The 72,089-nt window shown below is 39.7% G+C and overlaps 3 protein-coding genes across 7 annotated transcripts in view; 1 reads left to right on the top strand and 2 right to left on the bottom strand.

The window, feature by feature from the left end:
- Nucleotides 1-15,940: 15,940 nt before the first annotated feature.
- Nucleotides 15,941-47,331, top strand: LOC128503506 (ligand of Numb protein X 2-like). 3 transcript variants are annotated; one of them, XM_053473618.1, is made up of 11 exons: nt 15,941-16,129; nt 19,862-19,918; nt 30,451-30,905; nt 35,328-35,530; nt 35,648-35,844; nt 40,946-41,320; nt 42,068-42,256; nt 43,344-43,518; nt 44,585-44,810; nt 45,433-45,591; nt 46,650-47,331. In XM_053473618.1, exons 3-11 carry the CDS (start codon nt 30,517-30,519, stop codon nt 46,783-46,785), a joined length of 2,049 nt encoding a protein of 682 aa, XP_053329593.1. In that variant the 5' UTR covers nt 15,941-16,129; nt 19,862-19,918; nt 30,451-30,516; the 3' UTR covers nt 46,786-47,331. The 3 variants fall into 3 exon arrangements, with proteins under 3 accessions (XP_053329593.1, XP_053329594.1, XP_053329595.1); XM_053473619.1 differs by lacking the exons at nt 15,941-16,129; nt 19,862-19,918 and adding an exon at nt 23,233-23,396; XM_053473620.1 differs by lacking the exons at nt 15,941-16,129; nt 19,862-19,918 and adding an exon at nt 23,478-23,501.
- Nucleotides 47,332-53,384: 6,053 nt separating this feature from the next.
- On the bottom strand, nt 53,385-64,004 carry LOC128503841 (pre-mRNA 3'-end-processing factor FIP1-like). The gene is made up of 16 exons (XM_053474035.1): nt 63,608-64,004; nt 60,887-60,926; nt 60,085-60,160; nt 59,681-59,784; nt 58,784-58,830; nt 58,570-58,572; nt 58,166-58,276; nt 57,733-57,866; nt 56,584-56,708; nt 55,702-55,807; nt 55,202-55,394; nt 54,646-54,703; nt 54,509-54,561; nt 54,241-54,403; nt 53,705-53,878; nt 53,385-53,586 (listed from the first exon to the last, which is right to left on the bottom strand). The coding sequence occupies exons 1-16, from the start codon at nt 63,651-63,653 to the stop codon at nt 53,457-53,459; spliced, it is 1,563 nt and encodes a 520-aa protein (XP_053330010.1). The 5' UTR covers nt 63,654-64,004; the 3' UTR covers nt 53,385-53,456.
- Nucleotides 64,005-69,111: 5,107 nt separating this feature from the next.
- The window catches only part of CHIC1 (cysteine rich hydrophobic domain 1), a 5,790-nt gene continuing 2,812 nt past the window's right edge, over nt 69,112-72,089 (bottom strand). For 2 of the 3 annotated variants that reach the window (XM_053473495.1, XM_053473498.1), the window contains exons 3-5: nt 70,525-70,680; nt 70,095-70,151; nt 69,629-70,007 (exon numbers count right to left, since the gene is read on the bottom strand). In XM_053473495.1, coding sequence (XP_053329470.1) covers nt 69,858-70,007; nt 70,095-70,151; nt 70,525-70,680 — 363 coding nt within the window. In that variant the 3' untranslated portion in view covers nt 69,629-69,857. Of the gene's footprint in view, nt 69,225-69,628; nt 70,008-70,094; nt 70,152-70,524; nt 70,681-72,089 lie in introns of those variants that run through there. The other variant, XM_053473497.1, reaches the window with a different exon arrangement.

Raw genomic sequence — 72,089 nt, 5'->3', positions numbered from 1 at the left:
TGGACTGTGTGTATTCGTAACCCTAATATATGTTATTATTCATCACATTTTGTTTGCCAACAACCAATGTTTTTTATATGCGGTGCAAGAGAAAAAAAACAAACCACAAACATAGAATAAAGTATCAATAATAATGCATTTTAGAAAAATGACATATTTATGTTAGGTTAAGAAATGCGGGTGGTGCATGACACAAATTTACATTCTGTCCATAGATCCTGGACAGAAAGTTGGCAATTTTGTAACATATATTTCCATAAAAATATCCCTGGAGTTTTCTTCCAAAATCTGGTAAAGCGAGGATAAAGGGCAATATGCAGCATATGGAGAGGATTCCTGCATCGTAAAGAATCATCAAGAAGAATGTGAGTTTGCAACATCACGTTTTAATTGGTGAGGTTGGCAGCTCTATCCATATACTAGTTAGCACTTAATTGTGCAATTAATATGTTCCTGCTTTCATTCTCAATTGTATGGATCTTGCCTAAAATTCTCAACCTGCCCTCTGTCCAGTTGAATTTGACACCCCAGTACTAGATCTTCTGATTGACATAAGTTAGTACATGGACCCCCTTGGTCCAGTGGTTGGTCTTCATTGTCCACTATATAGTATGCTTCCTGTCTGCATGATGACTCCACTGATAAGGGTTTTGTCACCTTAACACTCTCAATGTCTCCTTGCCACCCTAGTGAGGAGGACAGATGGTTATGACACACACACTGATGCCTCACTAGATACGGTTTCATCAAACAAGGCACCAGGACAGAAGGCCTAAGTAGTTGGGAAATTCCTGTGAACAAACTTCTAAGACAAAAAAAAAGGAGTGAAAACGCAATCTGAAAAATCCACTCAATCAACCACACAAGCTACAGATAAGAAAAACTTTACAAAAATACAATATTATAATCATCATCTTAATCTACAGCCATAGGAAGCAAAAATGCTATTGAGCTGCCAAGGAGCCTGATTCTCCTAACAGTGTTTAAATTCTCCCTTACACTGCAATAGAGGGTTCCGGGATGTAAAACAATGTTTTATAGGCAATAACGCGGTACCTTTGTTTATAGATCATGTGCTGTTTTACTCTTAGTATTAGGTAAGCAAATAACAGTGATCTCATAGTTTAGCTGTGACTTCGGCAGTGTACTGGACTAGTATCGCAGATCAAGTATACATTTAAGGCATTAATTTCAATCTGGAGTCTGCCAAAACATTTTAGAGGTGCCAAAAAAGTTGTATGCTATAAAGAGAATATTCTGGCCTTGACATATTGACACTGTCTGTGTCTAGAGTAGCCTCTGTAGTATCCCTTTCCTAAGCTTCCTTTTGAGGTCGAACATCAGGATATGACATCATATCTGCACAGAGGACCCGTGTGCCACAAGAGACTGGGGCACTGCCCTGGATCAAACCTATGACAGCAACCCCCTATATATCTCAGTGATAATGAGGATATACCAACAACCACAAAATATTGTAAGCTTGCGAGCAGGACTCTCTCCAGCTTTTGGTTTGTCTTAGTCCGTCAATTCTCGTCTTGTCATACCCCTTGAATATATGTATTGTATTAAGCGCTGCGTAAATTGTTGGCGCTATATAAATAAAAGATAATAATAATAATAACAATAAAAGTCTTTTATTTGATGCTTGCAGCTTTTGTACTGTATTGTTCTCTTAGTATATTTTATAACAATATATACATATATATATATACATTATTCACCAGTTTTACAATGTTTAAATCTGTTGCACACATACTTTTTTAATCATAAACACTATATATCCCCCAAATAAAATGCAATTACTTAAAAGGGAATTCTTTTGTTCTATATATATATTTAAAATACTGATTATTGCAAGGGTCCCTTCACAGTAGGTGCACTACAGTGAATAGAAAGCTCTTGAGTGCTATAAAAATAATCGTCCTCAGGACTGAACATGCTATTCTTGGCGTAAGACATCCTAATTTCACAGAGCAAGCCATAAATATTTGTTTCTGTTGGCAGAGAAGAGGTTAAACCTTTGATCTCCTCGGTAACATATGGACCCACAGTCTGAATACTTGGTATACATTTCCTGGCTCTTGTTGGGAGAGAAAAAAAAAAGTTGCTGGGTTGACCTGGGGCAGATTTGAAAACAAGGGGCAATAAAACTCCCCCCTTTTTTCATTATTTGGGTTTACAGTTAATTACAGAGCTTACAGATGGGAAGGGAGCAAAGTGGTTTGAAACAATGGAGGTCAGGATACAGCCAAAAGCCATAAGACTGTCACATCGCTTCCTTATAGTGATAAATTATTACATTGTATTTCCATTGCATGCTGCTCCCTGTAGCAGAGACGTTAGAGCAATGTATAGACTCTGCTGAGTAACGCTTCCTAGGAAATTAAAGAACAACACAGACGAGCAGATCCAGTCTCGGCACACAAGGACTTAACTAAGCCGTGCTAAGTTTGGCCTGGTTGCTATACAGTTTCTTTTTAAAGTCAAATATAATACCATTGATGCACCTTTGGAACCAAGTGCAATCCCAATTACTAATATTTTATTAGGCACAATACTGAAGAATAAAAAGATCTAGATTGTAAGCTTGCAGGGAGAATAATTTTGTCCTAGTTAAATGTATATATTCTGGAAAAACTATATAAAAACTGCGTTCTCAATTATTAATTTATAATCAAACTATGATGCAAATTTTCCAGAGGAAGGAAGTTAATGAGGAAATATTGGGGGGGGGGACAACTTACATCAGTGTTGGGCAATGTATGGCCTCTTCTCCACAACTCTTAATTGTAGTTTTTCTGATCATTGTTTTCTAGATTGAGCAGGGCCCTTGCCCTGTAAACCAGAATTGTTCTCTAATGCATGGCTTGTCATATCCTGTATAACCCAGTATAAAGCACTGCATAATATGATGGTACTATATATATCAATAAATAGTAATATTTTAATGGAAATCCTGTGCATTGTTTTTGAATGAATTCAGAGCTAAATGAACTTTGGTCAACATATAGGGGGTGGGTGCCAAGCTCAACCAATATTTCCTATCAGATCTTTGAAGATACCGACAGGCAGACGGTGACATGCCGGGGACGGTGCAGAACAAAGACAGATGAGTTTGGTCTGTAGCCTGTGGGACAGCAATTGAAACTGCACCTACTGCCCAGATCAAAAGCTTGGACATGTGTTTGATATTCATCTTCCCGTGGACTTTGTGTACTTTTTGTAGAAGGTTCCGTCTGCAAAACCACTGCAAAAACCACCCAAAAAAAACAGCATTCATTAAATTTGCAAACAGAAATAATGCAGACCTTTTTATGTTAAATCACTGGTGTTGTTCTCTTGATAATTACCTTGTTCTACTATAGTACCTAAAATCATTAACACCGTTAATCTTTTTTTAGTTAAGTCACAGTAGAAACATGTTAGGATGAACATAGTGAAGGTTCCTTGTTGATCATAGTGTGCTTTATTTAAGAGGTTTAAGCTCGTGAAATAACATTGACTCCAGAAAGATCAAAACATATCTGTTAAAATAATATATTGATTAAATAACAAAAAGTATCTAGCTTATGTATAATGTATAGCTTAATAGAGAAGAGAAATGGGACGAGGGATTAAGAAATTGATCAAATATATCACTGATCTTATTAAAAATGATTAACGGGGAATGATGATTGCAGAAACGCAGTGGTGAGCTGGAATGTATACCTATAAAAACCAACACACATAATAAAAATCATACATCTCCCTATACGGGATAAGGGCAGGCAACCTCTTGCAGACCAGGTGTATAATATAGCCTATCACTGCAATGGAGAAGGGTTTAAGCTAAAACATCTATACAACTTGGTAGTTGACAATTGAATATGCAGAACATTATTTTCATGTATGGTGAACTGGTGAAAAGCAACATTACTTCTACTGACTATAATCCCCATCATAATCGCAGTAACTGATCGTAATAGAGTTAATAACACCACAAAGATAAGTAGAATCATATAATGGAAAGGGCAGAGAATTTCTTTGTGTGTAGGGAACTGTAAGGGTTGAAGACTAAACGGGTTATATGGTACAGCCCAGGGTTCATTATTATTATTATTATCTTTTATTTATATAGCGCCAACAGTTTATGCAGAGCTTAATACAATACATAAATTCAAGGGGTATGACAAGACGAAAATTGACTAAGACAAATCGATACATTAGGTGGAGAGAGCCCTGCTCGCAAGCTTACGATGTTGAGGGTTCATCAAATAAAAGCCTCCATATGAGTTCTGTTAAACGGGATCTAAATATTGTGCGGCATCTAATTGTGAAGGCCTAACAAGACCTCACAGCTCAGCCATTTTGTTGAGAGGTCAGGAGGTCTTCTTGGTGGTGGGAACCAGTAACGAAAGGCAAAGTTGTCTGTTCTGTGTCTGGGCGGGAAGGTGCAATTCAAAACTCCCTGGTTACAATTGTTATTCACAATAGTGTGCATACAGTTTAGGGGCAGCTCCCCTCTTTATTGTAAACCAGAGTTGTCCTGTTTCCTCTCTTGGGTCACCACAAGGTCATGACTGTCCATGGAAGGTGAAGTTAGTCACAAGGAAGATTGTTACAGTCAGTTTAACTAATCACCCTATTAAGCGGCTGAGCGGCAGACTACTCTAATAATAAATTCTACGCAGGGGTTGAATTTGTGTGCTCCCACTGCAAGGTTAGCAACTGGCCTTTGAAGTGGATAATGCCGTCACTTACAATGACCTTGAGAAAATCAGGTTGAAATGTTTTTGTCTTTATATTACTATAGCCACATATAGGATCATAAACCATTTGAAACTATTGTATGGATCTATAGCGGATGTCAATCGGGGATCTACATAATAATCAGATAAAGCTAGGCCAGAAAAAAACTGCAATGCAGTTTAAAACTAAAATATTTTAGGTAAATCTAGAAACGAGCAGAGTAGTTACGCCAATTTGCCATCATAATCTGTATCTATGTTCTGGAATCAATGGGTTACCGAGAATCCAGCTTCCAGTTGACCGTATCCTGGCTATACAGATAGTTTCTACACAACTGATATAACTGAAAATAAATGGTAGATCTCAAAACTTGTGTATCAGACATTTTCCTCCTGAATGGAGGATTCTGGAATAAAGTAGCAAAGAAGCAGAAGTGTACAGGCTTACGAATGACTGACCAGAAACATAGGTTGGTGGAGGTGCTAGAGGGTGGCTAAAGGAGCCATGAATCTACTGGGAAAAACCAAGGGTCTTGGTCATCAGAAAGATAAATTAATTAGAGAAAGGTAAGGTTTGAGTCGTGTGTGTGAATGGTGTGTTTTTGTAGACAATGTTCTTAGAGGTTTATATAGTGTTTGCTTGTGGCGGATTATCAGGGTTTCATTAATGTGGAAGCAAGTATGGGCTCAAGATTCAAATCTAGAAAAACGACGGTTTATTTGGGAAAATAATAAACATCTGGTCACCTTAATCCAGAAGTGTTTCAGATGTCTCTGATCTGAAGTCATGGGCCTATCCTTTAAAATGATTAATAATAATTGCCTAAATATCAGGTAGTTAAGTAAAAGTGATGTACGGATCTTCTAAAATCACACAAAAATAACAATGATAAATCCACTCCTTTATCATTCACCAGTAGGAATTAATATTCATTAAAAAAAAGAGAGAAGACCACTACTGGAATTATGTAAATGCCTAAAGTGTGATTTTTCTCAAAACCCATAAAATAAGCATAACCCCAATCACAACATCCCAAAATAATGAATGAATGAATAACCTGGTGAACATTATATTCACACTGATGTAACATTTACCCTTGGCATCTAATAACAATAAGTATATATTCTTTGTATCACATGGTCACAAATATTAGGAATGTCTCCGTCCCAAATGCCCTGGTTCCCACACACCCTATCATGACTGGTTCATCCCAGTTTCTACTTGGTTACAAGTTTCATTCATCGCATGTGTGAAAATGAACACCGTTTAACCCCCCTGGATGGAGTGCACTTCTTTCATTATATATTCACTAGAAAGTGACACATTGCACAACTTCAATGTTAGCACTATGCCACATTCACCTCTTTTTGTACGCAATAAAAAAAAAATACATGCTTGCCAAATTATTGTCAACTATTTTTTTTGGTTCCCCAAGAGAGACAGCTAAATCATATATAATCTACTTTCTTTAGAGCTCGACCTATAAAACAATATACATGGCTAAATTAGCAGCCTAACCAATTATATCATATACAAATCATATACATTAAAGTGTCTTTGATCACTTTAAACAAGAATGACACAGAAAATAAAAATGTCTCCTAAAGGGCTTACGGGATAATTCAATGTATAGGGCATGGGCTAGCAGAGCTGGTGAGTAAATTGTTTTAATCATATTTTAAAAATAAGAAATGTGGCTCTGGAGAAGAAGTAGATAACTCATCAACACTTGTGTTTCTTATATGGATTATGATGTAAGTCGTAGAAAACCATAGGCCCTGTTTCCTTTATTAATTATGTAAAAATAGTCTTACAGCCCGATTTCAGTGACATCATTTAACATGGGCAGATGGAGGACTGGGCACGTAGTTGAATAAGACGACTACAAAGCAGGAAGTAAACTGTTGTTATGTTGTTAATGTTCTGGTTTATATTTTCCAGATCCGACCAGTGCTGTATTCGGGGAACAGCAGCCCCTGGGTCACCTCACCAGGCACCGATTACTTTCTTTGGTGACTGGACTTTCTAACACCATGCGGCTCTTAAGGAAATCACTTGGATTTCCACATTAGCTTTGCAGGAAGATGTCCTCTGCACCTCAGTATCTGAGGGGGAGGCGGAGGTTATGCCATGAGCCATGCCTAAGGCAGAGACCCTGATAATAAATGGGTCCAACATCATATATTCCTCAATCTGAGTATAGCAAGGGCCTTTCATTAGACACAGAGCAGCAACTCGACTTGTGTATATATGAGTGTGTGTAATCGCATGGTGTACTTTAAATACCAGTGCTTGTTTTGGGCTCCAGTCTGAGCTTGGAGATTATTTGCATCCATGCAGTTTCTTTTGAAGTTATTGTGGGCCTGAAAAAAACAATCCTGATTCTACAACTGCTGGTCCTTTCTTGGCTTGGAAAGTTTTTGGTTGCACGTGTACATTATTCAATAAAGAACAGAGAACATTCTATAGTATGCAACAATACTTTGTACTATATATATGCAACAGAACCTACAGATCAGATAATCAGGAGGCAGGTGGGTAGCAATTCACGTGAAACACAAAAGAACATTGGTGTCACTTCCTGTGTTCTTGTGGCAGGTCATGGAAAACTGTCCCTTGGCTTGAGGGCAAAGGTTCTCTGATTCTACTGCGCTGATGACTCTCACCTTACAAACAGCCAGCAAGACTGCTTCTTTCTGTTCCCCAAATTCTGTCTTGGTCTGGCTGCTTTAATGACAGCAGGACACTGGAAGGTGCCATTAACATCACAACACAGTGAAGGCTCCAGCTTTTGAAATCCAAATGAAAGTGTGAATGAGGTGATAGTTTTGGGAGGGACAGAGGAAGAGAAGGGAGTGAAGTGCATATGAGATGGCGGACTGTCTGGCTGGCTAATGATACATGGATATGTTCTTACAATGACTGGACTTTCCAGCTCTTTATCTCATCCCCTTCTGCTTTGATCTCTGTAGGGACTAACTGCTGGCTTTACAATGTATCGCAATTAAAGGCAGATAAATATACACAAACCCTGTTTGAAAAACAAACTAAAAACATTCCAAAAAAAAAAAAAAGTTAAAGCACCAGGCCACGAAGGGAAGGTGATCAAGAGAAATTAATTAACCGAAAAGGAGGTAGGCCAGAGGGATCTGGAGCTAACACAACATTTACCAATAAAAATCTATCTTGGGTTTAGATTTGGAAATGTTTTGATAAATTAATTCAGGCTGTTTGCAAGTAAATGATAACTACCCTGGAGTTAAAAATAAAATAGAGGGCAGCTGATTGTGTTTCTTACTAATGATTGGGGTCCAAAAGTATTGCCCTGGTGCTCTTCCGGACCATAAAGTGAAACGATAAGAACATAATGGAGTAAATCCAATATTTCTTTCTGATTCCATGTGCCGTGAGCTCCTTTTCAGTCACTAGGAAAGGGTATAAAAAGGAGTGGGCTGTAGGGGGCAGTCAAGGGCTTACACAAACAGATGTGTCTGTCTCATGATCTCCACTGGGATTTGGATTTTATAACATCCAGTTGTAAGAGTGAAGCAGGAAAGGCGCATCTAGTCTCTGTCACTAGCCTGTGGGGGGACAGTGACCTGTGCAGAAGGCAGGATGTTAACAAGCGGGCCTCAATTAAAGCGCACACGTGAATTATACGTGCTAATGGATTGTGTGGTGAAAAATCACTACCCTCAGAGATCCCTTGTGATTATTGGTTTATGTTATTCATCACTATGAAACCACAGACAGCTGCTGCTGACTACAACATCCACTTATTTGTTTATGTATATATGCAAACAAGCTTAAACCAGGCGCCGGACTTTCTGCAGTTACTGTTCCCTATGAAGAAGTGGCAGCTAGGGTGCCTGGTACCAGGTAAAGGGGGGCAATTATATAGTTACCAAGATTAGAAAAAACAATTCCAGGGACACAGCTATCAATGACTTGAAAATTGCCACACCCACCGTCCCAAAGCCCCACCCACTCTGCCCAACCCACATAATTAGAATAATTTGCCTGTTTATTATGGTGCAGATTATATCACACAATCATACGCAGATACTTATACTATCGCAACCAGACACACACTAACATACCCAAACAAAGACAAATGTTCACATACTAACAAACCCACACACACACACACACACACACACATACTAACATACACTATATGGGCAAAGGTATTGGGATACCTGAACATTACACCAGCAGAGACATTGCATTCTATTACCATCACACCTGAGAGACTTTCTGCCACCAGCTACCATTACATTACATTTATTTATAAAGCGCTGGCCGATTCCGCAGCGCTGTTACATTCATTAGAACAATTTATAAACACATACAATAACAAACTGGTGCAAAGGAGAAGCGGGCCCTGCTCTTGCAAGCTTACAATCTAGTCGGTGGTCAGAGATTCCCCTTGCTAGATGCAGGTAGGAGGTCCTGCTGACACCGGTGGGTGTAATTTAACCCCCCAAAAATACAATAATAAACAGAAATCCTAATATCTATCTTATGAACAAAACTTACTACAATTAACTTCAATCTAAATTCTGTTCGAAATGCTCCTAGTGCAAACTCTACTATAGGCCTGAAATTATTTTTCTTTGAGATTTACTTGAAATAACAAATTTGCCATCTATTAAACGGCAGAGATATTTACACATCATTAGCGTGTCATTTACAGTTTGTAATTGCTAAAGTAATCCGTATATAAGACAAATTACTAATACGGCGTTACTTAAAGTGAGCGAGGCCATTAAATGGACTGTGACACTGAATTCCTTTCAGGTTAATTAGATCTTCCCATTAAATATATGGCACATCTCATATCCATAGCATAAAAAAAAACACTTTTTTTAAGTTTAAATATAAAACATTAAATATTCACAACATTTGTGTTTCCACCTGTTAACTTCATAGGTATATTTTCCTGGAAATCATATTTACATTATTAAAGGCAGGGTGTCTCTTCACACGACTGTCTGAAATGGATAAAACGACAAAAAATGTAGCGTTGCCATTTTATGATATTATTCTCTGCGGGCCAGTAACAATCTAACTCAGGGCCAAAAAATAAAGGCATGTAAAAATAAGAAGGTTGTTTTATTCTTTATTTTCAGAGAAGTTAGCGATCCAGGGTTTGACAATCTTTGACAGCCACAGCTTCTTAGTTAGTGTGAAAGAGCCATTAAGAGCGGCAGGGTAATTTAATCCTGGTCTCCACTGGTTATACTGCTGTAATTGCATTTAATCAGGACATTTCTAAAAAATCTATCCACCTGAGCTAACCAAAACTCTAAAGACCAAAAAAAAACAGGGCACGATTTTTAATACTTGTTCTTGAACAAAGGAGTCCAAACGTTATGCCCTGAGTAATAACAGAAAGGGCTGCATGACTTGGCCGGTATTGACAGTAAGCAGGAAAGGGTTAATTGATTACCCCCAATGGATAATGAATGTACTGAATTGTCAGCTTTTGGGGCGATACATACAATGCACTTGCCCACTAGGTGGCGATATTGTGTTTCTTCACATGTCACTTTATTATGCATTATAATGAGCAAAGATAATAATCTAATATGTGGTTCATCTGGTATGATGACATTTTTGATCTTATAGAAACTCATCCTCAACTAATTATCATAAAACTCTTTAATGAAAAGGTGGAATATATTTTATGATTGACAATTTTAGAAGAGCAGTTTTGGGTTTAATGCATGAAAAATCATATCATAATGTGATTCAAGAAATAATGATCTTGCCTCCCCAACCATGATATTGCTCAAGCAGAGGTATCTGTGACCAGAGCCGGCCTTAGGCGTTGTGGCGCCCTGTGCGGACTACTCCTCTGGCGCCCCCCCCTCTCTGCCCCTTCAAACTACCCGCCCTCTCTGCCCCTTCAAACTACCCGCCCTCTCTGCCCCTTCAAACTACCCCCCCTCAAACTACCCCTCCCCTCTACCCCTTCAAACTACCCCTCCCCTCTGCCCCTTCAAACTACCCCCCCCACTTACCTTGTTGCCGGAGTCCTGCGGTAAGAGCGGGAGGCATCCGTCTTCTCGCTCTGCCGGCATTTCATGTTGAGCGCCGGTATAGTCCGGCGCTCAACATGAGATGCTGGCACCGCGACGGAGTCACGGAGAGTAAGGGGCGCCGAGCGGTTGCCGAGAACTTCACGAGCAACCGCTCGGCGCCCCTGACCGGGACTTAGATTAAAGCATCGGTTTTTTTTTTAAACTTTATTTAACATCAATGATGTTAAATAAAGTTTAAAAAACAAACAAAAAAAAAAACGATGCTTTAATCTAAGTCCCGGTCAGGCGCCCCTGCAACCATGGCGCCCTGTGCGGTCGCACAGGTCGCACACCCCTAAGGCCGGCCCTGTCTGTGACTCTTTTTACATGGTCGAATGATCTATAATGCACTTTTTAGAATGAGTTCTTTCATATTCTTATGCTGGATTCCTGTCACCGTCACAGCTTTTTGCAAAAAAAAAAAAAAAAAAAAAAAGGTAGATGTATTCATTGAAACTTTGCTATAGCTTATAAAGACTGTCTGAACCAATCCACAACAATCAGCAATTTAGGGGAGGCAATTATCACACAAATGCTAAGAAGTGGAAGTAAATAACTTCCCCCATGGTATACGGGGTGGATTTAACAAATATGCATTGCTTATTTAAATATGTAAACACCATTACATAAATTTAATGTCCCTGCTACCCCATTAAAGAAGAATGAGTATTAGAGAACTATACTGCTGTGATAAAAAAATATTAGACATTGACCTAGAAGCTGCAGTCCTGTAGATGCAGTTGCCTTCCTCCTCCGTGGTCTGACTTGTCTTGCTACTGATTGGCTACTTAACATATTGCTTTGAATGGGAGCGCACCATGCCTCTCCTTTGTTAAACAAATGTATACCTTCACTCTCATATTCTCACTTTCTCCTAACCATTGGCACCTCTTTTCCATTTTCTACCTTATGTTAGTGCGCATCATCCCTAATTCAATTCCAAAATAATGCCCCAGCGGTGACAAGGGTAAGTTGCAACTAAAAACAAACCAATAACCCCACCCTAAAACATAACATAAAACAAGCTCCTCAAAGCCATTGGCCCAGACCTCTGATGAAGCTCTGAGGAGCGAAACATGTCAGGGGGGCTATTCGTCTGAGTTTTTAATAAGCCTGTGTCACTGGTCATAATTCAATTATTTCTGTTGTTAGGACTGCAGCCATCAACAGTATATATGATCTGATATTATTAGTGTTACACAGCTGTGGGCATATGCCCTTATGTTACAGTGACGTATACCTCTCATGGTAGGACTGGTGACACTGGTGTTTTTAAAAATCTTTTTTTGGTTATACCTTTTAACAAACATATTAATAAAAGTTATGTTTTAGGGTGGGGTTATAATAAGGGTATTTTTGATCCCGGGAAGGGATTGGTTTGTTTTTAGTCATACCTAATTCCTCCCCCACTGGCATTCCAATTTCGTTTTAATTTTTCTCTCTCTGATCCATAGAATTGTACTACCAAAATTTTAACATGACAACACCCATTGCAAATCCCTCCTTAGCACTCATGTCTCTTACATCCTTCCCATTGCTCTTCTTGTTTCCACTCCCAAGAACTTTAGGCATTGATATAGAAGCTAAGTAACGGCTTACTCCTAAAATGTTTCTGTCAATCATATAATCCTCAGTTTGTATATGTTGCCCACCTTACGAAGTCATCCTCTAACTTCCTAATGAATCACATTTAAATACAAAACCCTCCATGAATCTGCTACCTTCTGCTTTTATCACAAAATGTCACCTCTTAACTATCATAACAAGCCTTCTCCTGTGCTGCCCATTATCACTGGAACCTGACTCAGCGTAACTTTGAACTCTCCATGAGATGTTTTAAGAAGTTATTCAAAAGTCACCTCTAAATGATTCTCAGTGATCAGTATTGGATAAAGGAAAACCCATATGTGAGGTCATATATTATCTGTCCACAAAGTTCTACAGGTCAACCATGATCCTTTGAACAGATTTAACTTTAACACGCCTAGAGCGAACATCTAAATCCGTCCTTGCCTACATCTGTTATGACAAATGTTAGTTGACACCATGAGAAAATCGATGCTGGGCATTGACGAAACAGATACAGTAAATGAATCCCATTCTCTGCTTATTGTTACGTAAAGGACTGAGCTTTATTTGGAGCTCATCATCTCTGATCAGGTCGGCATGGAAATAAATATAAACTGAAATAAGGGAGTTGGGGGGGTCAGATTTTCAGAAGCATTATGGTGAGACTGTGCCGCGTTAAAGTCACAGTCACTGTGGATTGTGTTGGAAAGTAAGTGGGAACAAAGGCATCACATGAAATTCTGGTGCACATTAATTCCAATTAAAAATACCGGTACTTCCTTAATGTAGGTAGAAGGTAGAAGGATATGTTGCAAAGGTTGTACTTGTGTTTTTTTTTAGCCCTGCTTACAAGGTTATTACATGACTTCTAGAGATTACACACCTCTAAGACATAATACAGGGTTTTTTGCCTTCTTCACTCTCTGTATTTTCTGTCATCAGTGTATTCTAGCTGAGAACTGAAGGAGCACGGTGTTGAAAAGTAGCAGCAGAGTTGTGTTTTGTTAGGTTACAAACATCTAACAAAAGACAAGGAAACTGCCGCTGATACACATATTATGGTGCACAGGCTTCATTTTTCACTCTGCATAATTTTACGTTCTGAGGGTATGTTTATAGGGCTTCTAAATAGCCTGGACCCACCACTGACAGACCACTGATTACGTTGTTTAGTGTACGGCCAGGCATATCCAGTCAGTGGCTGCACACCGGAGGACACATCGGGTGTGTATGGAGCGATGTCGGGCAGTGGCTTGCTGGGAATTTGCCCGTTGCCATGAGCCTGAACCATGTAATAGTTGACTATATAAATAAAGGTTCGGAAACATATATAATAGCATTGTCCCTGTGGCAATTGTCGGTCACTCTAAGCATGGGGTAAAGCAAAGTGTACCGTGTTTGTACTTTTGCTGTGTACCACACAAGGCTCTAAAGCTTAGTGTTGTGTGGGAAAGATATGAATGGTATTATAAGCAGGATGATGACAGGCTGTCAGATAGTGTTGGGCACAGGGAAGGGAAAGGCTGCCAGATATTGTTATTACATTGTGTTAGGGAGAGAGAGAAGAAGTAAGATAGAAGAAAGAGGCAGAGAAGAAAGAGTGTAAGAAGAAAGAAAAGTGCATGTCATTCGTACTTAAGTGCATCTTCAAACCAATGTCCACTTACAAAAAAGTGAAAGAGCACATTAAAGATTTTTGCTGAGGTTCAGGAGAATTACCATATTTGCTCAATTATAAGATGACCCTGATTATAAGACGACCCATAAAATTTGAATATTAATTTAGGGGGAAAAAGCCTAAATATAAGCCAACCCTATAGGGGAAAAAGTTTTATCTAGTAAATATTAATTCACATGTAGACTATTTTAATAAAAACTATAATTGAAAAAAAAAATTGGGGTGTTTATTTCCTTTTATTTGCCAACCTGCCCGCCAGATATTCCTTATACCCCCTATATGCCACTCTGCCTCCCCAATAAGCCACTCTGGCCCAGATATGCATTTTAACCCCCTATATGCCACCCTGCCTCCAGAAAACCATTGAACCCCACCCCCATGCCACTCTTAACCCCCTCCCTGCCACTCTAACCCCCCCCCCAACTTACCAGTGCATCCCTTTAGTTGTGACCCGGGTTCAGACTCCCTGGTGTCTTGTGGGGCAGTCGGTGGAGGTCTGTGCGACGCAGACCTCCGCTGCAGGTGGCCCGTCTGGGCTTTTATGACGGAGCGCCGGCATCGCATGACCTTCCGTTATTCCACCATAGAAGCCCCGGCAGCAGCAGAGGTTGTCTGCGCGCATCCTGCAAACGTTCACCGGCTGCAGGATGGGCACAGACAACCTCCGCTGCTGCCGGCACCTCTGCTGGGGCTTCTATGGTGGAGCACCGGAAGGTCATGTGATGCCGGTGCTCCATCATAGAAGCCCCCAGAGGATGTGCCGGCAGCAGCAGAGGCTGCCAGAAAGGAGGATCCGGGTCCCTTGCAGCGCTGCAGGGATCTTGATCTTAGTCTTGTAATCAGACGTCTAATTGAGGTCTGATTAGAAGATGACCTTGAATATAAGACGAGGGATATTTTTCAGAGCATTTGCTCTGAAAAAAACCTTGTCTTATAATCGAGCAAATATGGTAATTCACTTACTGGGGTTCTTGGTGTTAATTTGAATCCACCTATGCTTTGTTACCTCTCTTTTTTCTCCTGGCCATCTACATGGTGGAAAGTCTGTTATTATACAGTTACAATACACATATAGTTTTATATAATAGCCATTAGGGTAAAAAACCTCTTTGTTAGGAACCACCAAAATCACAATGTGATTGTCCCTGTGTTATGGCCAATGAAGGGTGCTACAAGTGCTACTTATCCGCTATCCCGGAGTGCTTAACATCCAGGACCTCTAAGAGTATTGGGTCTTTGGGGACTGGTTCTGAATAAATGATTGTGTGTCATGTGTGTCATCCCTGGGTTGCTCTAGGTTTTTATGGATACTACGATACTAGGATTTAGTGGGAACTCCATGTTTATCAAGATGAATGGAAACATACATTCACATAAACATTATACAATCCAAGTATTTTTAATACACATTTGAATAATCATTAAATATAAGAAACAGTGTACACAGTGCTTTACACACTATATAGACACATCTCCCTACGTTTTAACTGGCCAGTGGGCTATGTGTGTTTTAGGGGGCGTGGTCAGGGACAGGGCTTTACTAAAACCTTATATGTGACTTTTGGCAAGTCAATGAAGCTTTATTAAAAAAGGAATATTTTTTTTACACAGTTTACCTTATAAACAAATGTTGGACTGTTTATATTCACTTTATACAAATTATTATTTTATATAAACATTGGACATTGCGATACTTCACCTGCCTCCTTTTGCAGGGGCGTGTAGAAGGGCTGGGTAGTTTCTATGAGACCTTAGTAAGTAACGAATTTCTTTAATGTTTATTTGTTAGAACGAACTTTATGGGCGAAACAAATCACCCGCCAATTTGGAAAAGGTCATATCACAATGATGTCATTTTATTTTAAAGATAGAAAGCAGTATGCATTACATGACCCTGTAATGTGCGTGTAATTTACGATAAGATCTCCCTGCTTAGGACGGTGTGTTTACCTGTATCCTCCCCCCCATGCCTCTCCCGGATTGGTTCCGCCCTCACCTGTGACTCACTTCCCTCTCCACCCAGGTGATTCTCCTGGAACTTTCCCGGCACCAGCTGGGGTCTCGGGTGAGTCCATATTTTGGGGTACGGGGGTGCGGCTGTCTGTGAGCCTTCTCTTTTTAGAGGTGCAGACAGAGGTGAGGTAGCGGTCGCTTTCCATACGCGCTTTTCTGGCACGGTGTGCGCGCACCTGAAACATACAGGAAGCGGGCGCTCTGATGTCACTCGAGCCTTAAACTGGGGTGGCTGGGGCACCATGTTCAGCATTACATAATGTTACCTTAACAGGGGCAAGACCCCAGTAATAGAAACATGATACAAAATCTCCATATATATATATATATACACTACGTTGTTTACAATACAGTATTCCATTATTTGTAAACATCACTGTCTTTGTGGGGATATTAGTTGGGATTTATATTTTTACCTATAACATGTTTACAATGTTAATTACAGTTTAAATATATATTGTGTTATTTATATATATATATATATATATATATACACACACCTTTTTTCCAGAGCTGTGTTTAATTTTGTGTGTATTACTGTATAAGCAGTAGTTCTGTGACATCTATTATCTATAAATTAATATTGTAGCATAATTATTTTACATATGGTGACAAAAAGGGCCAGAATAATTTGTCAATATTTTGACTTATTATTTATTGATGTATATATATTTATAGGCTACAATATTCCACAATTCTGTACAATGGAACCGCCATTGATCTTTTGTAGATTATGATGGTTTAATGGCATACACACCGCTCCATCCATCTCTTCTTCTGGAACAGATATTTAACCCCCTCCGCATTGCAACATTTGAACAGCATTGTTGTAAAGAATGACACTATTCATATGCCAGGTTAATCCATTACGTTAGAATACAAAAGGATCTAAGGTATATGAACATGGTTATTCTTGGTGGTGTGCACCTCAATTATATAATGATCTTTGATAAAGCATGTTTGACGTTGTGTTCATGTTGACATGCGCTAGTTAAACACATGCAAAGGTTTCTGAAGTCTCAGGTTTCATATATTTACATGCTTTCCTTTGCGATTACTTTCAGTAGGGCGGAGATGGTGTTTTGCGAAAATATCCCTGTGTATGTATCTGTGTGTGTGTGTGTATATATATATATCTATCCAGTCGTATTGGTTTAACCAATGAATTGTGTTTAAAATATCCTGAGCTTCCCTTGTCTTTCCATGTGCAGTCCTCCCACTGGGAAATCTGCATTAAAAGCAACCTTCATACCATATGTTTCCATACGTGTTGCTCAACATGCACAGCTTTTACCCAGATAAGGTGTAGAGCAATCTATTTTTAATTCTTTTATTACTGCCCTGGAATTAAAATGCCGGTGCCTCGGCCAAGCCCAATAATTTCAGGGCACTTTGGAAGCTGGCGCACTTTATTCTGCACTGAAGAACTGTGTGTGTTTCAGTACAATCTCAGATGAATCTTCTTTGTTTTTTTATGAACAGATTGTACATATATGCACAGTTTTTTTTGTTTATTTTTTTTTTTTAGATGGAATTAATTTTTTAAGTTCCCTGCAGCGATTTTGATATAGAGCAAAGTAATAAAACTCAAATACGCAAGTAATAAAAAGTCAATGGGGGGGGCTGTAATCTTTGCATTCTTATAATTTCATTAAAGACAGAAGTCTGATGGTCTTGCTATAGCTACGTCATTGGTGTTTGACAGCTGGCACAACTTTAGCGTAGCCATTTTACCTGCCTATTGGTAAGAAAAATGTCCGATTTCACAGAGCTGCAGGATAGCAAAGTACTATATATATAAATAATACAAATCTATTTCTGATTAGAGCGTTCACCATGAGGCTAGACTCTGTAACTTTACCTGAGGTGGGTCCCCATAGATTACAAGGAAAACTTTAATCTAGTATCCAGTTTGGAGTAAACTTGCCAAATCTGAATTGCTCTGAGCTCTTGAATTGAGCAACTAACTTGGAGATGGCTCCAGTAAAACCTGTCAAAAGCACCATGGTTCATGTTTGCGTTGGACCCCTACAACTGTATTTGCTTATTTGCTCCTGCCTTGAGAAAATAACTTGAGATGAATAGTTTCTGGACATCCCACTATATGCATTTTGTTTTGCATTCTGCATTCAGCTAAAGGGTGCCTACAAAATGATTCACTTGATGAGTGCAGGAGGTCCGCAGGACAGATAACGGCATATAATACATTATTTTGGTTTCTCTCCCTTTGGAGAGTCAAGTAGCAGTATCACTCTTAACGTCATCCGCTCTAAAGTCTTACAATAATCACTAAGTATTATATAGATATATATCTACTAATTTTGTGTTCCCAGTCATTGTGTTACTGATATAATTTTGTTTTTTCATAGTCATTTATTGATTCAGATGTACTAGTTGGCAGTAGGTAAGGGTTTACCCCGACCGTAGACATTTATTAACCTGGATGTTCTGGGTGGTGCCGGTTGCTTTGGTTATAATTCTCCAAAAATAATCACAGTCTGGTCTTAGAAGATCATATACCGACGTAGAATGTCTTTTTCTTAACCCCTTCATCACAATGCATTGTTTTTAATGGGGTTAAGCATCAACCAGTCTCTACAGTCCAGTTTTTCCAGGCTTGATATTTTCAGCTTCCTCTACATGAGTGTGATTTGCAGTATTGCTCATCTATGGCTACGTTTTCTTAATGTCTATTATGAAAACATTATTACTGAGGTTGCTGCTCCTTTTTTAGATGTGGAAATACAGCCTTTTTTTTCAATAACAGTATTATTGAATTTAAAGTACAGAAAATCAGCATAGTTTAAAATGTTTATTTCGTCTCATCGCAGCGTTCAAACTGTTACATGAAATAAAGAATGTCATGTTATTGTGAGAGAAGGCTGGAATATGCAGAAGTTTCAATGATAGAAACTACTTGACATAAAAAGAAATATGAAGCTAAAGGAAATATCATCGACAACGATCTGTAACCTGTGAGGGAAAATACGTTTTGGAATGCAAAAAAGAAAAGCAGAACGTAACCAAAATATATCCACCCAACCCCGACTAGGGCTGTATTTGCTAATCCCCCAATTTTAGCAGAAACTAAACCCAAGGATTAATTTGCTGCAAACTCACCAAAAAAATCAAAAGTACTTGGTGGATTTACTGTTTGGCCATCATTTCTTGACTTTCACAAGTTGCCGCATGTTCCATCCCTATTGTTTCCAATAGAGACTAAAGACTGAAGCCTTTATCTTTGACGTAGTCCAGTAATATATATATATATATATATATATATATATATATATATATATATATGACACGCACACAAAGTCCAAAGTATACAATTACACACCAACCTTAATTGCTCTGCCTGGTGCCTGTTAACTGCAGCAGTAATGCATATAAATTCCAAATATATATATATATATACATACAATATGTGTATGTATGTGTGCTTTATGTTTTTTTTCTTCTCTATAAATATAGCCGTGCATGCTATTTTGCTGTGAAATGATGTCACTGGTCGGCGCACGGTGTCATGGAGGGAGCATCATTGCCGTGTTGTGCTGTGGGGTATGGGCCCTTCACAGCACTTGGGCCCTGGAACAATTGTTCTGTGTACTCTGCTCCTAACCTGGCCCTCTACATTTGTTTTTAAAGCAAGATGTAACAGAGCTTCACCTTTACTTTAGTATTGGCAGTCACTGGGAACACTGTATCTTTTAAATCTATCCTTGCAAATGTTATTAGCCACACTGTTTTTCTAATTACTTATTTTTTATTTATTTTTTTGCAGCTGAGACAACCAGGACTGTTATGCATACCCTCAGCTTAATGGCTGTCATCAGTCAATGTAAGTATATATATATTTATACATCGTGTGCAGATGTGAATGATTACCAACGGAAATACAAAAAGGGAAAAATTATTTTATTTTGAGTTAATAGAGTCCTGGCTGCATGCTTTTTGGGTGCCTTTCCCATAATCATCTGGTTTAACTGTTTTTACACAGCCATTTCCTAGTAAGCCCATGTGATCCATTAAACAGATGGGTATGGGTGATTACGTGAACTTGCGCCATTCATTACTATGCATTTTCATTACATGTACTATTATAGGGGTGGGGACCAGCCGATGTGATGCGGTGTTCACTGTCATTTGCGATATACCAGTGGGACAGACACCATCTGTTTGTCTTATGTTCTATGTGTTAGATGATATTGTGTTTACTTGGACTGTGTTTGTAAGATGAAGGGTATGTATGTGGCGACTGGGTATTGCAGTTAAGAAACATGTTTTTTGCGTTACATTTATTTGTATAGCGCCAGCAGATACATAGCCCTGGTAATGTACACTGGCGCCTAGCATGCCAAAGGACCTTATTCCTTTTAGTCTAAACCCATGGGGCTTGTATTCTACTACACCTATTACACTTGGGCACCCTTTGTGTGATGCAGATGTGACATGCAGGGATATGTTGCGGTGTTTTATGTTTGTCTCACCTGTGTGCATGCAGGGAAAATGACAATGTGTAGCGTGCTCCAGTAACTTTGTGTGACTCCAAGGACAGCAGTTACAGATATAAAAAAAGAGAGAGAGCACGTTTGTATGGCTTGTCATAAGGCATCTTTAATTACATTAGTTAAAAATAAAGACACCCAAAAATCTTAAGGTTGTGCCAAGAAAGGGTTAATCATCAGAAGTCTAACGCTGTTCTTCTCGTAACGGAAATGTATTTTCCTATCCAACCGAGGCGTGTTTACCATTGGTGTGACCTGACACTTACTGTATATGCTGTTTATCGTTGGTTACACACACTACACACGGCCATTTGTGTTTCAGCTGTTCTGTTACTTTATTAGATAGAGGCAGCAGCAGAGCCCTGGGAGACTGCAGGATCTACATATAGGTATAAGCACCCCCATCCTTAACTTTAGGTGTGCCTGCTTTCCTGAAAGTCCAGAGCAGCACTGTTCAGCGGGTCATTACGTATATAGATCGGGGCAGTGAATAGCGGTCTTTGTGCTCTGTGGATGTTATCCACCCTTCTACGTTACTCTGCTCTTAAAACAGATGGATTTGGGTTTCTCTGAGCTAGAATTTCCTGCGGTTGGAATTCTCGATGAAGTTGTTTGTCCGTGCCAGCAGTCATGGTACAAGGAGCCCTTTATAAGTTTCGGCTACGTGGAACACCGTTACTTTTATTTATTTTATGTTTGTGCTATGTGTGCAAATTTCTGCACTCTCGTACATGTAAACTTTACCTAGCTATATGGAGCTATGGGAATTATATGGGCTTTATAAGAAAGAGCTGTCACAATCAGCCTCACCAGCAATGAATGCATATAAAAGTAATCATTGCTTCAAAAATAAAGAAAAGGTTAATTATTGCCTGCATTTGCTGCTAGAAGCAGAAAATAAGTGTCAGGAAAGCAGTCCCACTGAAATATCAAATACTCCCTGTGAAAGCTTCATGCAGACCAGCGCTGGCGTAGACTGGTGGCGGGTATCTTCGCGTGCTCATTGCTGAGCGGACACAGACTTTTTTAATGCTCATGTAGCACGCTGTCAGCCGCTTGCCCACCTGGCGCTTGCCACTTGGCCAATCAGGGCCTGATTGAAGAGCATATGATGACTGGAGTGTACATTTAATGAGGGGGGAGAATACTGCCTGTCTTACAACCAAAATGTTATTTATTTTTACTTAAAATGTTTGCTTTAAATAGCAGTTATGTTTTTAATTGTTTGAGGTTTTGACAGTAAATGTGCCCGCTCTTTGAAGTCGGTACCTTTTTATTGAGACAAAATAAAGACATGTAACGTCACGTAAGGTCGTCTCTTCAGATTGAGACTGAAGAACATCTTTTGCCGTGGCAGCTTCAACTAAAAAGAGCTGAGTATCGCTCTGCACGTTGCCATCCGAGTCCTGCTTGCTGAGAGTAGTTACTCGTGACCTGCCTGTAGGACACGCTCAGCTCTGCAAGCGCCTCCCACCCCTCCCCATGGTAGAGACATCACCAGATGATGAGCTCATGAGGAATTCCCATTGTCTGCGTCCAGGTGCTAGACACCAGAATTTCACCTCGGGGGGATATAACGAATCCGAACATCCCCAGCACACTCAGCAATTTCCATGGAAAGAAGAAAAAAAAAAGTTTTGATTCTGTTACTTTTGGTTTTATATGGTAACTACATTTTAATATTTTTACAATTAAGAAATATATAGTTGCTGGTCAGTCAAAAGAATTACCCTGATCTGCACATAACTATTACTAGAGCTAAATAAAAGCCCACACGTTTCTTTTTCATGCCCATACTCCCTCGTAACTACGCACAACATGTCATATATTATTTGACACCTATTATAATGCTATTATAACAGGGGGGACACTGAAAACGAATGTTAATATACAGTTTGATATATTAAGACGTACCGGTGAAGAGGATCCTGCACTAATACACTGTGAGCTTACAATCTACTAGGTTGTAAATCCACTATAATTTAAAAGTGAACATTAATTTAACTATATTTTGCTGGGATTTTCTTCTTCTTCCTTTAATTTTTTTGTACAAAAATAAAGTGAATAACAGCGCTTCTAATAGATATTTAGATATATAAAGTGAATATAAAAAAAAGCTGCCAGCACTTAACACTTAACCCCTATGTGACAGTAAAACAAACAAAAGATAAATAGTTTGTGTTCAATTGTATATAATACAAACTGCATAACACTACTAGTATAAAGTTATTACAAACGGAGCGCTGCACTTTATTTCTTTTGGGTTTTTTAAATTTTTTTTTTTACTCCTTTTTACGCAGAAGGATAAAAGTTGTATTAAGTCCGATTTTCTATTTAATATGAGATTTTATACTGTTAGTCGCAGTGCCGATGTGTAGTTATAAATGAGGTGTCTCACCACTCTCTCTGTTAACCTGTATATTGTGTAAATTGTTAAATAACATTGTTTTGTAACAAACCGATCAGACACGGTAAATAAGTAACTTTGGAGTCTGTGTTTGAAGGTGCCAGTTTTGAAGAAGGTTTTCTTTTAAGGAGTTTGGTCACATTCAGGTCTCTGGTTCTCTACCCTCTCCACCCTCCCCGTTTCTGTTGGCTGTCCCTCCCCACTCGAGGTCTCATTAATAAGATGAAAATTCCTGGCATGTCACAGGCGAGTGGAGCTTTTTGGCAAGCGGGAGCTTTCTCAGCAGCTGATCTACGTACATGCAGGCTATTAAACGGCGCTGTGTCCAGCGTCCCACAGCTGTACTGAGACGTAAGGCCTGTTTTCTCTGGATTCTGGATCACTTGTTCACCACAAAACCAAGAGTATGCGACCCGTCTGCCTGTAACCGTGGTCAGTGGCCCCGCGTAAGATTTCTCTTCCACTTTAACCTTTCCTTCTCTCTCCAGAGCTGGCTTAATAACCATAATGTGCGCTGGGAATTTAATTGTTGGTGTTATTTATTGTTGTATGTTTTGTCTTATGCGTGAAGAATACTTTTTATGATCTTATATGAGTTATAAATCATAATGTGTGTTTGTTTTATAATGTTTTGTTTTTTTATTATTATATAATCTTTTTAAATAGTGTGTAATTTTTTTTTGTGGATTTTGAAACCAGCTTGAGTAACTTGTTCCATATCACGTGCCCAGAGTCAGCGGGCAGCAAAAATAACAGGAATCGCACTTTTTCTTTCTGAGTGTTTTAATTTTGTCCTTAAGTGTTGTAAAACAACTCAAAATGGTTGTTTTAACAGTTTTGCATACCCTGACGGTAACATCACGTATTGGCTAAACCACCCACCCCCTAGGAAATGCAAATATAAAAAGCTGCTTTACTCTAACATTTTAATTTCTTTTGGTGGCGTTTGGGGTGCTAACCCATAATAATTTACTCAAACTTCATATATCTCAGAAGGTTGTTTAATCTTGTCAATTCCGTCAATGAAAGTAAACCCTAGTGTCCTGATATAGCACTTACACCCTGTAGTGTATTGGGGGTCCCCCCCATTTTTCTTTTTTCTGTAGTAAGTTAATGCATGTGAAATAAAGTTGCGTTTCCTGTATTTTGTCTTAATTATGCTGGTTTATGGTTATGATGAATTACTTTCCAAAAAGAGAGGTCTGATTTACTTATTAATATATTAGGATTGCACATGCAATACAAATCAATGTAGGGGGAGTTTCTTTATGCAGTGATGATGGTGTCTGGGAACACTTCTTCACTAGAACACTTTGAAGAACGATATATTGACAGCTGGTCATAATCCTGTTTTCCTTTAGTCTGTCCTTTATGCTGTTAAGGAAACGGTCTACATGTTGGTATCGTTTGTAAAGTCAATGTAATACTTGTACGTGTCACTCAGACACGGTTTAAAATATTTCACAAAGAGATCTATTTAGAGACTCCAGGCTGGCCAACGACTGAGGTGTTGGGTTACAGAGCAGCAGTGGTTACTCTAGATAAGGCTGTCCAGTGGTGCCAGAGACCCGCAGAATGCATGGACAATCATCGCCAGCAATTGTATGATGTGCAAGGTGATAAACCAGACCTGGGGTTAAATAGCTAAGCCGATCGGGGGGCTTTGTGTTACTGGAATATACAGCAATGTGCTAGTGAAGCAGAATCGGCTATATTCGTGAAGGTAAAACAGGAGGCATGTTGCTGCACGATGCCACATTTAGATACAGCTGTAGGAGTTGTGCCTGTTGGTTATTGTAATTTTTTTGTAAATGGTTGTCTTGATTGTTTGTGACTTTGGACCGTATTTATTAACAGGAGCAATATTTTCTTTGGTATTAATCTCAGCTTTGTCTGTTGCCTACACAATGGCAAGGACATGCAGATACAGTAAGAAAGGGAAAAAAACACAAACCGGCAGTGAAACTGTGAAAATAGGGCTTGAGTTTTCAAATAATTTGCAGGCGCGCATTAACCTGTCACTAGAAGGAACGCTGGCCCAACACTGCAGCTCCAATTTGTGTACGGCATTTATACTCCGCACTGACCTTTAGAAATTACTACCTGCTGGATATGCAGAAGCATGAAAAGTTATGTTTGTTTATTTGAGCTTAGAAACAAACTGGATATTTAACCCCCCTTGTTTTCTATTTATGTATCTCATGTAGCCAGAGTTTGTGCAAATTGTCTTGGAGGTCTGAGTTTTACGTCTGTTTTAATGTCTTCTCGCCTCTACATTATCTAACCACGGTAAAAGGGAACTTGTGTAAATTTGCTTAATCTGTTCTCTAAATGTCAAGGTGAGGTAGGGTTGCAGACCCAAAGGTGACTGTTGTATTAGTCAGTGATGTTGCTCAATTCCTGCATATATTTAGTTTGGTGGTAAAATCTGCTAAAATCACTAAAATGTAAAACCTTATCCAGAGCATTTGGACTGGAGTATCGCAAGCTTAAAAGGATTTGTAAAACAAAAAATAAGAATCATTTTTTGCGATTTTATAGAGCAAGTTAAGTTTTATGTGAATTGTAGGTTAACAATGCCTTAAGAGCATTGCCTCTACTAGCCTTCTCTGGGATACAATATCTCCCTGAGTTGACGGAGATATGCAGGCAAGTGGGGAAATTCAAGCGAGCATTGCCTGACCTGCTTGCACACAGGGATAACTGTTTGCCTGGAGTAGAATTGTCCCGTGCACGGGCCAGGGCACAGGATTAACCTGAAGCTGAAATCTTGTAACTGAGATCGAGTTGCCAGGATCAATGATCGGTGGAAGTTGCTATGGCATTTGTGTGTTCATTTGGAAGTACAGATTGTACCCAGGGGATAGTGTAATGGGCTGGGCATGGGGGGGCAGATATAAAATAGGAAAAGCCTCATCACCCATTCAGTTATGCATTTTATAGGGCAAGCTCTGCCCTTCTTGCAGGAGGAACATGAGATGCATACAACCCAACAGTCCCTTTTTTTTTTTTTTTTTTTTTTGCAGTCCTAATTTTTGGGCACTGCTGTCCTTTTGTAGGTAGTGGGAGGGCATGGGTCAGTTGAAGGAACCTCTGGTCTATCCTGACCTGCCCAGGAAGATAAAATTAATGAAGGTTTGTGCCACAACAAAGGCTCCATCAAAGGTGTATCGATTTGAACACATTAATTGCTGATGGGTATGGTGTTGGGCCTAGAGAATGAATAGTGAAGTGGGGGGGGTTTGAAACCACAACTTTCCTGCTGACTCTTCTTTCCCATGTACTGGCCTATCTTGCTGGTTGGCATACCACTGGTATGGATGGGCTGTGTGGATCCAATCCTTAACACAGCTACTAGGGGAAAAGGACTGTGTGCTCCCAATGTCATTACATGCACAGATTGCTTGGCAGTAGGAACCTGCTGCCGTGGTATGTAAACCTTAACTTAGGTAAGCACCATCTCTGAGTGCTGTGTCAAACCTATTACAACTCTTAAAGGAAGAGCCTAATGCCTAAAATGTTACCATTCTTAATCTACGTTTGAGTCCATTTTACATGCATGTATGCTGGAGCATATTTTGCTTAAACGAAATGTAGTTTACATGTTTTTCCTTCCCTTGCTGCCCCTCCCGAAACCAGGAAGCATTTATATGTAAACATCTTGCACAGGCTGAGTGGCACTCCAGTTGATGTAATTGAAGTATAGAAACATAGTGGCCCATCTATTTTGCCCATTTTTTCTCATGTAAAGACTTGGTCTTCTCTTAGATTCCGGATAGCTTGTCTCTAGTGTATGCCATGACTACAGACGCCACAACTATCCTGATTCACATGTGCTATTCAGGAGCTTGGGGCTCTCTCATTGTCTTCCAATGATGTGGTAGGTCTTCCACCTCCATAGACATCTTTGTCTCACAAACTGAGTGCCAGTAAGTGATGTCACATGTATGTGCACAGTGAACCAGATAGACTGGATGAGAGCCACAGCATGTATGAAGGTAAGGGAGTTGTGTGGAGTGTCCCTGTAGGGTAGTGGGGTGGGGAATTGGTGTGAAGTGAGCATGCAGCAGATGTGGGGTACGGAACAAGTAGGCCTTCAGTGCTGGTGCTATGTTGGGAATGCTTAGAAGATAAGTTACATTTTCTAACTTTTATTGGAGTGGTTGGGATGCAGATAATATGCCTGCTGGATGGTGGGTTCAGGGAGTGCAGAGAGAATGCCTTCAAGTCTGGAAATGTGATTGCTATAGGTTGTTGCTACTCCCATTAATTTCAGTTGACAAGAATGGGTGTTCTACTGAGTATACAGGAAGCGTATTGAGGAAGGCAGCTCGGAGGAGGAGTTCAAATAGAGAGCAGAATTTCCAGACTCTAGTTGCTAAAGAATGCCTGCACCTATTTGCATGCAGTAAAATGCACTGTGACCTCCAATATGCATTTAACGTGAAAATAGGGATGTCTTTAAAAGACAGTCTCATCTCTACTATGTTTTAAAATAATCTGTATAACTATATAGTCTAAAAACAAAAAGCACAAACTATAAATATCCTAATATTTTGCACTTGAGCTAATTTTTAAATATTGATATATTTGAATCTGACTTTTTAAAAGTGCCGTATTGTGATAGATCTCTTCTGAGGGAGAAGCTGAACTGCTGCTTTCTGTATGATTGTATTGTATATGGTCCTGTTTTTTTTCGTTGCGTTTTAGCATAACTGGTAACCCATGTTTGTGGTGCGTGATTGCATTAAGAATTCTGATGTAGGTCTTTACCTGTTTTCTAATTAGCAGGTGTGTTGTATAACTTTCATTTGAATTTGTTCCGTGCCAGGTTATAATTACGATAGCTAAATATACAGTATATGTGTAATGTATTTCTACTATTTATCTGCTTAGAAGTCAAACGTCAGACTGTCAGAAATTACTCATTGTTTTGTATACAAATCATCCCTACCAACTGTTCATGACTAAACAGGTGCTCAGCCTTACCTCTAGAAATGATCCAGTCTAGACTCACAGGCATAATTAAAGACTCCCCCTTTCTTAAAGGAGCGCTTTACTGACCCTGAAAACCTGTCCAAAGCAGAATGCATATTAAAATAATTACTTGAGGTACGATTTGTAGTTTTGCAGCAGTCCTCCACCTCTAGTCTGATATTTCTTGGTACTGATTGGCTACCTAAAGCCATCAATCAGGAAAAAGCTCCTATTTCTGTTTTTTTTTTTTTTTCTTTTTCTAGTTAAACGTTCAGTTCATGGAAGTTGAGATCGGTGGCAGAGCCAGCATTATCTAATCAATGTCCTGTCCTGATGGACAGGACATCGCCACTTACCTTTAGGAAGAGTGCCTGAACCAGTCAACCACAATCGTCAAGTTAGTAAATGTTAAGTTGATGGGGCTGAGTTATCCTCACGATCCTGAGAACTGAAATAGTCACAAAGCTTAGGTTTTCATTACGGATATTGTTTGGTTTAATATGAAAATGCAATTATGTTGGTTTGTAAATCTGTAAAATAAAGTAAAGATGACGGATATTTAGTTATTGTATGGATCCCTGGCATAGAGAAGTGTGATAAGTCTTTTGAAGTGCAAATTTCCAGTATTTTTGCACACTACTCCCATAATGCTGTGAATATAGTTCACATTGTTATATATTATCGATTATTGTCGATTTGTTATGTTTGCTTACATGGTGTTACTTCTCTGTATGATGTGTTTAAAGTCTGTGCGAATAGAGCGCACCCCACATTAGACCTGCCTCAAGCCAGAAACACATTGCCGTGTGCATTTTTTTACTACGAAAAATACATAAAAGTTAATTGTTTAATAAAATTAGGAGGAACATATTGCTATGTGTCTTCAGGATTGCCCTTTCTATCCCTCTAATTAATATTATTAAATCATTATTCATCTTGCTCATACAGAGCAAAAAAATCCCATTTCATCCAGTTCCAGCTTATTAAATATATAGGTGCTGAGAGGAGAACATCTTTTGCAGTTAATCCTCCCACATGCAAGGATGGGCAGAGCAGACATTGCAGCCACCGGGGCCTCTGGCAAAGAGTCAACTAATATTGTTACCACAAACATATTTGCTTCATGAATGTTTTGTCGGCGAGTTCCTGTAAGGCAGCGTTTTTTGGGGGGAAGGCCCATATAATATGAAGACTAATAGGCCAAAGGGCTACCAGCTGGACACATGGTAATGCAAGCCTTACATTCTTCGCGGCTGTAAATACTTTTTTGGGATTACGCTCCACTTCAGAATACATAAAATCTGTATTTTTTCCTTTTATACTCATTGTGAACATAGCTTTATTAAATAGGCAAATTTTGTTTGGTTTTGTTATATACTTTGATTTCTGTGACAAGCATCTCAGATTAAACCAGTGGTTTCTACAGTCTTTAATGGTTGATATTTGGAAAAGATTTAAGGGTACATTCCAGTTATCCCATATTATCTTTTCATAGCATATATTGGCCCAACTTGAATTATGTCTACAGTGTGTTGATATTTTCCATGCTAAAGAACGCAGCTTTATAAATATATAATCTTACAAGTAAAGTAGCATTTCACATCTGGTCCATGCTACAGGGTGAACAACGCTAACTAGTGATGAATAAAATACCGTGTTTGCTCGATTATAAGACGACCTCCCCAAAATTTGAATATTGATGTAGAAAAAAAGAAATCCTGAATATGACTACTCTATAAGAAAAGTTTTATACGTAATTATTAATTCACATTAAAAACTGATTGAGAAAAATGCATTTTTTCTTTTTTTCCTTTTATTTGCCAACCTGCCCCCTGGCTGCCAGGGAGGAGGATCCAGGTCCCCTGCAGTACTGCGGGGGATCCTCCTCTCTGGCAGCTGGTGAACGTCTGCCAGAAGGCCACATTTGTGGTGGATCAGATATTAAGCTAATGGACTATAAAACGTAGAAATGTAAAATAAGAAGAGGGATGTCAAATTGGGTTGCAGTTGTATGTAATGGCTTAGGGACAGTCTTGTAAGTATGCAAGAGAGGAAGAAATATGCAGCAGGAGGTTGTATTTAAAAATGTAAGGGGACGTAGAATGGACATATGTATTATACTCATTCCCTTTAAATTATCACCATTTTATGTGGGGTAACACTTCAGTACCTTTTGAATATATTGGTATTTTCTGCTTAGTTTTAATTTTTTCCCCTTCTATTTGTCCTTCCATGAAATGCCTGAATTAACTTGAATAGTCATTGGTGTGGTGATTGCTATGGTGATAAAACCTATGATACTTCAGTATAGTTGTGTTTTGCATCTGTTGTACGCAAACTTTGGCCTTGTTCTAAAAATAATTTTGTTATGGCCGGGCCATCTCTAGAAATAAAAAAGTGTTCTTCATCATGCATTACAAAGGTTGGAAAGTGTTTAGAAAAAAATTGAATTAAAGCCATGTTTTTCTTTTATTCCATCAGGACGTCATGCTGCGGATAGATAATTTGCAATTTTGTTTCATTAATTGGTGAAGACATAACACTGCAATGGCGGACCTTACCTCAGGAGACCTAGCCTCCAAACCTCCAGACCTCTGCTCTGAGTGTGGGCAGGCTCACCTCTTCAATGAGAACCATGTCTACAATTTCCAGGATGAGGTGGATGATGAACTGGTTTGCCACATCTGTCTTCAGCCCCTGCTGCAGCCTATGGACACTCCATGCGGTCACACCTATTGTTACAGGTGCCTGAAAAACTTTCTAAAGGAGAAAGACTTTTGTCCCATGGACCGTAAAAAGCTTTGCTTCCAGGACTGTCACAAGTCCAGCCTGCTTGTGAGGAACTTGCTGGATAAGCTGAGTGTGGTCTGTCCCTTCCTAACAGAATGCAAACAGGTCATGCAGCGTTCAGACTTGGAGCCTCATCTTCGCAACAGGTGCAATACTGTTCATTTATTCAATGGATTGATACCACATAGCTAAAAATGTATAAGGCTTTTATACAAGGATTAACGATTCAAAGAAACAGTAGTGTGTGTGTGTGTATGTGTATGTGTGTGTGTGTGTGTGTGTGTGTGTATATATATATATATATATATATATATATATATATATATATATATATATAATATTTTTTTATATTTATAATCTGAATACACTACATCTGCTGTAGCGAAATAATTGTCATACAAGGGCCCTGTGGTTTCTAGTTACCCCCTTGCATCTACTCTAGTATAATCTCTGTTTGCCAGGTTAGAGAAGCATTTTCTATAGAAAGGAAAAGGAGATCAAAATGTAAATTTTAATAGATACAAATTAAATGCTGGGGGTATAATAGTCCAAGGGAGAATAAAGAGAACACTTTAAGAATAGACCGGATTGCCTTTTATAAATGATATACGGGATAAGCCACAGAATATGTGGCATACAGAAAGTGAATAATATGGTGTGTTGGGGGTCTGTCAATACACTTGTATACCTGCAACCTAAGCCCTATCCCTGCCTACCTAAAAAGTGAAAGCTTCTGCCTTCAAATGTATGACCTTCTAGCCTACAAGCTGTATAAACCTGCTATCAATGAGACCTAGTGAGGTATACTTCCTAATGACATGACTGTTCCTTTAATTTTGTCTCTGCACTGCATACAGCGCTAATCATAGCAACATAGCTCTGCATCAGAGGTTTCAGTGCCATCTTACCATGGTGTCTATATGGACTTTATTCCCCAAACGATAGATGTTCTGTGGTATGGGCAAGGCTTACTCTAAATTCTGAATGTTCAAAATGGAACTTTACTGTTTTTATTAGTAATTACCCCCACAGTTTCTACTTTTCACCAACTTCAAAGGGAATTACAGAATTGACATTAATAAGCATGGAAAGGCAGAAGAAATCAGCTCTCTAATTGTGTTTACCCGAGATATTCAAGTTCAAATCCCGGGCGTTGGTACATTACAAGTTTCAGTGATTAACAGACTTTTGTTTGCTTATCAGCGACACGGTCCTACTGGCAAGTTTTCAAGATGGGCAAAGTCCTGGTTTTTTTTTTCCTCTTAGGGTGCCTTTTGTGGCTGGTATGTTGTACATAATGCTAATATTCCTATGTTAAAGTAAAGCCGAGCAAAGTTTTCAGGTTTCAAAGGGAGAAAGAAAAATCACTGTTTCACACACAAAAACATATTTTCTACTGAAGCAGGGCAGTCCAACACGCGGCCTGCCAGACCTCGAGGTGCGGCCCGGGTGAGATCTATCTGCAGCCAGGGCAACTGGGATTGCAGGATTGCAAGGACCCTATTGCTTACCTGTGGGTTGCTTGCACACACTGTGCGAGCAGTGTCTTTTGTACCGCACAGGGGAAGTGGAACCCAGCAGATTCACGTGAGTTTACGTTGCATCACATGACTCTGCTCCATTCCTGCTTCCTCTGTGCGGTACAAGAGAAGTTGCTTGCACAGAATGTGAACAACGCAGAGGGAAGCAGCGGCCCCTGCGGAAGTCTGCGAGCGGCACCACAGACGTGTTGCTGCAGGTAAGGGGGTGGGGAAGGTTGTATGAATGAGTATGCGTGATTGAGGGAATGAATCTGTGAATGAAAGAGTGTGTGTGTGATAGCATTAATGTGTAAGGGGGGGGCATGGCGCAGGGAGGCTGTACGTGATGTGCAGACCCCATACCACTGGCAGCATCAATACACAAGGGGCAGCTAGCCAGGTTTCATCATGTACTGGCTAACTTGGCATTATAGAAGTGTGATTGCTAACAGCAATCACAGTCCTATCATGCCCAGGTTCCAGCATTTAATGGTTGCATGGGCATGATAGGAGTGTGGTTGCTGTTAGCAATTATATATATATATATATATATATATATATATATATATATATATAATCATTTTTTGTCCAATTTTGGTGTGTTAACCACACTTATTAAAAGTAAGTAAAACACCAAAATTGGACAGAAAAAATAACAATCATATATAAGTTAACATTGTTAACAGCAATCATGCCCAGGCAACCAGCCTGGGTATGCCTGAGATTGCTGTTAACAATCATATGTATATATTACATTTTTGGTGTTACTTTTTTTTTTTTTTTTTTTTTTTTAAGAATCCTGAATTTTTGGTTTCAGTCCAGAATTTTCATTTCACTGCATCCCTAGAATAAATAGAACTATTTATTTTTTACTTATCCAGAATCCTGAATCTGTAGTCACTTCACAGGACAAAACTTTCTAGGCCCAGAAATCAGTGAGAGGAAAAATAAAGGTTTTGTCATTTACTTTTTCAATTTGCATCTTATTAAAGGCCATTTTTTCACTCCAGTGAAAAATGAGTGCATCCCACGCACACATACATTTCTGATGAAGTGGCCCACTGCAGAAAATGTGGACACCCCTGTACTAAAGTGTCATGATGCTTCTGTTAGAAATTACTCATACACTAATAGTTTGGAGTTTCCATGGTTCAAAGAGTTCTAGTTTGGACTCACTGCTTTAAATATCCATTATGAAGGGTAATGCAAAGGTTTAACTGGCCCTACAGAGCTCGGCTTGTGAGGTTGTTTTACAACAAATCTCACTCATATATTGCACAATGAAGTCGGTGCGTTGAAACTGTTATTGATCTGCAAACCCCTGCTTGAATAACACCCAGAATGTATCTTTGGAAACCTATGCATCGGATGCATAAAGGGGATTCATCAAAATACTCTTTCGTCATTATGGATGGGTAGTGAAGCTGAAGTACCAATGCACATCACATGCTTCTCAGCCATATATTTGGTTGGCTGAAGTTCGTGTGAAATGTAATAACAGCACTTTGAGTGCAAAATGTTAGCCACAACTGCTGCAAAACTACCAAATGTCCTATTTTGGTCCCAAACCTCTGTCCCTTTTTTACTACCCTTTTATTTTTTTGTAATACCTCATAATGTTTGCTGTGCATCACAGAGCTACACTACACAACATTAACTTTTCATGAATGCAGCTCCCATGATGTTGGGCAGCAACATTGGCTGTTGATGGGGATTGTATGGGGATAGTGGCTACAGTAGATGGTACAATAAGTATTCAGTACAAACACTGTTTGTTAATGGCATCAAGAATAATATTCAGCCAGCTGTATTGCTAGTTATAGACTGTGGTTGTGGTGGCCTACACCACACACTAACTTTTTTGTTGTTGACTTCAGCCCAGTGATATACAGTCAGCCATTACAGAAATTGTAGACTGGAGTAGTTGTGGCTAATCTTTACCACCTCAGCTATTGTAATTTAAAGTTCTTGTGATGTGCAGGCACATAGTTGTCTATTAGCTACTACTTCCATGGTCATGTCATTTTTCTTATAAATGGGTAACTACGTACACCTGCCTCCCGCCAGGAAACTCCTCTCCTGAGGTTACAATAGGGAGGAGGTAAGGAGGGATTGGCTTGAGAGATGGAAAGGTGGGGAGGATACATGGTTAATAATTTATACTGTTGGAAGACTGTACTTTCAGGTCAAGTGTTATGTTCACCATATACTTGTTGAACTCAAAACTATTGACTTGGAAATAACCGGGTCCAGCGAAGAGGGTAATGGATAACGTGTCATCTCATGTTTGTGCATTGAATGCTAGTGTGCACTGCACGAGCACAGGCTTGATTACTTCAAAGGTTATAGTCTACAAGTTGGAAAGGTTTCCGAGTAATTTCTTTTGATGTGAGTGGAGTTGAGTAACATGATGGTACGTGCTCCCATCAATTCCACCCATAAAACATATTTACTATAAATTAGAAAAGATAATTTATAACGTACGTATGTGGAATAACCTACATGGAAATTTGCGCATAAAACAGGAGTAGCCTGGCTGACATCACATGATCTGACAGATAATACGGAACCTCTTGGAAAGTTTTGCTGCTTAAACCAGTGATATAAAAGTACAATGTGCAGACCTGGTAGAGACTGCTTTCTGGAGGCCGAAGGGTTTATCTCGCTGACTTCCCATGTTGGCTCAAGTAACATTCTCAACAGTTCTGTGTTGGCATTTGCAGCCATTCGTGTACTGGATTGGCCCTTTTGTTTAGTGATCTGTAAGGTTAAACTTGTTGGAGTATTTAAATACCTTGACAATATTTTTCCCTTAACCAATAATATAAAAAATAGTATGCTTTGTAGGTAATGTTGACATTCATCTTTAAACAGAAACATGTGGTTTTTGTTGGAAATTTTCTTGGAGGTAATGTTTTAAGCAAGGAAATTTGATGGGTTTTCCTGGTTGGATAAATACTTAAATACATTTTACCAGTACATGTGCCATTTGGGCGTGTTGGATCTGGTGATAAGGATTGTCCATTTATCGGATGTTTCTTTTTGTAGATGTCCAGGCTATAGGAAATACAGAGGAGAGAAGGAAAAGAAGCACAACCCTTCAGGGAAGGAACCTCAGGATGCACATTCTTCTCCATCTCAGGCAAGCAGCATCTCCTCTGTCCTGGCAGAATCTTCTCTGGCCGCTGTCGTGGCACTTGGAACATCTGAGCCAGGTCTGGTGAATCCAGCCTTTGATGAACATGACGACGGTAAGAGTACAGAGATTAATACGTCTATTTATGAACCAGCTGTGTAATTTTTGCAGAGTTATGTGTCAACACTAGTTGGTAATATTTGTTTTCATCTTTCTCCATTACTACCCTCAGATCAGCCTCACAGGACAAGCTTGGTAGCTGAGACGACAACTGTGGTGATTCATCGAGATGACCCTGAGGAGGAGCTTGGGATGAGGATTGTAGGCGGCAGGGACACTCCTTTAGGGAACATTGTGGTGCAGGAAGTTCTAAAAGATTCATTGGTGGCCTTAGATGGCAAACTGACACCAGGAGACCACATACTTGAGGTTAGGCTCAAATCAAGATTTTGTATTTGTGTCAAACACCAGTATTTTAAATACTGTACATAATGAACAACATCTTATCTTGTCAGCCATTGTATTTTATCTAATTGCTACTGTTGTCTACAAACTCTAAGACAAGTCCTGTTTGTTTAACTTCTAACTACATAACATGTGTAGGATATACAGCAATTGAAGAACAACAAAACACAATATACTAAGTAATATTGTGTATTTCATGCTCTCTCCTTTTATGAGGAGCTAGTCATGGACCAGAGTAATGTGTTTGTTAATCATTAAACAGAATATGCGTACCAGTGGTGTACCATTATTTAGGCAAAATAACTTAATGTGAAATGCCGGCACTTGGTCCCTAATTGCAAAACCAAAACCGCTACTATATAGTTTTTGAAAGTTGGCAACCCAAAGTATTTTACTATGACAGCTACAGCCAATCTGTGCCAAACATTGCCACGATTTTTGAAGATAACGTTTTTTTTTTTCCCGTTGATGTAATATTACATCCTATGTCACTAAGGGGTAAAAAAACATTTTATGCAGTAAGACTAAGGTGTGATCATGTGACATTTGACAACGTCATAATTCTGTTTTCTCAGTCATATAAGCTTTATCAACCTTTTTTTCCATAAAAAATGCTACTGTCTTATAAAGACAACACTATTAAAGTTTTATACAGCAGCACCAGTGTCTGTAAACCAGACATTGGCTATGTAAAGATATGCACTTTGTCTTTTAAGTGATGTTGTGTTTTGCAATGACTGGTTGGTAAACCTGCTACTACCTACAGTAATGAAGCAACAGTAACTGTCTCCTTATCATGTTCAAAGCAGTCTATTTTTTAATAAACAAAAATACAACAGGATACCCAAAGATTGACAGACTAAGTGGTGGGATGTGTTTTATTTAGGTAGGGTTGGCATTTGCAGTGCATCAGCCCCTTTGTGTTTAATAATACCTTAAAATTCTGATTTATAGACATGTGAAGCCCATTAAAACACAGTGTGAAATGCAAATCATCTGTTGAAGCTCACCCCACACATGGGTGTAGCATAGCGTGAATTATCCCTCTGGGCATTATTAAGGTGGGGTTTTGAAATCTGTCACTTAGTGGTGATTAACTTCATCCCTGCAGCAAGATAAAAATGTATATTTTGTTATTCTACCTGAAACACCATGGATATATAAAACAGTACTCTTAACACAGCATTTTCTTGGAATTAAGTTAAAATGTTTTATTTAAAGGGGATTTTGGCACCGCATGTTGTTAATGTTACCTTTTTGAAGGGGCAGTGGGTGTCGTAGGAGCAGGGCCAAGCCTAGGGTCCCTGAGCCTGGGTGTAATTTTTTTTTTTTTTTTTTGGCTACCCCCCAGTGGGTGCGGCAATATTTCCAACACCTTCCCTTTATCGAACATAAACCCACTAACCACACCCATTTTATACTCCACCTCTTTTGGCCACCCCGCCTTCACCATGTAATATGTCACTCACTTCCCACAGTGCCAGCTTTGTCTCCAAACAGCTTGTCAGTGCCATTTTGGGCCCAAACAGGTCATCAGTGATACTTTGGTCCCCCCCAACAGCATTACACTAAATGTGTCAGTGACATCCGTCGCTCTGACTTTAAAGTAGCAGCTGAGCGAGAGGGGCAAAGCTGTGAGCTACCTGTTTTTGCGTCCAAGGCAAGAATAGAAAGTTGTACCCACCACTATAACTGTACAGAGGTTATTTTAGGGAAAGTAGATAAATAACAAGAAATTTCATGCTATTAAAACTGTAGAGTTAAAAAAACAAATTTCCCCAAACCCAGTGACTTCTTCACATTTCGACACTGAGGGTGGTACAGCATAACTTGCATCAATATATACTGAGCCTGACAGTGGTACAGTATATATACCGTATTTGCTCGATTATAAGACAAGGTTTTTTTCAGAGCAAATGCTCTGAAAAATACCCCTTGTCTTATAATCGGGGTCGTCTTATAATCAGACCTCAAATAGGTCTGACTATGAGACGACTAAGATCCAGATCTCCCGCAGCTGCAGGGGACCTGGATCCTCCTGTCTCCCCCCCGCCCCACTTACCGGTACTTCTGAGTCCCCGGTGTGTAGCTGGGGCAGCGTGTAGATGTCGGTACCGGGAACTCTGATCTCTGACAGTCGGGGAAGGTCTGCGTGATGGATGCAGACAACCCCTGCTGCTAGCCACGCCTCCTCCCGGCTGCAGCGTAAGTGTGTGGGATCTACATGCTGCCCCGGCTACATGACAAGGAAGTCAGAAGCACCTATAAGGGGGGGGGGGGGAGTGTTAAATGGGGGGCATAAGGCATTTCTAGAGGCAGAGTGCTCTGTGAAATGCCTTTTAATCCCCTTAATGCCACTCTGCCTCCAGAAATGCCTTTTTAACACTCTATACGCCACTCTGCCTCCTGAATGCCTTAAACCTCCCTATATGCCACTCTTCCCCATAATATGCATTTTAACCCTCTAAATGCCAGAGTGGCATATAGGGGTATAAGGCATTTCTGGAGGCACAGTGGCATTTAGAGGATTAAAAGGCATATCATGGGGCACAGTGGCATATAGGGGGTATAAGGCATTTCTGGGGCAGATGTGCATAACTGGGGGGCAGGTTGGAAAATAGAAGGAAATAAAACCAAAATATTTTTCTCAATCATAGCTTTTATTAAAAAAAATAATTTACATGAATTAACATTTACTGGTAAAACTTTTTTCCTAAAGGGTCGTCTTATATTGAGGCTTTTTCTTTTTTTCCTAAATTAATATTCAGATTTGGGGGGTCGTCTTATAATCAGGGTCGTCTTATAATCGAGCAAATACGGTGTGTGTGTATATATATATATATATATATATATATATATATATATATACATACATACATACATACATACATACATACACATATATATATATATATATATATGCTGAGCCTGACAGTGGTATACCACAACAGTACAACGCCTATCATTATATATTGTGGTCCAGACACTGAGTGTGGTACAGTGTATCTCTTATGGTTATAGCAAGATCGAGACAGCTGGTGGTACAGCATATCTCCCATCACTATATACTGAGACAGACACTGACTGTGGTACAGCATAACTCCCAATATCACATCAGTATATTAATATATTTTTTTTACTTTCGTGCGCTGGGCCATTGGTTCAAGCTTTCCTAGTTTTTACACCAAGTAGCTGTATTGTGTCTAATAATAATAATACATTAAGGGCCAGTTTGAGTATATTAAAGGACCAGCTAGAAGAAACTATGAAAGGTTGGCCCATCAGAATGCACAATTAAGAATATGAACATTAATTCATCACAGATCAACAAATTACATTTATGGTGTTAACAAAGTTGGAATCATAAAAACATACAGAAAACTACCAAAGCGTGGTTAAGTGAAAAATGCACATTAGTATTCGTGGTCGCACGCCCAAGGCCAGCTCTGGCACCCAGATTGCGCTCACAGGACTTGCCCCAGCACCCACGCTACATCTAAAGGACTTGCCTTAGCACCCAGATTGCACACATGGGAACTACCACATTTCTTTTGCCTCCTCACCATCTCGCCCCCACTATCTATCACCCCCTACCCCCACTCTGCACGCAGGTGCATACCAGATCTCCTCTTGCTTAGTTTCCAATCCCCATGTTAGGAGGAAAGGCACCAGTTTATGATGTCATAACCTAGACATCCTTCACCATGATGACCAATGGGCCCACACCTCGTGTTGGTAAACTGATGCATCAGAATTGTATGCTATAGAGCCAGTGAGTATAATGATTGAAGGGAGCAGCAAAACTGAGACCAATTTATGATACCATCAGCGACATTTCTTTCTAGTGGCGCAGATGATATGAGCTGTGCATCTGAGCCACAATGCATTGTGCGCTGAGCAAGACATGGTCCTTTGTCTTAGATTCAGGATAGCTTTATGCCTATCCCATGTAATGCTTAAATTCCCAGACTGTATTAGTCACTGCTGCTCGGAGTCTGCTCCATTTATCTACCACCCTCTTAGTAAAGTTAAACTTTGTCACATCTAAGCTCCTGGCCATCTAGTTTTAGATAATGAGCTCTTGTTCTAATTTTTCTCCTCCTTTTGAAATAAACTTCACTGCTGTAACTTAGTTGTTTCACCCTCGTTTTCCTTCAAACTATATGTAGCGAGATCCCTTAGATTTTTCTGATAATTTATATCCTGCAAACCATTCGTGGTTTTAGTAGCCCTTCTCTGAACTGTATCCACCCCCCCCCCCAGCCTAAGTGCATTGTTTTACCTTTATCAACATTAAACTGCAGCTGCCACACTCTGGACCATTGTTCTAGTTTACTTAAATTGCTCTTTTCTTTGGCTTGTTTCACCAGGAATGTCTACTCTGTTGCAGACTTTGTCTGCAAAAATACATACCATACCTCATTGGTAACAAGACCTTTTTCTAAATATGCACCATTAACTACAAGCTTTTGTCTCCTTTAGCATGTTAATTTCCCTACTAATAATGAAAGACTTACTGGTCTGTAGTTGGCTGAGTCTTTCCTGCTACTTTTTTTTTGTGAAGCGGCGCTACAGTTGCCAACCTTTAATCTTGTGGAACCAATCCTGTAAAAACTCTTTAACCCCTTAAACGCATTAAAAACAATGCATTGTGAGCCCGTACGTGTACGGGCTTTGTCATGAAGGGGTTAGCTTTGTGGTTGTATTGCATATTTTGCAGCCACACAAAGGAAGCCCTGTGAGGTAAACGGGTACTAAAATAGATACCATTTAGCAAATGCCACCGATGTATAGATGATGAACAGCTTTATTCTGGAATAATATTTTTTGTACTGGTTTGTATTGAGATCTTTCATTTTGGGAGACCACAATGTTGAAATTTCTGATTCATGAATTGTGAGTTCTTTGTAAAACCAAGCGACTTGCATTCCATGCTTCCTAAACATCTTATCCATGGCAGTGAAATCTCTTTAAACACAGATGTTGGTGAGGACATGTTTTTTTGCATCACGGTTTAATGCAGCTTTTAGCTGAATAACGCTCCCACTTCCTTGTTGTTTCTCAGGTCAATGGATTGAACGTCAGCAACGTGTCTCACAGTCAAGCTATTGCTTTAATTCGCCAGCCTTGCTCCGTCCTGCACCTGACCGTGCTGCAGGAGAAAGGCTTCTCTCAGAGACCTCCACAGGCAGACGGCAACAACACGGCTGTTCCCAACAAGGAGGTGATTCATGTCACCCTGCTGAAAAGGGATCGCTCAGAGCCACTGGGAATCAAGCTGGTCAGAAAGACAGAGGAGACTGGGGTATTTGTTCTGGATCTGCTGGATGGTGGTCTTGCGGCAAAGGATGGGAAGCTGAGGTGTAATGACAAAGTTCTGTCCATCAATGGCCATGATCTGAGGCAAGGGACACCAGAAACAGCAGCACATGTAATACAGGTAATTTCTCACAAAGGAGAAAGGGGCTTGTGTCCCACAATAAGGGGGTGTTAGAGGCTCCTGGCAGAGTGGCTCTGTCATCACATTGAGTAAACCTATCATAGATCCAAAAATAAACCTCAAAAGAACTCTCAAACACATATCCTTGTTAAACTCACATCAGTTACAAAATATAAAAGCTGGGTATATTACTGGCATATATATTAGCTATCTAAAGTTTTAAAACAATGCCAGAAGTTGCTATGTAACAATGTCATTGGGGTAAATTCTGGAATTTTGTGTTTCCAGTGACCCATTCTAAGAAGTTACCATCCTGAGTAACTGGTTCTGTAAAATATTAATCTGCCTAGGCTAAAAAATCAATAATATTTAGAGTAGGTTCATTGCTGATATAGTCTGCAGGTTAAATTACCTAGTTATTGATGTAATGTAGACATTTATTCAGTATAGTGTCCGACATCATCATTCTACAAATCGACCGCATTATAGATTTTGTTTCGTGTGATACTGCGGAGGGGGTTGGTATACAGAAACAGAAGCAAAATAAATATATATTCAAAGAGTATCATAACAATCATAAGTAGCGGCTAAATGGCAGCGTGTGTTCTCATGTGACCTCTTAATTTCTCACTTAAAGTTAATATGTGCGGAAAACATTTTGGAGCGTTCCCACACTTTCTTCTTTTTGTAGTTTTAAGATCATTGTAATCATTATTTGTTTCTTAAGAGTTGTGTGTTTTGTTTTAGATGAGCGAAGCACGGGTGAATTTTGTGGTCCTCAGGCAGAACCCAGTGCAGCTCATGGACGTAAGTGAAGAGGGGGCTTCTTCTGGCAGTGGCAGTAGTAGCAGCAGCAGTAGCAATGGGGGGAGCCCTGTGCTTTCGCGCAAGAGACCCAGTCAGCATCCATGCAGGAGGAAGTCCACAAACCAGAAGGTAATAACATTCGTACACAGACCTTATTTGACACGTGGTTCCTAAAGAGACAACCCGAAGGCAGTAGTGTTTTAGGTAAATCCTCCTAGGAGCTGTTCAGGGTGCTCACTCCACCTACTTTATATAATAACAAGACTAACTTGCTTGTGATGGCTTAAAATTTGCTGTACAAGTGCTTTTAAGCATGAACTGACAACAACTTGAAGACGCTGTTTTATAAGGTAGCATGTGCTAGTCTAATTATGTGATACAAAGCATGCTGGGATGGCATTACCAGGATATGCATGTTTGGTGGGAAGGAGGGTCTGCAGACTGAATTCTCGATCTACAGGGTGTCATGTTAGTCTGGAAACATTGGTGAAGATGATTCCTCCACAGAACATATGTGATCACATCCACCTATCGCATACCTGGGAACTTTTGGGCTCCAGCTATCCGGGTGCCCACCTTTGCTTGTCACGGACAGGACTGCCTGCTGACGGCGGTCCCGCTGACATCAAAGGAAACACTCCTATTTGAAGGAGAAATTGGCGACGAGTGGGGCATGTTAAGACCCTGCTCCTACAACCTGGAGGAATTTGGGTGGTGAACCTGGAGAGTTCCTGGGTTATGTCTATCAGCTTGCCAACACAGCTGTGTGTGATTGGTGGATGGTCTGGGTGCTACCTACTAAACTCTTTAGAAAGTTGACTGCGGATCCCCACCCACAAAATAACTTGAATTTGTTCCTCCTTACTCACTGCCATGGGTTACCTGTAAAAGTAATCAGAAAAAAAACATCAGCATACGTCCTATGGTTCCAGACTTAAGAGACGCACTGTAATTCTAAAAAAAAAAAATTTAGTATTGTGAAGATTATATTTTTCTAGTTTTATGTAAGACCTAAGCAGATGATGGACAATTTGGTTTAGTTGGTTGTGCATACATATCTGTAAATACTTAATGATGGTGTATGGTATTATGGACACTATTCGATCTGACCATAATAAACTAGATATTTGTTTGAACTACTATTACTTATTTATTTTATGAAATCTAATTCATGCCCTGGTGACTATGTTTCTGCTTTTTCTCTTTCCCGGTGTAGGACCCACCTCAGCCTCTTTCTGGTCTGGAAAAGGTAGTTTGCTTGAAGAAAGAGCCAAGAGAATCTCTGGGAATAACTATAGGAGGCGGACGTGATCATAAAAACAAGTTGCCCATCTATGTGTCCAGTGTTCAGCCGGTTGGGTGTCTGTACCGGGATGGGAGAATCACGAGAGGTAACTGCACAAACCCTTTAATTATGCCAATTGTATTGTAAATGCAATGGTAGGAAAATGGGCATATAATTATGGGTAGTATGCTTTTAACAGTATTATTTATTGTTTTATATATTGCCATCGTATTCCATAGCGCTGTGCAGTAGGTAGATAGGACATAACAAGTAGTATGTATGTAACATAACCATTTGACTTACAGAAAAAACAGATGAGGAGGGTCCTGCTCAAACATGCTTACAATCTAGAGAGTTTGTCTGAACTGTATTCATCAAATTGGGTACATAGCCTTAGTGCCACAGCCATTACAAAAAAATGGATTCTAATACAATACTTTAATACTCATTTTAGTGATGCTTCCTTTCAGATGCTTACCTAAAAATACTAATCAGTTGGTTGGGGTCAGAGCCGGCCTTAGGCGTTGTGGCGCCCTGTGCGGACTACTCCTCTGGCCCCCCCCTTCACTACCCCCCCTCTGCCCCTTCAAACTACACCCCCCCTCACTTACCTTGTTGCCAGAGTCCTGCGGTGAGAGCAGGAGGCATCCGTCTTCTCGCTCTGCCGTGGTGCCGGCGCTCAACATGAGATGCCGGCACCGCGACGGAGTCACGGAGAGTGAGGGGCGTCGAGCGGTTGCTGGGAACTTTACAAGCAACCGCTCGGCGCCCCTGCCCGGGACTTAGATTAAAGCATCGTTTTTTTTTGTTTTTTTTTAACTTTATTTAACATGAATAATATAAAAAAAAACCGATGTTTTAATTTAAGTCCCGGGCAGGCGCGCCTGCTACCATGGCGCCCTGTGCGGTCGCACAGGTCGCACACCCCTAAGGCCGGCCCTGGTTGGGGTAACACTGTTACAAGGAGTTCCCTCAAAAATATTCTATCTATCTATCTACATGTAACCAAGCAGCCATCGCAGTATAAAAATACATGTTTACATATGTCACAGAAGCTGTGTCTGTCCTAAACTGATATAGTCTGGTGTTTTGTGTGATGTCAGTGGCTCCTATTCAATACGTTTCTGTACTTTTTATGACATGATGTGCAACAGTCTCTCTTCTATTCACAGGGGATGTGCTCCTCAGCATTAATGGGACTGATCTAACTTCTCTGGGTTATTTGGATGCAGTGTCTGCTCTTAAGACCAATGCAGCTTCTCATAATGTTGTCCTGAAAGCCTTAGAGCTTACTGGGGTAGAGAGGCACGGGGAGGTAAGCGATGGAGATGGTGAAATGTCAAGAGAACGTGGCAGGATCTGGTCTCCACTCTGGGTCTCCTGGCTTGCTCTTCCCAGGTATGTAGTCTGTATGTTGTCTGACTTAACATATTACCTTTGCAGCTCCTTCCTAAAGTTCCTTTTCCATTTGATCTTTCTTTGTAACTAAATGCAGCATTATAAACCTTCCCAGTGTTTCTTTCTCATTCATACTTTTTGTTGGGAATACTCAGTTATCATGACACAAAAGCAAGCCTTAATAGGTTGTTCCTGTAGATAGTAGGAAAACAGCTTCTGAATATAGTCTATTGTTTTTTTTTTCTTTCTATCAAAAATAAAATGGCAGATCTAAGGTTTTTTTTTTTTTTCTTCACTAAATAAGTGCTATTAGTGTTTTATCTAAGTGGAACAGCAACGTTAACACCTTTTGAAGAATGATGGTGTTTTGAATTGCGACATTATTGATACAAGAGCTCACAGACTTGCTAAACATGCGTGTTGTTCATCTGGTAGTTTTGTATGAAACCTTCTGTATACCTTTTTGGATGTCAATATTGCTGAGGAAGATGAATAGAATGTAAAAGTGGTTTTCGGGATGCAAAATTGAAGCATATAAGAATGATTGATTTATAGATAAAATGCTATGGCTTGTAAATAGTTTCCAGTAATGTAACATAATTGTGCTAATTTCTTACAACAGTTGTCTTCACTGGTGTCGGCATATTTCCCTGCGGAAGAGTAGCTATGAAAGCTGGGGTTTCAGCATTGTTGGCGGTTATGAGGAAGCCAAAGGGAATCAGCCATTCTTCATTAAAACGATTGTGCCAGCCACGCCAGCCTTTTTTGATGGACGATTGAAGTAAGTGAGCTTAACCTGTCAGTAGGGCTGTCCACAAAAATATGCTTTATCTACATATTCAAGTGTAATATGGAATTTGGTTTGCTACCATCTCTGTAAAAGGGACAGTAGCACAGAAATATAGGATTTGACGGCAGATAAGAACCATTTGGCCCATCTAGTCTGCCCGTTTTTCCTGATGTAGTGGATTGATCCCTTACATCAGTCCCTGATCCAGTACCATACTGAGAATAGCTTTATGTCTATCACATGCATGTTTAAATTCCCTCTCTTTTTTTTTTTTTTTTTTGCCTCCACCACTTCTGCTGGGAGACTGTTTCATTTATCTACTTCTCTCTCAGTAAATTAGAATTCCCTTACATTACACGTAAGCCTTAGACCCTTTAGTTTTAGACTACAAGCTACTTTTCTAAAGCTTTATTGTAGGCTATTAATGTGGCTGTCAGAGGAGCTAAGGTTCCCATCATTTAGTAATAATAGTATATTCAGCACAATCTACTGAAACACTGACTGCTTATCATACCGCCTGTGATGAACAGAATGGCTCACCTAGCCAGACACACAGGCCGATGAAAGTCTGCGGAGGAACAGACGTCATTGCATTGCCGTAAAGAATCGGCTTAGTGTGGTGTTTTCGAGGAGGGGAAAATTTGCCCCATATATGACCCACAATAGCGGCAGGGTCTAGGTCTACAGATAAAGGAAGTTGATTAATGTATATGTCACTGCATTTGTTTCCTTGTTAGTGGAAAAACGTACCTTCAATCATCATCTGTTTATGGTGTACATATCATAAATTTCTAGAAAGGAAGCCTTGTATCGTAAAAACAAATCAGATTTCATTTGGAAAAATTCCACATAGGCATGTATCTTCTGTTGGTAGCCTTCTGTAAAATGACAGGTTTTGTGTAAAACATACTATGTTTTTTCCTAGAAATGGATGTGTTGAACATGCTACCATTGTCATGGCTAATATTTAAATATGTGGACATTCTAGAACATCAGTGGGTTGTCTGCTTAACATGCATTGATCTATATTGCCTCTCCTTCCAACAAAGGTGCGGTGACGAGATCGTAGAAGTGAATGGCTTGTCGGCAATTGGAATGAGTAACGCGGAACTGATCCCCATGTTGAAAGAACAGAAGAATAGAGTCACTTTGACAGTGGTGTCCTGGCCTGGCAGTTTGGTTTGAAACCACCGAAGAATCTTCTGAAGATCAAGCAAAATCCTTTTCTAGACTGTTCTCCAATCAGTGCCTGCAACGTACCTCTGCATGTTGAATGATTTCATGTCATTATATGGGAAAACAAATGGCTGGATGCAGCACCAGCACCTTTCAATGACAAACATCCTTGTGCTGTATGTGGTATATACTAGATTTTATCCCATAATTGAAAATGTTTGGTCACGATGTGCCCTGCAACATTTGAGCTTCATCTAAACATTGGCGCTTCCCACCTGATCTTGGATATATAACATTGTAGACCCAACATTAATTCACGGGACGTATGATTTTGCTAGATCAACAATTTAAATGTCTGTGTTTTACAAGGTCCTTGATCTACATGAAACAAGATGGCAGCCTGTGAGTAAAATGCTGCAAAACAAAGAGCAAATAGAACAGAGACTTTGGGGCTGGTACCTTGTAACTACAAAAAGAAATCTACATTTCTTCACAACACATAATAATGAAGAAGGATCAGAATCTAATATTATTATTAATGTGCAGACAAATTAGATTTTAGCCGCTCTAATTGTGTATGTGCGTAATTATCACTAGTAACGTTCTATAACATTTGTTTCAGGCTACCGGTTAAGGCAATTTATTAGAGTCCTATGACACAATCAGTGTAACGCCAGATCACTTAATCAATTATAAGTATATTTGCACTGTCAATTTACCTACGACCATCGAGAAGGAGAATTGAACCTTTGAGGTTCATTTGCAGATGATATAAACATTTCACCTATCCATATTCATTCTGCATTATGTGGGTCCAACCCGCGTGAGCTTCTTCTGCAAGAATTGCTGATATTGTCCCATAATGCTTACTGAGGGTGACTTAATGTAATTTCAGATTGAATCTGTATAATACCGTTAAACTGCATTACACGGGGCTCTTGCAGCACTCACCGCGATTGGTTCTCTTTCATGCACAGTGACGTATTCTCAGTTTAGTAAATGTTGGTAATGCTGGACAATTACAATTTGAAGTGTAAACCATTCCCAGTGAGGCTGTTTTTTTGGAATGAGAAGGTATAATCTAAAATTATATTAGGCTGCAGTGTTTGCCTGCTGCGAGTACAGTGGTTATTCTTACAAACATGATCTTCTCTTGCCCTAGAATTGTATGATCTTTTTACATTCGGTTAAATGAAGTTGGCTGTTAAGGTTTTCACCTATAATGCTTTTTTTTTTCCTAATGTCTTAAAGGGAAATGTACCAAAATATGTGGTGTTTTAAACATTTCTTCTTGATCATTTTTTGTAAATTTCAATAAACACAGATTTAAGTAAATTGTTTAATACTGTTGGTATTTAATAGCTTGAAGAGAGGGGAAAAACAGGAAATCTGGTTAACTGCATAATCAACCACTAAAGTGCTCTGGATCTTCCGCAAAGAATGTTAAGTGTATGGACACAGAAAACTGCCTGTCATTTAAAAAATTATATATATAATGTATATACTCCGTTAAATAAGAACATACTTCTCCTAATTGGCTGTCAGCTGGACAAGACTATTTGTATTGCTGCAACTGATGCAAATTTTTTTTTTAAAGATTTTTCTGTGCAATTTGTATTCTCCCCTAAATTACTAAGAACCACAAGTTTATGCATGCATTGGTTTATCTTATGATCAGATCTGTTTTATGTCCATTTTAAACTTATTTATTTGTGTACAGTATATAAAAAAAAAAAAAAAAAAAGGTAGGATAATCCTTTTTTTTTTCTTTTTATATTTTTATTAAATTTTTTGTACATTCAATACAGACAGTATTTCCTTCAGCTAAAAGTAAGGTTCTTCAGCCTATACACAAAAAATTTCCGCGCGAGTGGATAACATAGTGTGGATATTACATATATGGAAGTAAGCTGTCAACATTCAAAACTTGGACGGCAACAGCAACTGCCCTAGTTTTAATCAGAGCGTAAGGCTTTCGAGGGATGTACTCTGCAGAGTAAGTATGACTATAAATATAAATTGCCAAGGAAAAAGAGAGATAGAAGGGAAAAATGAGGAGAAAAAGAAGGCATCATTAAACCGTAGACAGTAAAGTATTTCGCCAGGGTAGCCAGATCTTCTCATATTTTATTAGATTATTGTGTATTCTATAAAAATGTTTCTCCATCAAATGTTGATATTCAATTTGATTTATAATTTGTGGCCATGTTGGTACAACTTCTGATTTCCAACAGCGGGCCATACAAATTTTTATTGCTGCTAAAATATTAATAATTAAATCCAAATTTAATTTGTTTTTGTAAGGTACATCAATATGAAAAAGAAAAGCTTGAGGGGTTAACTCCCATTGCTTACCAAACATCTTTTGGAACAGGTCCTTAATTTTACTCTTTAAGTCAATTAAACTACTACACTCCCACCAGATATGAGCCATAGAGCCCAGTTCGTGTTTGCACCTCCAACATACATTTGAGATTGATCCCATCATTTTATGTAAGATTGTGGGAGTGTAATACCATCTATGGAGAATCTTAAAGTATTGTTCCTGGAGATTTATACAATGGATGGCTTTCCTTGTTTTAATCCAGGCAGAATGCCATTCTTCTAGTGGGTAAGAAATGTCTAATTCAGCCTCCCATTTCAAAATAGTATTGGATTTTTCCATTAGTGATTTTTTTTCTAATAATGTACCTATTTTGGATATTAGATTTTTTTTAGAATGAGCTTCCACAAATGCATCTAAAGTAGTTGCTGATTTCAAGGATTTGGCTTTAATAAAACTAGTAAATCTTAAAAAGGAGAATTGTTCCCTGGCTGGAAGAGAAAACTTCTCTTGTATTTCTGAAAAAGATTTAATAACCCCTGGAGAATAAATATCTTCTATTTTTATTATCCCATAAGCCTTCCAGGTTTTAAAATCTATATCTTTAATACATAGATGTAGCGCTTCTATGGGCATACCCAGTGACCAAGATTCTACAGAACCAAATTTTTCTTTAAATTTAAACATGTTTTTTAAGATATTTAAAATTAAAGGGTTAACAATATTTAAATTCTTTAGAACTTCTGGATTAAGCCAAAAAAGATGGAATGGGTCAAAACCATTACATTTCCATAATTCATAATTATACCAAGGTAGATCCTGGTCCCTTTTGATATCCCAGGCTAAAAAATGACTGAGCATACAGATTTTATATAAATTTTGAATATTGGGGAAATTCACCCCAGCCCGAGCATAGCTATTACTAAGTATAGAGCGTGATACTCTTGACTTCTTGTTTAGCCAGACAAATGATGAAAATATACTATCAAATTGATTTAAAATCTTAGAAGGTACAAATAATGGGATAGTTCTGAATAGGTATATTAGTTTAGGTATTATATATGATTTAAGTGTGTTTAACCTTCCCAACCAGGAAATTTCTAGTCGTTGCCACTCTCCCAGTTGGGTCTTCAAACTCTCTAATAAAGTCATATAGTTATGGATTGTTATATCTTCAAAATTATTATAAATTTTAATACCTAAGTAATCAATAAATTCTCCTCTCTCAAGAAAGGAAAATTTATCCTTTAGGGTCGATAATTGTGAGATATCCAAATTAAAATCGATAGTTTGTGTTTTGTCTATGTTTAATTTATAATTTGAATATTGACCATATTCTTTAATAAGTTCCAAAGTTTCCAAAATTGAAGTCTCTGGCTCAGTTATAGTAAGCAAGATATCGTCTGCATATAGTGCTATTTTGTGTTCAGTTGGACCCGTTAATACCCCTTTAATTTTACACGAGCGACGAATGATAGCCGCAAGGGGTTCTATAGAGAGAATATATAATAAAGGGGCTAACGGGCAACCTTGTCTTGTCCCGTTATTGATATTAAAGAAATCAGAGTCTAAATTCATACCTGTAATTTTGGCTTGAGGGTTTTTATAAAGAGCCAGAATGTTATATAAGAAGACATCGTTCATACCGAAAATCTTAAGGGTTTCTTCTAAGAATGACCAGTTAACCCGGTCAAACGCCTTTTCGGCGTCTAAGGCAATAAAAACCGCCGGGGAGTTAGACTCATTTAATTCATATATAAGATTTAAGATCCTTCGGGTATTATCCTCACCGCTTCTTTCTGTAAAAAACCCAGTTTGGTCTGAATGAATTAGAACCCGTATTACATTTTTTAATCTCTCTGCTAAGATTTTTGAAAAGATTTTGATGTCTAAATTTATCAGGGAAATAGGACGATAATTCGTCACTTTACTTAAATCCTTCCCTGGCTTCGGGATAGGGATTATCGAGGCCTGAAGCATTTCTGGTGGAAAATTTTTTAATAAAGGAAGGATAATCCTGATTCACAAACCACCAGCCTCAGGGAGAAGAAATTCTGAAATAAAATCAGAAAGGAAAGTTTTTGTCTTACGAAAATGAATACGCTAGTTAAGTGCCCTGCCCATAGCAACATTCGGTATGGTCTTACAGGTGCCTTACATGATGTTAGCCACGGCTTCAGTATGCAGATGAGTGAATAGACTTTCACAAACTATTCTAAAACCAGAAAACATGGAATAGTGCTGCTGTCGTCACACCTAGTAACTTCCCAGGGTAGGCTAGCTGGTGCTTTCATCTGTAGGAGTCTTTGTCATCAGGTGGACAAGCCCGAGAAGTAGGGTGACCACCTGTCCCGGATTGCCTGGGGGCTTTAAATCCCGGGTCCCTCATGCAGCCTCCATTGTCCCAGAATGAGAAGTGTGCATGAAGGTGGTCTCAGGGGAGACTTTCCAACTCTCCTGATTGCCTGAGAGTTCAGAAGCCTCTCCTGATTGATAGGCTGAGTCCCTCCTTCACACCAACTCAGTGTAAGCTGCACCCAGCATCAGTTATGTTTGTGTGACTGCATATGTGTGTAATGTCTGGTAAAAGAGGGGTAAACAAACACTCTGAATCTGCTCATGTCTGTAATGATTGTATGTATATTATTAAATCAACATGGTTTCCAAGGGTTCCTAATATATAATAGTATACGTGACTCAGTGTGTGTGTGCGCGTGTAAATATATGCATGTGCGTGTAATCTCATCCGCTTCATAGTGGGTCTCTGAATGGCAGAAATAAAATGTGGTCACCTTACTGAGACGGCCCTAAGTGTGCAGGGAAAGGGGTAAGGCCAAACATTACTTCTGAAAAAGTGGAACGCGATCCTTAGAGCGCTTCATCTGGGGAGTTACAATTTCTAGACGATGCTGCAAATGTATTACACGAGACAATGCATACTCCATCACACTCCCATTAGGTAAAATCATCAGGGCGGAGCAGTTACAATATTATGGAATATATGAATATGATGGCCAAGAAAAGTAAACAATGCAGACATACAAAAAAAAGCTTGTATGCTTTATTGGCTAGAGCGAGGTGGTATTTCCATATTCCCCGAGTTAACATACATAGTGAGACCTTTTTGTTAACGTGCACTGTTTTTGCAGTTGTGAGACATTTCTAGGACTCTTACATGATGAGCAAAACCATAATGTCCTTTAAATACATTTTCTGATTACCAAAGTTCCATCTTAATGTGGCTCAGACCATATACTCCTAAATCAGGTAATAAGTGCAAAAATAACATACTAAAACTACTACAAACTGTGCAATTAAATTCAATAAATATATATATATATACACAAATTAGTTTTGACCCAATTAATATATAGCACATGGGTATCTGCATGGTAGCCATATTACTCCAATTAGCACAAACCAACGTGCGGTCTCAATCACTACAATAAATGTGGCCTAAAATAGAAAGATGTCTGCCGCTCTGCCTAACCTTGATTTTGCAATGCAAAAGTACTTGACTAGCTATAGATTTGTCATGATTAATAGATACTAGTGAAATAGTGGAAATATCTGTGAACAATGATTTTCATGTTGCTCAGTATGCAGCGATCTAGCCAAATTGTCTATAGGGTGAACTCACAGCACAGAGAAGTCAGCAGCTTCCACTCAAACTCAATAGAGAATTGCTGTCCAAACACGGAGGTAATGGAGTGAATAGCTAGCCTGCAAACAGAGATTATGGTGCATTCTAATCAGAGTGCCTCACTTCTTTTGAAGTTCTTCGCTGCTGGATTACCTTAAACATCAGTTACATGGACTATAAAACAAATGTTCATGAATAAGCAAAGAATTCGCAGGTACTGACAGACTAACCTCGTCTACATGTTTTCATATTTCCTATAAATGTGTTAGTGTTTAGCACTGTCTGGATGGAACTACTGCTCATCTTTTGTTGATGATGGTTCTCACCCTTTACGAGGGGTAAAAGGCACATTGGTTGATAGAAAATAAGTTAATCTGGCACATCGGTTAGTACAGTAAAATGCCAAATCAAATAATTTACAATAACCTCTCAGATAAGCCTTCAGAGTATTTCCAGGCTACAAACAACTTTCTGTAGGACAATTAACAGTGGGAATGTTATTACTGTTATACTAGTACAAGTGGAATATAGCCACACAGATATAGCTTACTGGCAAGATGTACTGATGCCATAGCTCCTTCAAGATAACACTCATCACTGTGCGACATCTAGGTGCTCAATATCACCAGTCTTTTGTTCCATCGAAGAGTTCAGTAACAACCTAAAATCCACTTGGATATTTTAATTCTATATTATAATGGACAGAATTCCTCATTACTCCCTGTGGTTCTGTCTGGTCGCTCCCAAGGAGCCATCTTCACAGCTGCTCTTCTCTTCTTTACTCCGTTTGCTTTTCTTACGTTTGTGTCGCCGATGGCTGTCTCGTTCCTCGCTGTTCTGTTTGCTGAATATTAAGGTTATATTAAAGCACAAAATATTTTTGGGTCTCCCCTTAATAATACTATCAAGCAGTACTTTAAGATTTGAAACTAGTAATAAGATTACTGTGGCGCAATACTTACCGCCGTGATGATTTGTGTTTACTGGTGTTTTCTCTGTCTCGTTGACTGTCTTCCGCTCGAGGTCTTTCCTCCTTCTCCCAGCTCTGCTCACGAATCCGTTCATCACTTCGCAGATATTTTCGCTCATGCTCGTAACTTCTATCTCGGTGGTAGTTCAGGTAGCGATCACCATCACTTGGAATGTAAATTACCGGTATAGGAGTTAGCCCTACCACTTCTTAAAAAGGAGGACAGATCAGTGACATGTTGGCTCCATATAGAGTCAGAGAAATCCGTATTTTAGTGTTTATGGGCAGTTTGCCTAGTGTTTGTGTGTTGTATGCATGTGTTAGATGCATTTGTTTTTTTTGAAGATTTTGTTAGGACCTAAGCCTCAAATCTAGTAAGACCCCAGCAGCGCATCAGACTACTCAAATCCATGTTTATTGCACACACAATGTTCAAATGCCAAAGTTTTTACCGAAGGCGAGTTAAGAATGTTATTATAACTGTTCCATGTTACTAAGTATTGCAGAGAAAACGGTAGGTCCACTCACTTCATGTAGTTATTGAAAGTCTGGTTCCTGGGTCTTTCAGTCTCCCGTTCTTGCTGTCTCCTAGGTGTCCATTCGCTCCCTTCACTAAAGCTGCTGGTCCCCTTGTTCACAGTGGTCACCCAGGGGGTGTGTGCAGTGGAGACAGGTGGGTAGACACAAGGTTCTGCAATGGTAATGGTCTGTAAACGATCTACATTGATATAAATGTAATCGATAATGCGCACTTACAAACACAAATATCCACACATTATATCAAAACGACACTTACCCATAGAGCTGTAGCTGTGGTGTGGAGGTGGCCTGGTATAAGTAATTTGGGGCCTTTGTGGGCAATCAGAGAAGGGTTAGTTACCAGAAGATGTTTAATAAAATTAGTCATGCTTACGTGAGAATATTTCAATTTACCCATTAAGAGGAGGAATGCGGACAGATGTTGTAGACACCAGTGGCGGGGGTAGTAAGGCTAGAAAACAAAACAGTAATATAACTCCAGTAAGAATTCAGATGATGGAGCCCATATCAGACTAATAGAATGAAAATATGGCTGGCAAATATGTACATACTAGAACATAATGAAATATAAAGGGTTCAGACTGACTATCCAAAATATCATTAGTTCAAACAAAAACAAACAGTTTATTTAGAGTGTGATGCATTTTTGTTTTCTGCACAACCATTCTTCAATGAGAATATTGACTGATAAATGTAAAGTAATGGTATTTCATATTAAAATTTCCTCTGCCTTTTACAAAGTGATTTATTCACTTAAGCACCTTACAAGACAAGCCCCAGTGAGCTTCAGCTACAATAGCTTGGATGGCCCTATATTAAGAATATTTAAATCCATTCCTTAACTGGAGTATACATTAAGTAGGGCCAACTCAGTCCATTTTGCAGAAGAATGTGCAAGGGTTGACCCTTTTACCTTATGGGGTCTCTACAAACAGGTGCATGCACTCACCTGGTGGACGCAAAGAAGGTGGGACCTGGGCAGTAGGAGGAGGCTTTTGAAAGAAGTGAGGGGGAAAAGGAGGAGGAGGTAGTCCAGAAAATGGAGAAGGATTTGGGGCAATAGTTGGTGGTGGCAAGAGTGGTGGAGGCGGCTGTTGATGTTGAAGAATGTTATGCGTGTTGTATCCATGGTCACCAAGAATCTTGAGACAAGAAATGAACATTATATGTAACCAATACTTTAAAATATATAAAAATCAGCCATGAGCAATGGTTTAGAGAAAGGGGTTTACAATGTAGAAGGAAACAATTGGAAACAAAAGGCTTGAATGCATTTGATATGGTGACAGTCTTAGACTGCAGCAGTAAGCAGTGTATCTTCTTGTGTTTAGAATGCAGTCTGCTGTAGCAGATTATTTTTGAATACAATATAAATTGTATCGACTTTCAAATATTCTGAATAAGAGTATATTCTGCCTTTGGGATATGTAGTTTAAGATTACGAGTTACCTGGATAGAAATATCTTCTGAGTCATGACTGTCCCATCTCCTACCCTCTACCCTGGTGATACTGCAAACCATGCCACCAATTACATCGATGGTCCCACCAAATTTACTGAAGGAGAAGATACAGGAGAAAAACAGTAACACAGACAGACCATATGGAATTTTCTTTCATATACTAAACAAACTACTAAAGGACGATCACAAAAGAAGGTCTCTAGATCTAAGAGCTACCATATGCAGGTAGCTTTGGTATCCATCCTCACCCACTGCCACCACCCGAGAAACTAAGCAATAGTAAAAGCCTTTCATTCACATTCATTTATCATCATTAAAATAATAAAATTGTTCAAACGGCTTTAGCTTGGATTTGAGGGAGGTTTACCAGACCATTATCTGGCATGGAGTTATTAGTTGGTGGGACCTTAAGGTTAGCCCGGCCCGCACTAACCAAAGTACTGGCCCAATACCGTTCGGAGGCGAGCTAGGATTTTATAGCAAGGGACTCCAACACAAAGATAGTTGGTAAATAACAAAACCTAACTAATCTGGGTTAATCAGCATGCCAAGTCTGCAGCTGGTGGAAAAATTCACAGCAGCCCAAGGCTGGATATACAGCAGAGAGCAAAATGCCTGGTAGACCTTTGGTGTAGCGCCCCAAAGTATGAAATCTCACATTTGCACACAGTCATATAACAGCAGGAATGCTTGGGTCAGACTGGGACAACAGTAGATGTGTGAGGGCAGATTGTGTATTATGTGTATCCCCAGTACCACCCTACACATAAGCCTCCCCATGTCATACTTTCTAACCGATTTAGAAAGATCTCTAAAAAGCATCAATAAGTGCCCCACATGCAATATCGACAAAGATGACTGAATTATTACCTGTTTTCGGAAATTTCAGATGGAGTTCTTTCATGGCCAGAAGCAGAAATGTTATGTTTTGGGTCTGTATTTACACTACTGTTTTCCCCACGTTTCGCTGTATAGCCTATCCTCCCTTGCTGCACCTGTTTTACAAGCAACATTGTATATACTTTAGAAAATGGTATCAATTTGTAAGGTTCCATTACACCTGTAAGAAGTCAAACAAAAGCATACACAATGAACGCAGTCATGAACAGAGCTTTTTGAGTATTTAAAGCCAGTGTTGAGTAGCTTAGTGAAGGAAAAATATGATCTGCATCAGTTTCTTGTTTCTAACAAATACATTTCAAATCTTTGGCTTTGATTCTTTAGCTTTCAGAATTTGCCTCTTCATGTAAGGAAATTGAAGTCCATAACAAACCCCTGCACATGCACACACATGCGCGCGCACACACCTCTGATACACCAGTCTAATCAAATGGTTTCAACTGCACATAGCAGCCCTTCAACTGCACACAAAGCAAAATGATTTCCTCCTGAAGAAGGTCTCCTGATCAATTATTTGGTACTCTCTGTTCTGATAATCCCATTTGACTTGGTGTTTTCCCTAATGAAAAAAAATACTAAATATTCTGATGAGCTTACATGAAAATACTACAAAAAACCTGATCTTTAATATGTTCTCATTGAAAAAACCCTGTAGGTAACTGCAGACTACAAACAGATATCAAACAGAATTTCTAAGAATCGAACAACAGTAATTAATCATTTAGTACCCTAAACAATCCATACCACGGATGAAACATTCTAAAATCATCCAAATCTGATTTCTACTAAATAAGTTATCGATGGGAAACAAATACATTGATGGATCCTGCTTGCTACATAATTAGAGAATGGCTTCCATTGTCACTCAATCTAAGTATAATGTGGTACAATGTCTACAAGTGGAGGTAACGTTTTCAAGGAATAACCATTTAAAACAATGCATATTAAACAAAGGGACCCAATATTTAGGATTACATATCTGTTATCTCCGACTCTTACAGCTGGAAGTCCCTGGAACCAGGGGCTGGGGTTTAATTTTTGCAAAATGTGCTATAGAATAAACAATATCTTCTGTAAATTATTCTATAAAAACATAAAAAAGATGGAAGATTACTGTACAGTTATTCTGTTCTCTTGGCTGCTTGTCTGATGTCCATTTTCCAGTCCCATCTGAAGCCTTCTCTGCTTCTCACAGTAAACTTTCCATGTTGCTTCATTAAATCCATAATTGAAGTAATCAGAAATATCCGCACCTTGGAGAAAACCAAAATGTAGAAAAATATACCTTACGATATGAAACCAATTAGTACAAAAAGTATTATGCTTAAAATTTCTTTAGTACGATAGCTCTTAAAGATTTGACACATTTCCTCCGACTGGTGCAGCGCCTTTTATAAAGTCTTCTTAGAACACCAGTTTTACAACTGCATTCTTTTTTCAATTGGAAAATGACGCTTGAGGACTACTTACAGAAGAGCTGGATGGTAGTGGTTTCCCCATGAGCATGTGACGAAGCTACCCCCCCCAAAAAAATCCCTTTTTTCTTAAATACCTGGTTTCCTCCAAGGTTTATCTTCAAATGAATCCAGATCAACTTCTAATACAGGCACGCCATTGATACACCCAGGAGCAGAAAAGTCTATTCCTCTTTGGGGTAATTTACCTAAAGTTGAATACAAGACATGCATCATGCTTCATTTTCCTACAGATTTATTTTCCACATCCATATATGGACCCTCATTTTGTCCGTAAAAAATACCCCTTGATTGGTGTGAGGCCAGGGAAGCCACTTGCCTGAAATAACTTTTTTCAGGTTGGGATGTCTGCCTAGATGTAAGCCGCAATTGCACGATAATCCATATTTGTTTAGCTCAGAAGCATCCTCACATCAAAGGTTCAGTTATAGTCCCATACATTATTTAGAACCAGGGCCTGAACATGATTAGAGTGCATTACCAACTTCGGGGAGGGTTTAGGAGTAAACCCAGCAGGGCCTTCAGTGCCCGCCAGACATGAATGCCAACATTAGTAAAAGGGAGGGTTTTAAGTAACACAATGCCGAGGCATAATGCATGGGGTTAAATTATTACATTTTGTCTTAAATTATGCTTCAACCAGTCTAGAGGAGAGCATAAAATGTACATATAATATACAACACGTTACACTTTACCAGATACTCCATAGCCTCTGTTTGCTTTTACAGTTCCTGCAGATCCCCTAAAGAAAAAGAAAAAAAAGACATTCAACAGAGCAGATTTAGCCAATAAATAGCTAACCAGACAGTGGTAAACTCCCCTATATTACATAGCCATTTCATCCCCTGAAGTAAAGACCACCAGTAAATCAGTTTTAAAGGGACACTCCAGCCATCATATGCACATTTTTGTGTGATCCATTTTGCAAATGCATGGAAGGGATTCTGCACCCCCCCCCATTACATCTCCCCCTTCTCCAGCTAAATTCCCTGCAGGAGTTGCATTCAGATGAATGCACCTCCCTACACTTGATATACTCATCTCCAGCGCTGGCCCTGCAGAACACTGTGTGCTGTTTAGAACCCAGTGCTCATGTGCAAAGTCTTCCCGCCGATTTCAATGACAGCACTTTCAAGAAATTCCACATCACGATGGATGAAAATTCTGTGTCGAGTAAGTGCTTTATTTTTTCTGTTTCAGAAGAATGCAGACTAAAGTACTCACAGAGGGTCAGGGTTCCTCGCAGAGTACTTTAATATGCATTCTTCGATAACAGATGTGTCAGGGACATTAGACTGCCCATCTAAATACATCTAAAACCCATGTAGTGATGGTATTGAATGTCCTTAAGAGTGTCTCATGTCAGTCTTAAAAAGTAAGTCAAGAGGGTATTTAAAATTTATATATATATAATAATTATATTTATAATTATCTGACCAGCCAAAGGGTGGTCTTAGTTTATCCAGTCATAACGACTTCCTTTGTTGTCAAAGATTCCTCAAAGCAATTTATAGTGTTTCTATGGTTTCATATTGGATGGATATGTTTTGTAAACCAAAATCACAATTTAGAGCTGAAGTTATGAGACTTACATGCAAGATGGAGCCCCAGTCCTAATATCACCAATAGTGACCTTCACATCATCCTCATCACTGTCTGTGTCGCTGTCTTCATCATCACTGCAGCTTTGAGTGACCTGTCCGAAATACCAAAATCCTCAAAACAAGATACTGCAATTCGTACATTCAGCATAATCGGCACTATAACTGAAAAGCTAACACAGGGCCTTTTGTACAGGGTCACTAGACAGTTTTCCTTTGTATATGAAATGCATATTTAGTGAGGGTGCAGGCTTTGCAGGAGAAGCTCATGGGGTCTGACTCTTCATAACACCTAGTGACATCCGGGCATTAAAATATTCAGTTCACTTGCCATTTGACCAGTTAACCTAGAAGCATATGGGCTGAATAATGGTGAGGTTTACATATGTCCTTACCTGCAGTGATAAAGCTTTGTCATCTTGGCTCTCAGTAGAGACGTTCTGCTGTGTATCAGATGACTGCCCATACCGGCTACATAAATGTAAAAAAATGCTTAGAACATAAAACACTCCAACAATGGCTGTATCAGTCAGCACAGAACGGGAATGTTAAATCATGGACCCGCTAGGTCGGGCATGTGCGAGGGCCGACCATTTTGCCTGACATTCTTTGAACCATTAAAATTAAATGCAAATTAACAATTTTATGCAAAGTTTATTGAAAATGGCATACTTTTCATTATGTGATTTGGATGACAAATCTAAACAGGTGTTAAATCACTCTGCCTTTTGGGCAACTTGTCTATGGGGCCTTATCAGTCCGGAACACGGGCCGTAATTGGCCCTCGGGCCGGACTTTGGACATGCCTGCGTTAGGTGAACCAGCAGCTTCATAAATGGCTGGAAACACTTGGAAGTGAATTGGGGAGGGAGACCTTCTCAATAGTCTAATTATTCTTTAATCAAGGCATATTTTGCATTATTTAAATGTTTGTTTTACTCGTTAATTGTGGCCCGCAGTCATTTAATTCATAAAGAGGGCTTTCATGGCTGTTGCCATAGGAACACAAAAAAAGTGTCCAAGAGACAGATGATTAAGGGGCGTAAGCAGGACTCACGTTGAACCCAGACCTGCAAAGTTTGGTTATGGCAATTAAACAATGAAGGTGGTCTTTAAAGGCGTGTCTGGTAAAACACTTTAAATCCCCTCATCCTGTTTTAATTAGGAAGCATAAAGAAGCCAAAGCAGAATCCTTACCCTGAAGTAGCTCCATCCTCCTCATCACATGCGGGAGAACCTGAAAATATCACCAGTATTACATTCGGCAGTTTTCCTGGTTACTTTGTTCCAGCAGAACAGCAGACATCAGAGCTCTGCGCATAGACACAGATTGCCCAATATGGTGACCCCCTCCCCCCCAGTAGTGTGGCACAGGGGCTTTTGACCTGCCGCCTATGGAATAATTTGCTGCAAAATTGTGTTTCCATAACTTAGTAATTATGCATATGTTTTGTGTATCATCATCCTCATTATGGCGATGCGAAACATGCTGAAGGGTTTCAATAAATATACATAACTTACACATATACAATAACCCTGATTGACAAGCGGTGTATTCTGGCCTAGGCCCACAGCCCCTCTGCTGCGGGACATCAGGATTAGGCCCAAGGCAGCGCTGAAGATAAATACCCCACTGCATCCATGAGTATTCTTTCTCGGTTTATAGAAGTTGTCCTTATTATAGTATATTCATTCAAAATGCGAATATGTATACCAAGTGGGTCATCGCTACAGTAAAATGATAGCATTGAACATGTTAAGTCTCCCCATTAAAGCCAAGTAATGAAGTGGGATATGGAGTTGCCATTCCAATCATAATAAGGGTACCGGGATTAATTAGCTGCGCACATAGTTTCATCTAGCGGGATTTGATGTTTATTTGAAAGCATACACTAAGGGAGCTCTGGGAACATATTGTTACGCCTATTATGCAGCCGTGTAACTACAGGAAGAAGAGTAGACACAATGCGTGGTTACGGAAGCCTACATGAGAACCAAACGGCGCTACCTTCAGAAGATGCAGGGACAGACTTCGAGCCAGGCACCCCCAGGCTTATGTGGGGGGTATTAATCAGTGTAATAGTCTCACGAGAGTGCCTGGTCAGCAACATCTTTCTGTCCCTCTTTCTTCTGTGATGTATCCCCTTTCTAGAAGCTCAGGTTGTATGCTGGTTATGAATGTATCGCTGTGCTCCATAATGTTTAGAGAAAAGCAAAAAGTGTATTTATAAACAAAATTGTACAAACACACCAGAGAAGATACCAGACTTTGTAGGCACTCAATATAAACAAAGAATGTATATGAGAATAAAACCACACAGTAGCTGTGTACACTGTTGTAGTAACTATTAGACTTGTGCATTTGGATTAGTACAAACTGTACTTTGAATGAAATGTAACAATTTCCTACAAATCCTGGTTGGTAAAATATTCTCCACCTCACCTACCAACGTGACTGCCAAGGACTCTGAGGGGTCATGTGCTGGTGCCTTGGTGGGATCAAAGAAGAAGATTGCTTGTAAACTATTCCATGGGGAAACATGGAATAAAACAACTAGCAGTGCCACCACAACCACCATCGAAGCCGTGGTCACTGAATGAGCAGGTCTCTCATCGGGACCGCGACAACCAGCTTCATTGTGGACATCTGCTTTTGTTGTAAGAGTGCTTCACTAAATTTGGCAGTTTGACATTTCTTTTTACATTAATTTTTATTAAAATAAAAGGTTGCAGAGCTTAAGACGGTTGGTATTCTTTTATTCTTTCTTGTGTGGATGATTCCTGAACTATACTGTAGTGAGGTTGGAATCCTGGAAGCCCAAGCCCAGTTGGGTGGATTTTCATTGTGGGGGATGACCTCTTCCTATATGCTGATTAACAGAGTAGTGTCTCTGCTCAGAACCATGTGAGCGACTCAACTCATACCCAGATCTATCAAGGCAGCAGCCCCTCCAACATCCTGTGCACAACGGGCCAGTTACAGGGGAGATCTGGCCTGCTTACGCTATGGAGGATGTGTGTCAATAGATGGTGAGCTGCGTCTTTAACGCGCAGAGTGCCTTTTAATGCATTCAGGATGTGACTGAGGAGGCGCCAGAGCAGCATCCAACATAAATACCCCAGCGACTACCATCATCCTACTGCACAGGATGTACTTAACATGCGTTCGACCGAGACAGGTAGGATGTGCAGCTGCCCTCCTCTGCGGTCTGCGGATTCTTGCCACTGATTGGCTGCTTTAAGCTTGCAGGGATTGCAGAGCCATATGCATGGAGCTGCGCTCGGCTTGCGTGACAAGGGATGAGGCAAATGCAAAAACAACGCCATGAACATTTAAAGGGACCACACAGCTGGCTGGAGCGTCTCAAATATTATATTATAATTATTATATTATCGTTTCTAAATCTAGAGCCACAGGCAACAGTGTACAGCGCTACAGAATATGATGGCACCATATAAAACAATAATAAAATAACAGTCTGTGGGTTTGGTCTGCTCCTGCTGCCATAATGATAACGGACTGGTCTGATCTGACCACCCTGTCCTGTTGACACATATAACTGACCAGCGGTATATATGAGCGGACAGGAGGGACTCGGATGTACTGTACACGCAGCGGGTGCTGCTCGGCACGGACCACGAGTAGACAGGTCCTGGAAAAAGGGGCTAGTCTGGTCACCCGTGCCACATAGCGAAGCGTCTGTCGCAGAGCCCGCTGCATACACCCGGCAAGTGCCTCTACACCGGACACCCAGCACCCTGGGGCCCTACAAGCCCCCCACCATGCACCCAAACAGCAAGCAGGACACCGGGGTATCGCGGCCGACCCATTGCTTACACGGAAACCCAACCACCGACACGTCAAACAAGCAAAGAGCGCTCGGTCACCCCGCCCAATCCAGTAACACAGCCACCTACCGCCGTACAGCCAGAGCTCCTCCTCCTCCGGCCCCTCGCTGCCCATTGGAGGCGTCGCGCTTTCGGATGGAACGCGGACCCTGAAACGAACGGGGTTCGGGAAGCCGAGGGTAATGTAGTGAGGCGGGTAGCTGGGAAAGCGGCTTCCAGTACCGGTGTGATGGATGAGGAGAAGCCGGGGGCACGGGGACTGTAACAAGGGACCTGTGCGCCAGGTGCAGCCATCTCCAGGGGCTCGCTACGCGTGGAGCAGCCGACAGGTCCTAACGCCGGTGTCGGCACAACGAGCTCCCCGTCTCATTAGCACTGAGGGGGCAGCGGGTAGTGCTGCTAATAGCTGGAGCAGCTGGCCGGTAAATTACTTTCACGGTTAATGAGCCACGTTCTGTGATACCGCCCTTTACGTACTGTTCGTACGGCGCTGCAGCGTATGACGGCGCTATATACATGTGTTTGCTTTGCTAAGATTATTTGTAGAATTAACCGCATTATTAAATAAGCGAACCACGACACCATAGAACGGAAAAGTAAAATCTGCGCAGGAGGCATACAGGAACATGTTACAACTCCTCTATCCAGCTTTACAACCATGCTTACCATCCTAGGACAGGGGGCTTATTGTCTTGTTGGGGTGAGTGGCCGTTTAACGCAATCTGGCTTTTTTAAATTTATTAAAGCTTTAAAGGGACAACACAGGCGCTATGTATTAACACATATGATAGCTGAATAGCCCCCTGCATACTTACATGCACGCGTGTTCTGTAGAATCCCCCATGTTCGTCTGCCCCTGCTATTTTTGTGTGCAGGAGATGCGTTGGATTGAACACATGTAACGTGACATACTTAAAACCAGTCAACCACAGCCGACGTTAAACAAATGTCACAGGGGAGCCCGAGACCCTTCGAATGCATGGAAAACGCTCCCATTGATCTGCATGGCAGCAATTTCCTGCTACTGGTTGGCTGCATCACATAGCCAATCAGGGACAGAAATAACTGGGCCAGAGGAGAAATGGAGCTGTAAGCGCTCCTCAAGGTACTTTTCCCCCCAAAAAAACATTTTTTGTGAGACTGTTAGACATTATACCGGCCATTTCATTATTTCTGCTACATGTTTATTACGCAGTTCGTTTTGGCTCTAGTGTGCAGGTAAACTAGATAAAGAAACGAATCTGATGCATCTAAATGCAGGTAACGTTCCACGCTCCCCATTCAATGTTTTGTAGTGACACCTCGGAAACAAGGACCTTTGCAGGTGTTACATTAAGACAATTTCTCGGTGCCCATGGAACTAAACCACTAATAACACGTACACACTTTTGACATGTATCCTCATGGGTCGGGTACCATCATGTTCCCAGCCTATGCTGCACCTGTTTCCAAAGGCTAATCAGTTATTGTAAATAAAACAAATGCACACGTTTTTCCAATAGTTCTCAGCTTTATTTGAATTGTTATTAGACCAGGTACTGTTTTTTTTTTTCCTGTATATATTTGGCACAGCTATATGTTCAGTCTATTTACTTATCCCACCCCCGGCAGCAGACATGCACAGTACACTGCAGCTTGCAAACTACATTAGGTTTCATGGGCAGGTGGCGTAAGATTTAATTTCCAGAAGCGAGAGTCCAGCACAATGTGCGCTCATCCTGCCCGTGGCGTAGATCCTGGTTTTAAATTTACATCGTTCCATTTTATGCAGAATTGTCACTCCTCGTAATAACAGATTTCAACAAGTGTTTGAATAAACTCCCAAGGTCCATTGGTTACACAGAAATTCATATACACGCTCACCAAAATAAATATCAACATTCTCTACCCATCTCCAGACAACTCTTCAACATTAACCTTCCTTACCTGTTAGGGAAACTACATCTGGAGGAGGAAAAACTCAAAATTAGAGGACAAGACAGAAGAGAAAGCACAAGTGTGACACCAGGTTCAGCATTCGTACAGTTGATTGCCAGCGGTTAATGCAGCATAAGTTACGGGCAGACTAGACAGACCCAAATGGTTCTTAGCTGCCGTGAACCGCTATGTTTGTACCCACCGGTCCAATAGTTAGAGCAGTAGTGTGCCACAATAAGGTGTCCATTACGAATTGCCTTTGTCTCTACTGGATCATCTGGTTTGGTGGCACAGCATAGTACATTGGCAAGACAAAGTGCTAAGAGATTGTCATTTAATAACTATAGATAGCACTGTGGCCCAGGGCCGGCGGTATAACTAGATGCCACGATCTATTTCTGTGGAACATGACAGCGTCAACCCATCTTTGCACAAAAATGGGGAAGAAATTGCCAAAGCCAAGCTTGTGCTTCTTCTAATAGTTAAGGTCCCTGCTTAATTTTTAGAAATCAATATTTGAGTAATGTCTTTTTTTCTCCTTAAACAGGCACATGACTTTATAGGGAAGGTAAATGATTTTATGTGTCCCGCGTCACGGTTCACTTTTAGTTATGAACAGAAGTCAAAGGTTTTCCCGTTAGAAAACAGAATAGCCAAAAACCCCAACTCTCCGTGATACCGGAAGTAGCAGCACATAAAATGTTTTACTTCAGAAATAAAGAACTATGAGAAAATCATGTAAACAAATAAGCCATAAAAAGACATTACTACATATTTAACACAAAATGGTGTTCACCATAAAGCCATGAAAATAGTCTGTTTCCCATCAGAGGCAAATTAACTACCCTACTAAATTAAGAAGAAGGAATTCGTACTGATGTGGCTATTTTCTAGTATCTAAATATATAACAATTGAAAGAGACCATTCTTTACATCACGATGCATGGCTGCGTTATTATAGCTGGATTTTAAATGACCACAGAGCCGGCTGCGTTACTGCCTTCCCTAAATAATCTAAAGTGTTACACTCGTCTCATTATATATATATATATATATATATATATATATATATATATATATTTCACATGTAACTATGGTTCAATTGCACACAATGTGAAATCAAAGCAGAAAAAGGCATTTATAAAATTGGCAAAACGTAAGCTGGAACACCATTCACTAGGTATGTGCTGTTACATTCATACAGTGGTCAGAGTGAGACATGTTTGTCTGCAGGCGTTACAGAGAATATTGCTTTAGATTTTATTATATATACACACATATATACACTTGCCATTAATCACACCTCCTTTAGGAATACAGAAAGTGGCACTTAAAGCGATGAACTCCTAAACATGGAAAGAACTAATATAGCTGCCTGCTTAATGCAGCGGGCCTGTCCAGCACTCAAAATATTAAAGCCATGCGCTTATAGCTTCCAAGTCACAAAAGAAACGGGATGAGGAACGGTCAATCACACAGTGTCGCTATTGCTGATCACCCTAGAAAGAATCAAACGTAAAGCTAGAGACTCAATGACTGCAGCCAGTTCTTACTTCATGTGTTTTGTTATAACGGGGCGATAGATTGCTACAACCTCATCCTTTTAGTTACGGAACAGGAAAAGAACACCGCGTGTGGTTATTAATGTAGCAGCGGAGCCGCTGCTCAACTATTGGTATTTTTAGCTATGCTGGAGGAAGAGGGGCACGCAAGGCTTAGGACCCCAATGCAGACGCCAAAACATATGGGTTTGTGAATAAAAGCACACGCGTCACTAGTTGAACTGTCTATGCGTACGCCTTACTAGTAGTAAACCCAGCACCAGGGTATGATTTCAACACTAGACTGGAGATAACACATTAAATGGTAAATTAGACCGTTATAAATAATATTTTTGGCAAATGTGACAGATAATTTCTTTCCTGCACGTTGCAAACTTTACACTTGTGTCATATATGAGCCGTTATTGGACGTAACCAGAGAACATACATACTCGCAGCCCCTCCCCAATGCAACTTCAGCGGCTGTCCGTATAATGCTTATGCCTCATTTCTTTTAATGGTCTAGATTGTAAGCTCCTTTGAGCAGGGCCCTCCTCACCTGTTTCTGTAAGTCATTTTGTTATGTTACATACTACCTGTGTCCTGTCCACCCATTGTACAAAGCTATGGAATTTGATGGCGCTATATAATATATAATTTTATATATATATATATATATATATATCAAATAATAATGGTCGAGCACCAGCATATCACCGGTGGTCTCCCTTTAAGCAGCGTTTTATTTCCATACGTGACTGAATATGAGTAACAGCCGGTTGTTACAAGAGTCACATATGTGCATGGAGTCCATTAACCATTTCAGTGCTCAGCCGTCTGACAATGACTAGGTTACAGCGGAGTGGCAGGAACTACAAAATGGAGTGTTTGATATATTATTGTAGAAGCAATGTATTAGAGCGCATGCAACATTCTTTATCTGCTGAAAATTGTACAATTAAAATAACAGAATAATTACAAACAAAATATATATGCGATATTTAAGAAATAGATCACAGTATGCAGTACATGAAGGCATAAAGGAACTTGCCATAACATTTCTGTATTATAGAAATACTAAAATAATATATTCCAGCCCACCACCCCTTTTTTAGACCGTATATCTTTAGTAACATATACATTAAGTACACTCAGCAGTTGGCTAGCATCAGAACCGCATCCCCCCCCCCCCATCAGCTTTTGTAACGGGAAAGAAAACTGATGCTTCACGTTGTCACACTGACGGTAAAAAGCTAATAGGTATGAAAGACAGCTGCTGCCGCGTTACTTATATTTGCAAAAAAGTGCAAGTCTGACTTTCCTTTCCACCTCGTAGTTATGGCTTTACTAATGAATTACAAAATAACACAAAGCTGTGCCTTGAGCTGAGCTTTACGATTCATACAATCAATAAGATGCCTGGAAAGTACATTTAAAATCTGTATACATACACATACATTTGTTGGCAACAGAGTAACAGCTATATTACATTCTGTAAACAGTCAGAACACTTGGAATTCGGAAAGAAAAAAAGGCAATATTTACAGTTTGCTTTTGGTTTAACAATAAATAAATCTCAGCTGTAATGCGTGATAAATCACAGGAGCATGTTGGACGCTGTGCACGGATAGCAAAAAATAAGCACAGATCCTGCAAATGTCATAGAAAAGAGCGATGTTTTGGCAAACGGTAAAATCATTTTACTCCAACATTTGGATCTTAGAAAGAAAAAACATTTCTGAAGTGTGAATGGATTTAAGCCATATGGTAAACTAAAGGAAACCATTCTAGCATAGGGACAATAAGGCAACAAGCTAGATTTCGATGGAAATCTATTATTTGTAACAACATTAACGTGTAGAAAGAGCATTTAACCAGATCATGCTCGAGTGCCTGGCAATAAACGTTTAAAATGATGAGTGCAACCGAGAAGCCTCCCTCAACATGAAAAGAAATGTGCAAATTGAAGTTTCTTACACACAATATAAAATACCAGAGCGTCAGGGTACTATACTGTTATACAAAAAGAACCCATTGTGTTTTTAAAACACGGTAACAGTAATTCCTTCCTTTCTATAACCATTTTCAAGGCACTAAGGGTAGGAATGAGGTAAAAAAACAAACAAAAAACAAAACAAATTAAATAAAACAAAGCGAAATAGCGTCAGGGGTTGTCTTCAATCTGGTCGAAATATTGGATATTTAGGTAAGAATTCTATTAGTATGACCTGCAAGAGAAAAATACCCATTTGCAAATAATAAATGTTTAGCATATTATATAAAATATATATATATATATTATATATACACACACACAGAATCCATTCTAAGAATACACTCAAAGTATAATCTAAGTAAACTTTAATGAAAAAAAAACACCCTAAAGACCTTGCAGTCTGCATTATGGTCTCTTTAGTAGTTGTGAGCGACGTGCTTTACGATAATTGGTAGAAATCTTTTCGTGAACTTCAGATCTCACTGAGCAAGCCTCTGTGCATCATGGGATTTGTAATACACCCACAACTATATGGTGCTTTCCCAATTTCTGTATGATTGCTGCTTGCAAAATGTGATAAGGGACATTTTTTTGTAACCATTTCAGTAACAACCACACACAGGATATAAGGATATATGGTGGCATAATGAACCCAGGAGCCAACTATCCCACATGCGAGGACACTTTCAGGACCCTTCCTCTACAGAAGTTTCACTTTATGAAAGTAATCGGTTTGCATGTTTTTGTGTGGCTTTGATAAGCCTAGGCATCTATAAAAAGCTGGGCAAAAAAACAAATGGATATTTCCCTCGACAAAGAGCCAGCTATGTATAGGAGTATCACCCAAATACAAATCGAGTAAAAACTAAAAAATAACAGCTTGGCCTCCTAAGGGGAAAAGTGCCCCTACCAGTGTCAATAGAACTAAATGTGCAAATTTGCCCAAAATACTTACGTATTCCATCATATTGTTAGATTCACATTTCCTTCTACTCAGCTTCCAGTGTAAGCCAAGCTAGAAACACAGTCATTGTAGCGGTGTTAGTCAATGTTCTTATCTTGATGTGATACAGTAACATAACGTGAGGGTTGTTCCTCTTACCTTATAATACAATCTGTTATTTTCCCATTCCAACAATTTATGAATAGATCTTCTTGTCTAAAATGTTTGAATGTGCCAACAGGGAAATGTCAAATACATTACAATACAGTATATTACAACTAACAAGATACCCTAGAGTCGCAGGAAAGATGTTGATTTTCTGAGAAGGGGTTTTAGTTGCTTATAGATGGTAAGCATATCCCCATAACTTCCACTAATACTAAATACACACCTTTAAATAAGTTTCTATTTGTATTTATATTGCACCCAAAATAAAATTAAACAAAAAATGTCAAAGGAAACCTCATTAATAAAACATTAAGATTAACGATTAACCGTATTAAATACTGTTCAATGACAAGTGACAAGACTAATTTATAATTGGAAGGGAATGAATGAATGTCTGTAGAACAATACAATCTGTACCTACCCTTTTGTTTAGGCATATCACAGGCCACAAACTGCAGCCCAGAGTACAACAGCAGCAGATACAGCCACACAGCAGCCATTTCACATTTAACGGGAGATTCTTCCTCAAACAGGCATTGACACGTCCAATGCTGATCTTAAACTCTTCGGGTGCAACCTGTATAGTAAAAAAAAAAAACAAAAAAAAAACGCTCTCATATAGGGCAACATATTACTGCTTCTAGGCCTTCCGGCTAAGATCGAGTATCTGTGAGAGGGGGAAAGGTCTTCTGGCCTTCAGACAGGGATAGGTTTGAAGCCCCAAGGTTCGTCTGATGCCCCCTGAGCGTGTCACCTTAAGGCTTATTGTGGGGTTAGCACATCACCATGTTTTTTTTGACACAGCTGCTAAGAGAACCAGGCATTTTGTGGACCCTTCTTAACGCTTTATTTTACGTATTACTAGCCCCAGCCTTTTAGGCTAGGGGGCAGTCAACATTCATTTTGATGACACCAGCCTAAAGGTTGTAACGTGATACGTAAAATGAAGTGCCAAGAAGGGTCCACAAGGTGCCAAGTGTGCTTAACAGCTGTGTACTTTTGTATGCACGGTGGACACTATATCATGACACAGCATATGAGATTTTTGGATTGACACTGAAAACGCCACGGTGGAACCCGGGTCCCCTAGAGGTCCCCGATTTTCTGGTGAGGGAGGAGCTAAGTGGCCCCCTCCCTCTATTAAATATCTCAGTGGTCCTTCCACTTGCAGAGAAGAATCATGAAGGTTCCCTTGGGGGACTGTGGCCCCCAAAGAATGGGACCTGGTGTCCACCATGGGCTTTGGGCACGTTTGCTACTTAATTCAGAAGAACACCTGAACATCAGGACATCAAGAGAAAAACCAAAACTATTATTTACAGAGCACCATTAGCTGCCCTCTCAGCAGGAACATGTCAAATATGGGGGTTTTTGTTTGGCTTTTCTTTTCTTTTTAAATATTGTGTCACAAGGAGACTCAAAGCACACAACTTCAATAAAGGGTCACAGACAAGACAGAATACATCCGCAACAAACGTGTAGACACGAAAATGCAGCTGGTACAAAAGAGGCCGTAAAATGTGGTATTTCAAATTGTTCTATATTCTAATCCCCCCCCCCCCCATCTTTGAAGCTTCAACACAACTCATGACTATCTGGATCAACTAATGTAAATTTACATACGGGAGGTGATATTATACTGCACACAATGCAACTTCAGAGATATTGCCGTTTAGGTCTGAATTTCCCATTACATATTGGCCAATACTTTAATATAAAACACAAGAATAACGACAAATGCATCACAACAGTCCACTGATCTATTTGCTCCGAATAGGAAGACGCGGGATATGATCACAGAAGGTCTTGTGCAGAGGGAAGCGCACAGTCCACTCAGGGTCATACGACTAAAGGACTTCTCTAAGTCCTGGTTTCCTTGCATGAGACAGTTTTAGTGATTTTGCTATAAATGATATTACACTCAAAACAAACAGTAACATAGAAATACGAATGGGACAGATGTACAGGCAATTAGGGCGCTGAGCT

This window comes from Spea bombifrons, chromosome 8 (assembly GCF_027358695.1).
Source record: "Spea bombifrons isolate aSpeBom1 chromosome 8, aSpeBom1.2.pri, whole genome shotgun sequence".
In the NCBI taxonomy this organism is placed as follows: Eukaryota; Metazoa; Chordata; class Amphibia; order Anura; family Pelobatidae; genus Spea; species Spea bombifrons.
Note: the sequence above shows the minus strand (reverse complement) of the source record. Positions and strands in the feature narration are given on the sequence as shown.

Bases quoted from the DNA above. Each gene is read 5' to 3' on its own strand.
- LOC128503506 (XM_053473618.1), top strand. From the start codon at position 30,517: ATGGCGGACCTTACCTCAGGAGACCTAGCCTCCAAACCTCCAGACCTC. The intron at 35,845-40,945 runs GTTAGGCTCAAA...GTTGTTTCTCAG, and splicing joins CAGGAGACCACATACTTGAG to GTCAATGGATTGAACGTCAG. The intron at 42,257-43,343 runs GTAATAACATTC...TTCCCGGTGTAG, and splicing joins GGAAGTCCACAAACCAGAAG to GACCCACCTCAGCCTCTTTC.
- LOC128503841 (XM_053474035.1), bottom strand. From the start codon at position 63,653: ATGGGCAGCGAGGGGCCGGAGGAGGAGGAGCTCTGGCTGTACGGCG. The intron at 60,161-60,886 runs GTAAGGATTCTG...ACATTTATGTAG, and splicing joins GAGGATGGAGCTACTTCAGG to CCGGTATGGGCAGTCATCTG. The intron at 54,404-54,508 runs GTAAGTGTCGTT...TTACCATTGCAG, and splicing joins CCACAGCTACAGCTCTATGG to AACCTTGTGTCTACCCACCT.